The sequence below is a fragment of the Sorex fumeus genome, unplaced genomic scaffold, assembly GCF_029834395.1.
Source record: "Sorex fumeus unplaced genomic scaffold, SorFum_2.1 ptg000051l, whole genome shotgun sequence".
Classification (NCBI taxonomy): Eukaryota; Metazoa; Chordata; class Mammalia; order Eulipotyphla; family Soricidae; genus Sorex; species Sorex fumeus.
Window position 1 is genome coordinate 22,158,835 of NW_026606108.1, and position 72,089 is coordinate 22,230,923.

Here is a 72,089-nt window from a genome sequence, read left to right on the forward strand (position 1 = left end):
GTAATATCAACAATCTTTTCAGACCACGATGCGCTCAAGATAGAAGCGAATCACACAAAGACATCGGGAAACAAATCCAACACCTGGAAATTTAAGAACTCAATGTTGAACAATGAACTGGTCAGGAAGGAAGTCAAAGACGAAAACAAAAGATACCTGGAAACAAATGAGAGTAAAGACACGATCTACCAGAACCTATGGGACACAGCTAAAACCATGCTAAGATGAAAATTTACAGCGTTGCAAGCATTCTTAAGGAAAGAAGGGCCCATAAGATAACCTAAACACACAGCTCAAGATCTTAGAAAAAGACCAACAGAAGGAACCCAAGCCTGGACGAAGGAAAGAAATAATAAAACTTAGGGCAGAAATTAACAACATGGAAACCCAAACAACAATCTGAAAGGTCAATGAAACCAAGAGCTGGTACTTTGAGAAAATAAATAAGATTGATAAACCACTAGCAAGACTCACAAGGAAAGAGAGAAAGAACCCTAATAAACTTAATCAAAATGAAAAAGGGGACATCACAACAGAAACCAATGAAATTCAAAAGATCATCAGAGACTACTTTGAGAGTCTGTATGCCATGAAACAAGAGAACCTAGAAGAAATGGATAAATTCCTGGACTCCTATAATCTCCCACGATTGAACCAGAAAGACTTGAGTACCTGAAAAGACCCATCCATATCAAGGAAATTGAAGAGGTAATCAAAAGTGTTCCCAAAAACAAAAGCCCAGGCCCAGATGGATTCACTAGTGAATGCTTCCAAACATTTAAAGAAGAACTTTTGCCAGTTCTCCTCAAACTTTTCCAGGAAATTAAAAAAACAGGAACTCTTCCAAACAGCTTCTATGAGGTTTATATCTCCTTAATACAAAAAGCTAACAAAGACACCACCAACAAAGAAAACTATAGGACAATATCCCTGATGAACATGAATGCGAAGATCCTCAACAAAATGTTAGCAAATAGAATCCAACAACTCATCAAAAAGATCATACACCACGACCAAGTGGGATTCATCCCGGGGATGCAAGGATGGTTTAACATTCAGAAATCAATCAACATAATCCATCATATCAACAAAAGTAAAGATAGAAACCATATGATCATATCAATAGATGCAGAGAAAACTTTTGACAAGATCCAGCACCTGTGATGAAAATAGATTTTGAAGGAACTTTGCTCAAGATAGTCAAAGCCATGTATGACAAACCCATGGCAAGAATTATCCTCAATGGGGAAAAACCAAGGGCCTTTACTCTAAGATCAGAGACAAGACAAGGATGCCCACTATCACCACTTCTGTTTAACAGTAAATGTACAAATCTATTGTTTCCAGGAGTTTCTTGGTAGAGGATTTAAGATTCTCAAGATATAGTATCATATCATCTGCGAATACTGAGAGCTTGATTTCTTCTTTCCTACCTGGATGCGTTTAATGCCTTTTCTTGCCTAATCGCTGTTGCAAGTACTTCCAGCACTTGTTAAGCAGGCTATAAAATCAATGTTCAAAAATCCATGGCCTTCCTATACAAAAATAATGAGAGAGAGGAAAGTGCATAAAAAACAATCCCGTTCACAACTGTGCCCCAGAAAATCAAATACCTCGGAATCAGCCTAACTAAAGAGGTAAAGGACCTCTACAATGAAAACTATAAAATGCTACTTCATGAAATAAAAGAGGACACGAGGAAATGGAAATATATCCCCTTCTCATGGATAGGAAGAATCAACATCGTCAAAATGGCAATACTCCCGAAAGCATTATACAGATTCAACACGATCCCTATAAGGATACTCATGAAATTCTTCAAAGAAATAGATCAAGCACTCCTGAAATTCATATGGAACAACAAATGCCCACGAATAGCTAAAGCAATTCTTGGAAAACAGACGTGGGGAGGCATTACCCTCCCCAACCTCAAACTCTACTACAAAGTGATAATAATTAAAACAGCATTGTACTGGAACAAAGGCAGGGCCGCAGACCAATGAAACAGGGTGGAATATCAGTACACACAACCCCAAAGGTATGAATACCTAATCTTCGATAAGGGAGCAAGAAATGCGAAGTGGAACAAGGAAAGCCTCTTCAACAAATGGTGCTGATATAACTGGAAAACCACATTCTAAAAAATGGGCTTAGACCTCGACTTAACACCATGCACAAAAGTCAGATCAAAATGGGTAAAAGATCTCAACATCAGGCCAGAAGGTACACTGAAGACAAAGTCAGCAAAACCCTCCACGTTATTGAGGCTAATGGTATCTTCAAAGACGACACTGCACTGACCAACCAAGTGGAAACAGAGATAAACAAATGGAACTTTTTTAAATTAAGAAGCTTCTGCACCTCAAAAGATACAGTGACCAGAATACAAAGACAATCTACATAATGGGAAAGGATACTTACCCAATACCCATCTGATAAGGGGTTGATATCAAGAATCTACGAAGCACTGGTTGAACTCTACAAGAAGAAAACATCTAATCCCATCAAAAAATGGGGTGATGAAATGAACAGAAACTTTCCTAAAGAAGAAATCTGAATGGCTAAAAGGCACATGAGAAAATGCTCTACATCACTAATCATCAGGGAGATGCAGATCAAAACAACAATGAGTTATCATCTCACCCCACAGAGACTGGCCCACATCCAAAAGAACAAAAACAACCAATGTTGGCATGGATGTGGCGAGAAAAGGATCCTCCTTCACTGTTGGTGGGAATGCTGTCTGATTCAGCCCTTTTGGAAAACAGTATGGACAATTCCCAAGAAATTAGAAATTGAGCTCCCATTTGACAGCAATATCACTACTGGAAATATATGCCGGAGAGGCATAAAAGTACTGTCGAAATGACATCTACACTTCTATGTTCATTGCTGCACTATTCACAATAGCCAGAATCTGGAAAAAAATCTGAGTGCCCGAGAACAGATGACTGGTTAAAGAAACTTTGGTACATCTACACAATGGAGTACTATGTTGCTGTTAGAAAAGATGAAGTCATGAAATTTACATACAAGTGGTACTACATATCATGCTAAGTGTAATGAGTCACAAAGAGAGGGACAGACATAGAAATATTGCATTCATCAGGAGGGAATATAAAGTAACAAAATAGGAGACTAACACCCAAGAATAGCCGAGATAAGTACCAGGAAGTTCACTCCATGGCTTGGAGGCCCGCTGCACATGCTAGGGGAAAAGGCAGCTCAGATAGAGAAGGGAGCACGAAATAAAGAGTGTTGGGAGGATCCTTCCAGGATGAGAGATGTATGCTGAAAGTAGACTTTAGACCTAACACGATTGCCATCAATTCCTCTTTTGCAAGCCACAGCACCCAAAAGGAGAGAGATTACAAAAGGGAATGCCCTGCCACAGGGGTGGGGTGAGATGGAGGGAGTGGTAGGGGATGGGAGGGATACTGGGAGCATTGGAGGTGGAGAATGGGCACGGGTGGAGGGATGGGTACTTAATCATTATATAAGTGAAACCCAAGCACAAAAAAATTGAAAGTCTACAACTGTACCTCTTGCTTGGTGTTTCACTAATAAAAATTTAAAAAATTAGGCCATCTTTGAAACGTTCAGAATAAGAGAAGGAACACATTGAGGGTGCGGGATCCCGGAGGAAAAGAAAAAAGAAAAAACAGGTTCCAAAAAGAGCCGAGAGCACCGGCAAGTTCCAGATGGAGTAGGCGCCGCATCCCGCCTCCCCCAGATGGAACCCCGGTGACCAGAAGCCTCTACAAACACAGCTCGAGTATGCGGGAACGAGGACTTTTTCTCAAATCTGCCGGACTACACCTCCCAGGTAACCTCTGATCCCGGAAGTCACGCCCACAGCCCGCCCCCCAGCGCCATCTTTGAAACGTTCAGAATAAGAGAAGGAACACATGGAGGGTGCGGGATCCCGGAGGAAAAGAAAAAAGAAAAAACAGGTTCCAAAAAGAGCCGAGAGCACCGGCAAGTTCCAGATGGAGTAGGCGCCGCATCCCGCCTCCCCCAGATGGAACCCCGGTGACCAGAAGCCTCTACAAACACAGCTCGAGTATGCGGGAACGAGGACTTTTTCTCAAATCTGCCGGACTACACCTCCCAGGTAACCTCTGATCCCGGAAGTCACGCCCACAGCCCGCCCCCCAGCGCCATCTTTGAAACGTTCAGAATAAGAGAAGGAACACATGGAGGGTGCGGGATCCCGGAGGAAAAGAAAAAAGAAAAAAACAGGTTCCAAAAAGAGCCGAGAGCACCGGCAAGTTCCAGATGGAGTAGGCGCCGCATCCCGCCTCCCCCAGATGGAACCCCGGTGACCAGAAGCCTCTACAAACACAGCTCGAGTATGCGGGAACGAGGACTTTTTCTCAAAACCGCGCGGCCGCTTACGCGGCCGCGCGACATCTCTCTATATACAAAGTGATCAATGAGAAGTAAACCACCCAATCTTTCTCCCTGAAAATCAGAGTTAAGTTTGGAGCATGGCCACAGCCCCAGAAACACAAGGACTTAATGCAGAAACCAGCAGCTTAGAGCAGAAAAGTGAACGGACGATGAGTTAACCCAGGCCATCATTTCTGCCCAGAGGGGAAAAGGGTGTTGCCCCATTCGCCCTCTCTTCTCTGGAAAGAAGGATGGCGGCCGCATGGGAGCCTTGTGGACAGCAGGTATGAGCCGGGAGTGTGGGGGCGACTAAAACCTCATGGGAAGGGGGGCGTTCCGGTCCGTCCTTCACGCCCTACCGAGGTCACCAGTTGCCCCCCACGAGCGGCTCCCCAGCACGGCCACAGCCCCAGAAGCACAAGGGCTTAATGCAGAACCCAGCAGCTTGGAGCAGAAAAGTGAAAGGACTATGCGTTAATCCAGGCAATCATTTCTGCCCAGAGGGGAAAGGGTGTTGCTCCCTTCCGCCCTCCTCCCTCTGGAAAGAAAGATGGCAGCCACATGGGGGCCTTGTGGACAGCAGGTATGAGCCGGGGGTGTGGGGGCGACTAAAACCTCATGGGAAGGGGGGCGTTCTGGTCCGTCCTTCACACCCTACCGAGGTCACCAGTTGCCCCCCACGAGCGGCTCTCCAGCACAGCCACGGCCCCAGAAGCACAAGGACTTAATGCAGAACCCAGCAGCTTGGAGCAGAAAAGTGAACGGACTCTGCATTGATCCAGGCCATCAAGTCTGCCGGAGGGGAAAGGGTGTTGCCCCATTCGCCCTCTCCTCTCTGGAAAGAAAGATGGCGGCCACATGGGAGCCTTGTGGACAGCAGGTATGAGCCGGGAGTGTGGGGGCGACTAAAACCTCATGGGAAGGGGGGCGTTTCGGTCCGCCCTTCACGCCCTACCGAGGACACCAGTTGCCCCCACGAGCGGCTCTCCAGCACGGCCACAGCCCCAGAAGCACAACGACCTAATGCAGAACCCAGCAGCTTGGAGCAGAAAAGTGAAAGGACTATGCGTTAATCCAGGCAATCATTTCTGCCCAGAGGGGAAAGGGTGTTGCTCCCTTCCGCCCTCCTCCCTCTGGAAAGAAAGATGGCGGCCACATGGGAGCCTTGTGGACAGCAGGTATGAGCCGGGGGTGTGGGGGCGACTAAAACCTCATGGGAAGGGGGGGCGTTCTGGTCCGTCCTTCACGCCCTACCGAGGTCACCAGTTGCCCCCCACGAGCGGCTCTCCAGCACGGCCACGGCCCCAGAAGCACAAGGACTTAATGCAGAACCCAGCAGCTTGGAGCAGAAAAGTGAACGGACTCTGCATTGATCCAGGCCATCAAGTCTGCCGGAGGGGAAAGGGTGTTGCCCCATTCGCCCTCTCCTCTCTGGAAAGAAAGATGGCGGCCACATGGGAGCCTTGTGGACAGCAGGTATGAGCCGGGAGTGTGGGGGCGACTAAAACCTCATGGGAAGGGGGGCGTTTCGGTCCGCCCTTCATGCCCTACCGAGGCCACCGGTTGCCCCCCGCGAGCGGCTCTCCAGCACGGCCAGGACTCCAGAACACAGAAACCAATTTCTTAACTATCTGACTTTCAGTAGAAATACTTCCAGGGTCAATAGGTAAAAGAGCAGAAATCCAAAACCAACATTTAATTCTTGAACCCAGCCGTAGAAAGCAAATCACTTCACAATGCTTTTTCAGCATGTCTGATTGGGGGGGGGGGGTAAACTCTAAATAATAGTGGTGAATCTTTTATTGAAACAATGAATCTAATCAAAGCAGATAGAGTGTTAACTAGAATTCATCTGCTTCACAGGGACGGGGAGGGGTGGGGGGTGGGGTTTTATTGGGGTTCTTCATGGTAAAAAATAAGTATTGGTAAAGGGAAATGTGTTTGATATTTGCATGACTGAGACATAAACCTGAAAGCTTTGTAACCTTTCCCACAGTGATTCAATAAATAAATTAAAAAAAAAAATTAAATTAAAAAAGAGAAAAGTATAAACATCTGCAGTTAGATCCACAGTCAGTGGCATCAATGCAGGCTGAGAGCCTGGCAAAGCTTCAGATCACAGGACCACAGCTGAGGTCTGGGGACACCAACTTTAAGATAGCCAGCCACAAAAGAGACCAACCATTCACCAAGGCTTTGAGCAACACACACTGAGGTTGAATTATGCGTTTTTTTTGTGAAAGAACATTCATGCAGAAAAGCATCAAGAGATGCGCCAGAATTGGGGTTGGCAATATTGATGCTAACACAGTAATTTTCCTTGTGTGATCCTTTCCTACCTGTGTACAGGTGCCAACTGAGTCTCAATTATAGACAGAATGCTCAGACTCATTCCTGTGTTGAAATGAATCTCTGTACCCTCTCTGAGCCCTATAGGCAACCAATATGGATGCCACTTCCCAAAGTAAATCAGAAAAGGTCACATCTCATCACATTCCATGTTTGACTGGGACTCTAGTGACAAGAAGATGAGCAAGTTCCTCCTACCACCAAGTGACTTACTTCCTTTGGTGTTTTCCATTTGGAGCTCTCCTGTATAAGATTCCTGAGCAATGAAAGGTTAGCGTGGCCAACCCTGCTATTGGAATATCATGAACACCAACCTGTCTGGGCTGTGTTCACCAGATTCAGAGAAGTCCCATGGAATGACAACATCTGATTTGATGAGTTACTCGAAGAGAGTGAATAGTGTGTGGCAAACAACCACAATACTCAAGTTCAGAAAGTTTCCAACCTTTGAGCTGCCTCAGCTCCTCAAGTCCACAGAACCCCCACTGGGCACTGGCACTGCTGAGCAGAGCAGAAGCTAGAGACCATTTATTATTTTGTTTAGTTTAGTTTTGTTTTTGAGAAACTCCCAGCAGTGCTCAGTGCTTACTTCTGGCTCTGCATCAGGGATCATTCCTGGTGGCTCTGGGGATCGAACTCAGGTCAGCCACAAGCAAGGCAAATGTCCTGCCCATTGTCCTATTGCTCCAGCCCTCTCCCAAAGAGACCATTTTTCTCACAGGCACCAAAAGCAGTCAGCCTGCTTCCAGGGCTGTGTTCTCACTGCTTTTCTCCCCCCACACCCTAAAGAGACCATTGTTGACAAAGCATGTTTGACATACTGAGATTAGATCAATTTTAGTGTTATCCAGGTCTCCTAGAGATAGATAGCTCTAAGGCAAAACTTTTGAGTTTGAATTAGGATGATGAGGTTACAAACGATTCCTACAGGAGATAGCTAAAATCTCTAGGGCCTTGCATGAGGGTGCCCAAGTTGCCCTGGCACTACGTGGTCCCCTCAGCACCAAAAGAAAAAAGAAAGAAAAAAGGTTCCTGGCGCCATGGAGTTAGTGACTACGGCTGGAGGGCTGCACTGCTAGACCCAAGGCTAAGCCTGACCATGGAACCATACATCTCTGTTAGATAAGCATTTCCAGGGTGGTCCCTGGGTTTCTTTGAGCATGCTCAGGAGGTCCCCAAATTTTGAAAAAAAAATTAAAAGGGTTCTTCTATGGCTAGAGACATAGTATCTTGAGTTGCACACAGCCTGGGTTGATCATTGTCACCCCATATGGTTCCCTAAGCCCTACCAGGAGTGATCCCTGAGCACAGCCAGGAGTAATCTCTGAGCAGCTACAATGTGGCTTAAGAACAAAACAAAAACAAACAAACAAACAAAAAAGTATAAGTTCCTCCAGGGTGGAGTGAGGCTATACTTTCTCATTCCGATCTGTCTGTCCAAGATACTCCTGTCAAACAGCTGTACTCTTTATGTGGCCAGTTTCCAGTGGAAGCAATAGGCTCCTGACTATACTCTCTGTGCTCAGCTCTTGCTAAATTAAAACTATGCAGTCAGTTAAGAGTGTGAAGACACTAGGGACCCCCGGGCAAACGTATCACATGATGGGGGCTAGCATACACACGTGAGTATTGCAGTTCTTTCTAACCTTTTTTCCCCTTAATGGCTGAGTTCAGAAGAGATTTTTATTTAAGGGAAGGAAGAAGAAGGGTGGAGAAAAGGCAAGGAATCTCCCAGATTATGGGAAGGGTCTGTAATCACTCCCACCAGAGTTTGTGCTGGTGTGGGCTGCTTGGTACTCAGGTTAAGTGGTAGTTGAGGGCCAAGGTCATACCTGGTAGGGCTAGAAGAGGGAAATTTAGTATTAAATTTAAATTTAGACTTCCAATTTGCTTTGTAAAGTACCCTACCCCACTTACGTTAATGCGGGGCCAGAGAGATAATACAGTATAGTATAATTATAGTATAATGCGGGGCCAGAGAGATAATACAGTAGGTAGGGTGCTTGCCTTGCACGTGGCTGACCCATGTTCGATCTCCGAGATCTCGTATGATCCCCTGAACACTTCCAGGAATAATCTCTGAGTGCAGAGCCAGGACTAACCCCTGAGTATTGCCAGGAGTAGCTCCCCCCAAACCCCCAAAATTATAATGCATCAGCTATAGACAGTTGATAGACATATTCTATCTCATTTTAGTTGAAGAAAGAAATATCTGCTTTCCTTATACGTAAATTTTTGTCCAAAGTAATTTATAGGTGAAATTTGACAAAGCAGCATCAACTTGGCACAAAGAAAAAGTATACCAAATTCTCTTCTAATCCCTGTAAGAAGGCCTAATTCTCCTAGGAAGTATTTCCAACCCAAATCTTGGAGATTCAACAATAGTCTAGATTGTTAATAGCTTGTTTATGGTTTATTTTTATTGACTGATTTATTCTTTCTTTAGGCCAGTAATGTAAGTTATTGACTATTCTTCATCTGGGGAATCACTTAAAGATAAATCAAGGGCTGTTGGCTTAAGCAAAAAAAGTAGCTCTCATAATGTCAATGGATAACTAAAGAATTATGGGAATGCTTCCAAATAGTTCAGATGTCTCCAAAATACATTATTGCTTGTTTGTGGTTGCTTCTTCTATCATCTCTCCTGTGGCTGATTTAAACACTGACTGCTTGATTCTTTTCCCTCTGAATTTGGATGCATCATTCCCTCTAACTTTCCAGTAACAGATGAAAGTTCTTTCTGGGATTGCTGGTTCTTTCTTCCTTAGATTTGTCCCTTCTTCCTAGAACAAGTATTTCAGCCTTTCCTACTTTCTTTAGGAAGTTTCCTTTCATTATTTCATTATTGGTGTTACTGTTTATATTGTTTTCTTATAAAAAAAAAAAAGCTTCCACTTGATGCTCAGCTAGTTGACTGTTTTTTGCAGGGTGGGGGCTGATGGGCCCCACTTAATGGTGCTTGGTGGACCATGTGGGTCAAGGAATCAAAAGTGGTCAATCATGCGCAAGGCAAGCACACTATGCTGTAACTCTAGCCCTTGAACTGAAATTGGTGGTGGGGGTGGGGGTGCATGGGTGGTCAGGGCCCCTCCCAGTGATTGGAATGATGATGAGTTTGTGACCCTGACTTGAAAACATTCCATCACCTACATTCTTCTCTCAGATACTTGAAAATCAGTCCAGGACACACAACCATTCTGTTGGTTCATTCTCAGATTTTAAGGCAGTGGTATAGAGGCAAATCTGTACCATCCATACCAGCCAACCATGCCAGCTAACTCAAAGCTAGGACCCAATATTATAGTGCTGCTCAGGCTCTGCAATGCCAGGGATTGATTACCTGTGTCACTCCAGGACTGCTTACGGGTCTTCTAGGATACACCTGATGATACCTGGGGTAGGGGTGGGGGACGAGAAGAGTGTCATCTGGTTCTAGGGATTGGATTAGGTTAGCCACATACAAGCATATGCCTTAATCCCTGAGATATCTTTCTGGTCCTACAGTTACACCATGAAAGTGAGGATGTATGTGTCCTGGAATGATTTTCAGATAGCCGAGGAGAAAAATGCAGGTGATGGAATGTTTCCCTCAAATCCCACTTTTATGTCACATTTGTTTTACAATAATGGCAATGAAATCAAATACTTTTCAGCTTTAGGCTGAACATATCTCTGAAAACTGTTGATGGTGCAGATTTGCCTCTGCACCACTGTCTTAAAAATCTAGAATGAATGAATGGAATAGAGCTACTTTATTAGAATAAAACTCTCTCAAATGTCACCAATTTAGAATGTGCTCTTGCTCTTTATTCAACAACCAGATCCCTGCCCTCCCCACACTGTCTCTTGCTGTTGCTGGAATGTCTGCATTCTAGACCTCTCATGTGATTATACTAATGTCTTCTGTAACCAGTTCTGTACACTTTCAGCTGTTGATATTCCAATTATATGGTCATACCTGTGTGTTCTCATGATCTGAGTACTCTATAATTTGGATACTCAATATAGAAGGAAAATTGCAGGCTCAATCTAACAATAGCTTCCAGAGGGTGATATTATGGGCCTTTATAACATGAAATCTTGCAAAAGACTCTACTTAGAAGCATAAAGAATATATTTCTTCTATCTTCTGTTGTCTTGGCTTTTCTAGCACCACACCTGACCAATCTACTCGAAATTTCTTGGTTTAATTTTTTTTTCCTGAGACTAGAGAGAATACAGTGAGTACGGTGCTTGTCTTACACACAGCTGACCTGAGTTTGATCCCTAGCACCCAATATGGTCTCCTGAGCATCACCTGGAGTCATCCCCAAGTGTAGTGCCAGAAGTAAGCCCTGAACACTGCTGGGAGTGGCCCCAAAACAAGAATTTTTCCATGAAGGAGAGACAAGGAAGGGAATTTTTGTTTCTAATATTTTGAGTATGCTATTCAATATCAGCTTGGAAATGCCAATATGAGCAATCATAATTGTCCAAAGCCCTGCCTCAGGCCAACTAACGCTTCTAAAAATGTTTTCAGAACGGTTTTTTTATTTTACATTTCAAATGCAGCTTCTTGTTTTTCCCAAACCAGGCGATATTTTGTTTCCAGTTGCTGACAAGCAGCTCAGAGCATCCACTCATGTCAGAATTACTGGTTCTGGTGTCACCTGGAAGAGAATGTAGGATCAGACCCAGAAAGCAGGACCAGCATCTCCATGCCTCCTGGCCATCCAGGATCTTTGGATCAGAACCCTTTGTGCAGACTCCTCTATGGCAATGGGTGTCTTAACTAGCAGATCAATGTGTGAGCACACAGTAGCAGATCAATGTCAAGTAAAGTCAAGCAAAATATCAAAAGATTTCAAATGGCAGCTCCCATCCTCAACTCTCCACCCCTCCTCTGGCTTTTTTAGTTCAGTTAATCAGAAACGGGAAAGAGTAACATTTTTTAGCTCTTAAAGCCAGATGATAGGACAAAAGTCACAAAAATATACTACTATTGCAATTAAGTGGTATTGGTGAGTTGAGGGTTGAATGGTAAAATGAACAGTATTAGTATCTGAGGTGCTCTGTGAGATTTTATTTGAGTTTATTTTTTTGTTGTGGGTTAAGTAATAGGCAACTTGAAAACCACAGATTTCGATGATTTATATCCTGATGTTGGTTCTGCCAGGAGAAGGAAACCAAACCAGGTATTTAGAAACAAAGAACTTGATATGAAGAATTGTTGGGGCTGGAAAGAGAACTCAAAGGGCTGAGTGCTGCTCATGCAGGAGGCCCATGTTCAAGCCCCAGCATCACTTGAACTACCCTACCTCTCCCGACAAATTTTTTTCAAACTTACTAATATTTGTTTGTTTATTGCGACAAATATGCCATATCAATGTATGGTGTTAATAATAAAGGAAATAAGGAACTTGGGTATGTGAAACTCTGTACTGTCTTTGTTATAATTCAGTAAATATAAAACTCATTTTAAAAACGTTAGCCAGTTGTTATTTAGTGGTTAACTAGAATTTAGGATATAAAGACTTCAGCAGTATGTAAAGCAAGTGGCAGTAAATAATCCTAGGGCCGAAGGATCAAAGAAATGAGGTTTGAGATGCTGCAAAGTGGAACTCTGGATTAAGCACCATAAAGAGCTGACAGATCTTCAGGAGGAGGAATAGATTGGCTGGCAGTAATGTCTGGAGGTCAGGAGGAAGAATGAGTCCCGTGTACAAATGTTGCAAAACTTTCAACTGGTTTTAGCTGCTGCTACAGGAAAGAACAGCTTTAGCAAGAGAAAGAAGTGTGACTAGGTGATGTTCATAGGTAACTACAAGTGCAGAGGAAGTCCTTTGAAAAGGAATTTGTTCTCTCTTTACATTCCAACCCATCTGGCCTGAGTACTACTGTTGTCAGAGCATAATGCAGAGCCCGTCCCCACAAAGCCAAATGTAAAAGAGAGGGTTTTTAAAGATAGTAGTTCATCTTTGGTAACATAAAGGCACATTTTGGCTCTTTCCAAGAGATCCTAAAAAGTGAATTTTAATATTCCTGAAGAAAGATAGGAAAAACAGAATTTTTCTAAACAAAACTAAAAACAATTTTAGAAAAAAAAAGTTATGAAACAATTTTTTGAACCACTGAATGTTGTTCAGTAATTTACTTTCTAGTTTTTTTTTCAGGAGGAAAAGTATATATTTAGTAAGTAACCTTTGCCCCAACATAAACCAGCTCAAAGATAAATTCGTCAAAAAATCCTAACTTTGAAATTGTAATTAAATTTTATTTTATGTTAAATCAATTATTAAAATACAACTATGTTTTAATCATTGTCAGGTTTTCACTTGAGTAACAGATCATTTAAAAAGTAGCTAATGAGTCTTGCTCTTCAAGCCTGTGTTCTCCCTTGCTTGCTTGTCTGTTTCTTTGCTATTTGGAGAAGACTGTGTTCTTTCTCAAACATGTACTTCTCTTTTTCTCTTCCCTCACGTCATTCTAAATTAAATTCCAATAAAAATTCTCTTGCTTTACCGAAAAAAATGTGGCTAAAGTGAGAGAACAACAGGTAAGGTGCTTGCCTGAATGCAGCTGACCTGGATTGGATCCCCAACACCACATCTAATCACCCAAGCCCTCCATGATGACCGCTGAGTACAGAGCCAGGAGTAGCCCTGACTTTTGCCCTCCAAAACAAACTCCCAAAATTGTGGCTAAAATAAAAATAGAAATTTAGATCTTATGTTAAAAATAAACCCCAGTGAAGAACCTCTATAGTTTATACTTAGCACCAACATTTTCAGGGAATCAAGTACATTTAGTTTTTGACATTGTCATGTAAAGATTTCATGAATGTAATCTTGCCCAAAATTATTGTCAGAGCTCCAGCCATCACATCGATTTTCCATTTTCTAAGCATCAGTATAAGGAATAGAAAGAGGACTGGGTTGTGCCACTACGTTTCAAGAAGCGTTCTTACAAGACCCACATAATCCTTCACTATCTACAAAGGAACTTTTAATTGGGAAATCATGTATTTTTAATTGGGAAATCATGTACTTTTAATTGGGAAATCATGTATTTTCTTGTCTCTATCGACTCTGGAAGAAATAATGCCTTATCAGTAATAAGTCTAGTCTGAAAGAGTCTGTTAACTCCTTTTTGATTGTGATATTTCATAGGTAAGGAAGTCTAGAGAGTATATAAGAGTACTAGCATAAAGGTTGAGGCTACTTAACAGTGTAAATGGAAGATACTGAAGGCAAAATCCTTCGGTTTTACAGTTTTTCTCAGGGTCAATATAGGCCTGAGTTCTTATTTTGTCCACTTAATATTTATGTACTAACATGGAAGGGGTAATTTAATTTCAAAGATTTTATTTCAAAGATCTGATTTATTTTTAAAAAATTGATTGCACCTTTTATTATGTTCTTTCCCCCTCTTTTAGAGGAACACCTCTTTGAATGCCAAGATGGGTTTTGGATCACTATGGTCATTGCATTCATCTTTGTAAGCTCATCTCTCCCTTCCCATGAACCCTCAAGGGAATGGGAAAATGGCAGACATATTGATAACATCTGATGTCTTCCAAGACATTCTTTAAATGTCTCATGTACAAATATGGTCAAAGTGAATAACTTAAGCCAATTGGAGTGAGCTTTTATTCATGGATGGTTGGGTTGGAACAGGCTGGCTTTGCAGAGTGGTTCTCTTCATAAACTAGCAGCATTGCTTTACGACGTGTCTGGATGACAGGCCAATTTCTTGAGTTATTCAAGTGTATGCATTTAGTATTTTCCAGCACATTTGCTCTTAGATCTATCTAACTTATGACCCACTGTCCATATTGTGCCTTCTCATGCTGCCTTAGCTTAAGACACTAGAAAAATCATCCTAAAACATCTCCATCACATACCTTAGTTCTCCCCAATTTGGCTTACCTCCAGATAAAATATCTTTTACACTTTGAGACCTTTTATTACAAGGGGAAATTTCAAGGGGATATTATAGGAAGAGAGAGAGAGAGAGAGACAGAGAGAGAGACAGAGACAGAGACAGAGACAGAGACAGAGACAGAGGATGAAAATTCAACAACCGGGAATTTTTCAAAGCTTCATCATATGTTCCTCAGAGAAGGAATTCCTAGCCTGCAAACATTCCCCAAGTCCCCCCCTAATTCATATGATGACATGACAGTGACATGGCTGCATTCTGGATGCCAGGAATCCCTTTACATAGGCTTCTACTGCATCCCCTTTCTCTGTCACTCACCTCCAGCCTTGTGAATAATAGAAATTTTTCTTAGGAATGTTGGTGAGTCCAGGAAAAGGATCTGTACTGTGCACCACACAAGGCCAGCCATCTAGAAAACCACTTACTACAAACTTAAGTGATCCTTGTCACTTAGAGGAACATTCTGTCTTCAGTTCCCATCTTTTTCCATCTTGGCGGTTTCTCCTCTTCTGTGTCCTATTTCGCGTCTCCCTTCTGAGTATTCCTTCTCTACTTTAAAGAGGAGAATAAATGCTGCTGAGAGCTTAGTTACCTTCCCACAAGGCATATGAATCGTAGATTAAAACTGGTGAAAACCAAAGCAGGGAGGCTCTTAAGTGGAATTTTAGGCAGAATGAATAATGGAAAGAACTGAGTATTGGAGCCAGACGAAGCTGGAAGTGATTCCCAGGGCTGTCATTTAAGAACTGATGGCTCAGGCAAGCTGCTGCTCTCCTGGTGTTTGTTTATTTGTTTCTGCAAAATTTTGAGAAGTAATACCTGCCTTACAGTCATTTGAAAATTTAATTATAAATATGATCATGCAATATCTGAGGAGTTCATGGGAATTCTCACTTTGTAATCTCTGGGAAGAGAGAGAGAGAGAGAGAGAGAGAGAGAGAGAGAGTGTGTGTGTGCTTTGGGAAATAAAATTGCTTGATTTCATTTATTTCTTTGATCTGTTTTCTTTTCTTTTTTTTCTTTACTACATTTTGTTTTCTAGGGACACACTCAGCAGTGCTCTGGGCTTCCTTCTGGATCTTTGCTGAGGGAATCACTACTGACAGTGTTGGGGAAACCATATATGGTTTTAGGGATGAACCTAGGTTGACCTGCAAGGCCTACCTGCTGTACAATCTTTCTGGCCCCTGATCTGTTTTCATAAGTGCTGTTGTTGTCAGCCACTTGTTTGTGATTTCAAAGAAAGTGGGAAATTATATCTTGGTGAACCAGATAATAGAATTATATAACAATAAAGCCAGATATCAGAATTAATAAAGGTAAGTAGCTTAGGATCTTGGTTCACTGAGATATGATAGAAACCTAATGAAATCATTTTACTGAATTTCTTGTATACCCTAGATGTGCTTTTGGATGATGCAGTTCAATCAGTAAATGTTCTTTCTCTGAGTCTCATTTATTTAAGCTCACCATGGGTTTGGGACCAACACACTCTTGTCAGACATGTTAATATTGGTATCTTAAGACCTGTCAAAATGAAGAATAGCTTCCTCCCCTGTGCCAGACCCAACCTGATACTCTTAATTGTGAAGAGTCAGAAATTGCTTGGCATCAAAACACAGGATCCAGGAACAAATCTGATGATGCTTTTTATCTTTTGCCAAACTCACTGACCAAAAGCGTTCTGTGTTACCAGCACTGCAGTCCTTGCTCTGTCTGACCTGAGCATCAGCTGTGGTCCACAGTCTCAGTCTCAGATCAAATGCTGTTCTGTCTGAGGTTGGGAGAGGATGCCACAAAGCCCTGACCAAGATCATCCTTCAGGAAAGGAAGGAAGTCTTAAGCTCCTAAAGAATCATCTTTCTCAAGGCTAGACTCTAGACTGGAGGTAAAATGAGCTCGTGACTTTCCCCAATGTAAAAGTAAACTCCTGGCACTGAAGAAATAGTAGAGGGGTTAGGGCATGTGCCTGCATGTGGCTGAACCTGGATCCTTACAGGATGCAGATCCCTGGGAACTACTAGGTCGTGCTGCTGGCCCCTGAGACCTTCCTTTGAAACATCCTGCTGACCCCTAAAGAAAAACAACTCCTTAGGCTTTTGCCTATACTGAAATTGCACTAACTTTTCTTCTGCTTTACTTAGGAAAATTATTAGTGTTTTTAAAAAAATGTTTAGAAGACAGGGCCAGAGAAATAGTAGAACAGGTAGGGCATTTAGCTCACACCCAGCCAACCCAGGTTCAGTCTCCAGCATCCCAAATGGTTCCTCCAAGCCAGGCAGAAGTGATCCCTGAGCACAGAGCCAGGAGTTAGCCCTGAGCACCACCAGGTGAGACCCCAAAATTATCCCCCCAAAATGTTCAAAAGACATATGTCTTCTCCCAGTCACCTAGTGAATCTAATATAAATATAATTATGTGTGTATATGTTTTATATGAAATGCAAGTTTAATCATTTATTTAATTGTTATGCATATCTATATACTGTATAGCTATTATGCTTTTAAAGTTTATATATGACACTCATTTTATATATACAAATGTGTATATATATTAAGTAAAGTGACTAAGATAGCTGTAAAAATTGGTGGTAACCACATAAGTACATAAATTATTAAGTCAACACATTAGATTTACACAGTGCTACATCTCAGCTATATTTCACAAAAAGATCAAGGCAAGCCTGAGAATCTTTATCCCAGAAAAGACATGTAAATTCTCCACTAGGAAGCATGCAGGCCACCAGGGCTTCATTTTTAGCTTGAAAGATATGGCCATAATTTAGTGGCACAACATGCCCTTAATTAAGGAAAATGGATATAATGTGTAGGTTATACTAAGTTTGCTCCTCTCTGAGGTTTTCCTAATATTGGGTGAGGTGATCTCCCAATATTCCTAATATTCCTAATATTGGTCTTCATATTGGGTGAGGTGATCTCCAAAGAGGTGCCCATGTGTTCCAAGGACCCCATTCTGGCTATTCTCCATCAACCAGACCAGTGGTTCAAGTCTAGAGCACAAAGATACAGTTTTCTGTGGACCATGAAGTGCTGGGCTCACCACCCTATAGTGATTAGGGGACCCCAACGCCATGCCTGGTGATATTTAGTTGCTGGGGAGCAAACCCAGGTCAACTTTATGCAAGGCATGAATCTTAACCCCTAGATTATACCCACAGCTCCATACAGGGATTTCTACTCCTGGACACCTGGGTACTCAAAAAGTCAAGGATATTCCTGTATCTCAAAAATCTATTATATATTAATATAATATATATATACCTCTATGTTAAAGATTTAATAAAGGCTAAAATATTTTACCTGGGACTGCAGAGAGTATGGCAGTTATTTTCTAGGTCCAGTATGTGCCTGACCCAGCTTCAATCCCCATCACCACTTGGTCTCCCAGGTATGGCCAGGTACAGCTGTGGAGGTCCTTGAGCATCAGCCATGTGACCCAGGTAATCCCTGACAATGCAGGGCCTAATCAGTATCACATATCATGTTCTCACATTAACTCTTTAACCCCATAGGCTGAAAACAAATGGTGGGATCCCAATGCCTCTTGGGCACTGCTTGCAAGGCTCCCCCCAAATAAACAAAGCAATCAAAATATGGTGCTATTTCAATACCATTAGTTTCACTTGCAATTGTGAAAATTAATTATTTTTTCTTTATAAGAAGTCTATAGGATTCAGGTATTCAGAAATCTTTTGACACTAAAAATATTCAGAAATGGAAAGAGTATTTTTTATATGATCTGCTGGTTTCATTAATCATACGTTCATCATTCTTGGTTCTTTTTCCCATCTCCTGCCCAGGACTCTATCAGTTTGTGCCATATGTGTCTCGTAGGTGCTGTGATTATCAATCTTCCCTTTGGCAAAAAAAATATACCCTCAGTGTTCTAATGGTGAAATTCATCATTTTCTTCTTATTTCAGTGTTTACTGAATAGATCCTATCTGCTCATTATTAAGCTATGCGGAGAGGATACTAGGGTCACAAAACAAAACACTGCTCTGTATCAATTTTGAATTAAAAAATTGTGTGTGTATACGTGTGTAGGTAGTAACTTTATGATTTATGTTCCCCCCGCAGAACTTGGAGCTCTCTGAGGCTGAATGGGGACTTTCCAGCATTCCAGACTGCTGCCTGCAACGAAGCTCTGAGTCACGGTCTTTGGGTCGAAGGCATTGGCAACAATGCCGAACCCCAGCACCATTCGCATCCCTAACCTTCACTCTCCGCAGGAGGGCCCCAAATGAGTCTGGCCTGAAATCAGAGCAAATCTTGGAGAAAGACTTCTTTGTTAATGGAAAGAGCGAAGGCGAAAAGGGTGTCCAATAAATTGCAACATTCTTTCCACCATTCTAAGGAACCCACCTTCCTTATCAACCGGGTCATTCTAGACCCTGACTCCCATGCCAGCCTTTTGCCAGAAACGGTCCACATCGACACTGCTGAAAAAATTAAGACGAACCCTTCAAAAAATAGACCTGGAACAGTGACACTCACCAAACGTCCAAATAGGAGGAAGATGTCTGACAGCCAGCCCAGCCCCCCTGTGATCCTCACCCGCAGGCCGGCATTTCGAATCTGCTACATCTGTGGCCGAGAGTTTGGGTCCCTGTCGCTGGCCATCCATGAGCCTCAGTGCTTGGCAAAGTGGCGCATTGAGAACAACAAGCTGCCCAAGCATCTGAGGAGGCCAGAACCCTCCAAGATCCAGCCGCTCAACGGCAGTGGAGTCTACAATCTTGCAGAAGCAAATGAGGCCGCATTCCAGAGTTCCCAGGCTCAGCTGCTCCTCTGTGAGTTCTGTGGTCGCACCTTCTTGCCAGATCGTCTTCTTGTCCACCAGAGAAGCTGCAAACCCACGGATGACAGGCTCCGAGCCTCGAATGCCAGCTATTCTGATGAATCCGTTGGTCTCGAGAAAGTGCCTAGTGGCATCCCAGCCCGACCACGGACACTCATCTGCTACATCTGTGGCAGAGAATTTGGCACCCGATCTCTTCCCATTCATGAGACCAAGTGCCTGGAAAAGTGGAAAGTAGAAAATGACCGTCTCCCCAGAGCGTTCCGCAAGCCACTTCCACAGAAACCTCAACCCCTTCCACCTAGACAGTCCACCCAAGAGAGTCCAAGTCAAGCTCAGCAGGTGTCCTGTCCAAACTGTAACCAGACATTTGCCCGTGACCGTCTTTTGATCCACCAGAGAAGTTGTCGAGTTCAGCTTCATCAATCTAAAGTTGTGAACTTGACAGGGAATAGACAGGGCTTAAAGGAGTCCACTAATTCCAAGCAAAAAAGGAACATGGTGACCCCAACTGGGAGTGATAAGGTATTTCATGTCACATGAGGTATAGTGGGGTAGTGGACCTGTGGTGCTTTCTGCTTTCAAGGGAATGAGAACTTAGTGTCTCCAGGATCAGTGTCCTTAGCCCATAATCACTTGTCCAGTACCCAGTGTCTGTCTCAGTGTGCCATTTGCGTGGTCCCATGCATCTCTCCTGGCCAAGGAGATAATAGACAGAGCCCCCATCCCTGCCTGGTGGGTGCATAGCCCTCTGCCATCATTCTGCCTAAAAGAGAAGAAATGAATTTCTTTTATGATCCCTTCTCTTTAATAATCCTTGGGAGAGACTGTTCTTTGGAAATGAGTCATTAATGCTGTGTCTACATGGCAGAGATGTAATTCCCAGTCCAACAGCCATTATTTATTACTGGTTTATTTTAGTCATCTACCTTAGGAATTCATTTCTGGCAACGTTGGGTTATACTAAGTTTATCTTACTAAAATAGAATCTATGTCAAAAACCCCAAATGACTTTAGCAATAATTAAAACACTGGCGCACTTGCAGAAATAGACCTGCTCTGCAAATCCAGCATGCTTCCTTTGAACACTTACAGAATTGTAGGGAGCAGGGATCGTGCCCTGGAGTAGATATGGAAGCAGTTAGCTGTGCACTCAAGGTTCTAGAAAACATATGATCCCTGTGACAGCTCTGTAACCTACATTTATATTAAATGTGAGGGTCTGACTGGCTCCCCACCCCACAACTTTGGCAGATGTAAATAAGCAAGAATCGGTTTTCTCCTTGAATATTAAAGTGTTGTTGGGCTTTTATGCAAATTTTTTTCTTTCTTTTCTTTAGGGGGGGTGGGTCACACCCAGTGATGCACAGGGGTCATTCCTGGCTCTGACTCAGGAATTACTCAATTACTCCTGGCAGTGCTGGGGAACCATATGGGTTGCTGGGAATCGAACCCGGGTTGACTGCGTGTAAGACAAATACTCTACCCACTGTGCTATTGCTCCAGTCCCTTTTATGCGAAATTTTACCATCATCCAGGAAAGATGCTTATCATAGTGGCTACCTACCAGATAAGGTGTGGTCCATGCACCCTGACCTGCTCTTAATTCAGGGCAGTAGATCTGCCCACATCACACCTTTCAGAATGTCAAATTATGAGAAATAGGAAATGGCTGGAGTTTTTTCTCTAGAGCTTGCTTCTTAAAACACAGCCACTTATGGGGGGGGGGGGGGAGGGACGGTTCTTTAAATGGACTCTTTTAGAGGGATGGAGAGAGAGAGAGTGAATAAGACCCTTGCTGCATATATGGTTGACCTAGGTTTGATCTCCAGCACCCCATATGGTCTCCTTCCTGGGCACTGCCAGGAGTGATCCCTGAGCACATACATAGCAGGAGTAAAGCCCTAACCACTGTTGGATAGGTCCAAGAATAAAAAAGTCAAAAACTAAATAAAAGGCCTGTTTTAGGGGATGCTTTTATCCAAGTTACCTTATAAGACTGAAGATTGGGGAGACTGTGGGTGTTTGGGGAGGAGTAGAATATCCTTATTATTTTTCATCTAATTTTTAGTCTTATATTTGTATTGCATTATTTTGCCAAATGTCTAGGACTTTTCCCTCTTTTTCCATAATTTCTATGTCTAAAATGAAATGGTCATGGACTTACTAGTTTAGAAGATTCCAAGACAATGATTCTAAAGCCGACGAGTCAGACTAACAGATGCTGGGCAAGTTTTCCGATGGGCACCAAAGAAAGAACGACTCATTTCTTTGCCGAGGGAAAACACAAACTGTTAAGTGCGGCAGGGGCTGCAGGCTGCTCTCATAAACAGCGTCTGTTTTTTCCATCTCCTGGCTGTTGTTTTGTTGTGCACACGTGTGGGGTCTGGATGCCGAGAGCAGGACGATCCGGGGCTCTGGACCACTGAGCAGAAACTCTGTCTGTGTCCTGCCTCGCAGCCCTGTCCCCTGTCTGATTGTGGGCATGGACTGAAACGTTCTCATGTCAGATGGGGAAGAGCCGGGTCGGGAGCCTGAGCTTGTTGTCATAACACATACTTTGGGCTTCCCAAGTGTGGAGCCAGCAGGCTGAGCACAGCCTGTTCCCACTCAGTCACGACTCTGCAGAGAGACTGGCTGAGTCCCCAGCTTCACAAGAAGACACCTCCTGACTCACCCAGTCGTCTGGAGGGAAGAAGTCAGAAGGAGAGGCCAGCAGTGACCCCTCATGACACTGCCATGAAGGTCAGCGCTGCCTGGGTGCCTCAGAACAAGGGCACATGCAGGCAGCCAGCTCCCAGACCTAGAGAGGTGCTGGCTGAGAAACTGACTCTCCCCTTCACCCCCCAGCTGTCAGATGTGTGCTGGCCCGCCGGGGGACCACACACACTTTTGTGGAGGCAGAGAAAGGTCATCCAGCATAGGGTCTCTTCAGCTGCCAAGTTGAAAGTGAGCTTCGATGAATTAAAATGGAGGCAACGGCAAATCTTTGAAAGCTGGAACTTGATTCCTTCCCCAGAACAGACAGCGGCCGTTGCCCCATGCTTGGGGCAAAAAGCCTCTCCTGGGTAGTGTCATTTTTCCCCTTTGGATTACAGATGAGTACTGGCTGCTGTTTCTCTTCCCAGGCTTATCTTTTAGAATTTAGATGGTGGGTTGAATCATCCCTTCTCCCTGAAGAGCACCTCCCTGGATGTTATTAGATTAGACGATTTCATCTGCCTGTGGCAACCTTACCTTTGGCTGACTGACACGTGCATTCCTTTGGCAAGTCAGTCACTTGCTCCCTTTGTTCTCTTGTCAACGGGAACAATGCCCCCCACCTGCACCTCCACATACACCCTAGAATTCTTGATCTGACTGGAGATTGGAATTGGTCATCTTGTTCTTGTTCTCTGGGGGCTCCATCTTACAGTGAGTTCAGATGGGGAGCATATTTCGGGAAGCCATGAGGAAGGTACTTGGAAGACCATGAGGGCTTGGCTGGCAGAGCAAATCACCTCCCTCCCAAATGTTCCTCCAGCAGAGCTGGGCTCCGTCCCTGAGGAGTATGTATGTGCATGCCACTCTGCCATCACACCTAAACCCAGAAACCATGGAACCAAGTTCTCCCCCATGGCTGGCCTGCTGCATCTCACAGAATAACCTGGAATTGTCTGGTGAATTCTTATGCAGGGCTGTCATCTCTGCTGGTCTTCCAGGAAATGGGACAGATAATATAACAGATCTTGAGCACACTGTGAGAGTACTCAGACCTTGGGTATGGATCCTTATTTCCCAGGTGTGACTCCTTGGAGTGTCATTCCCACTGACAATAGATTCTTTCTGTCCCTGATAAAGAAAAAAAGTTCTCATGCATCAAACACTTTTGAATGCTTTAAAAGCAGAATTAATTCTACATAAGATCCTGGTACTATGGAGACCCATAGTTTTGACTTTAACATTTCCATATTGTACCGTTTAATGAGTTCCTTTGGTGTTTATGCTAATGAGCAATTTCCTAAGGGATCCTGAGGATTGCAATCATACAGATTGTTCATGTTCCTTGTTTTTCTCTGAGGGAATACATTTAAACATTTTTGCATTTAATATTTAGAAGAATTGTTGCCCTTTTCTAGAAGTTGATGACAATGTTTTTCTTTGGTTTTAGACCCTCTTAGTCTAGATAGAACTGACAGAGTTCAGTATAATCACATACAACAGTGAAGGCTTAGTCTAATTACCTTTCTGTTAGTTAGAAAATGCTTGGGTTGTTTGCATTGGATTTTTCTCGTGACATGTGAAATATGGTCAGTAGTGTCCTATACTATATTACAAGCTAGATATCTGTCTGTACGATAAACTCTTCTCCCATAAATGATTCTCTGAATGTGCTTGAAAGCTGCTTCTGGCAGCTCAGGTTTGATTTAAAGTTTCACCAAACATATCTCTAGACACTGCTCTAGCATCTGGTGCTGCCATCTGGTGTTTTCTGTAATGTCTTCTATGCTGTCAAAAATACTAGTGACTTTCTCCTGATGTGAATGCCAGATAGATTTCAGAAGGATCCCTCTATAACACACTCCAGTCACTGAGGTCACTGTCATCTCTGTGAACTGATATCAGAAATGCCATTTGATGTCTAATACATAGGAAGAGCAGGATGGATGACACCAGGCAAGTTGACAATTGTGTGTAGTCTGTATCTGTGTATCCAAAAAGTGTTTGTAGCTTATTAGAAGACAGGGAAGTAACACCACTCACTTTTATTACTTCATGATCAGCACTTTATAAACAGCATCTATTATAATCATTTTATATTACTGTTATAAGACAGACATTGTTTTCCACACTTTCCAGGTGAGAAGACTGAGGTGAAGTAACTTGTCCAAAGTCACCCAGTGGATTCATAGCTTGTGTCAGAATGGACTATATCTAATTCCAAAGTTCCATATCGCTCCTTGTCCCTAAAGAGAGATACAAAGAGAGAGAGCTGGAAATGTGGCACAAGTGATAGAGCATAGGCATTGTGTGTGTGAGGCTCTGGGTTTGATACCTGACACCACATGCCCACCTGTGGTATTGCAACCACGTGCAACTGGATGTGACTGCTCACAACAAATGAACACACACACACACACACACACACACACACACAAAGACACATAGATACACACAATAAGACTTCCCTGCAAGACGGTGATTGTGAAGCAGGACAAAAAAGGGAATAAGTTTTTCATTCATTCAACTAATATTTTTGTCAGACACTAGACTAAGTACTAGTCACAAAATAAGTAATCAGAAAATAAGTACTTAGGGTTGGTCTAAAGGTGATTTTAATCTTTTGGAAGAAATGTATGTGAACTATGTATGAATATGAAATTTCAGATTGTTAAGATGTATCTAATACTCAGAATCTGTCTGAGAGAAAAATGTATGGGAGAAAGGGACATTTCAACTGAGACACAGGACGTGAAGTATAAAAGCAATGACAAAGTAATGATATGTGTCTGAGAAGACAGGGAATGATAGGAAGAGGAACCATTCCGATCCAAGTAACCCGTGAAGGTCTGAAGATAAGAAAAACTGTAAAATGGAACTAAAAGTCCCACCTGGGTTGAGCCAGATGGAGGAGGCCAGGCACAGAAGTGATAAGTCAGACACACAACATTGCTCCATTCTTCTGCCCTGTGCACAGAGTAGCATCCATGTTTGTCTTATACAGGCTCCAGGTGAGTGCAGAAGACAACTTGTCTAGGTGTTAGGGGAAGGGATGGAGAAAAGGCATTTGGGCAACACTTGGTAGTGGTTAAGAAGTGAAGAGGTGAAGATGGAGCTTAAGTATAATTCCCAGATCACTACCTCAAGCATCTGTGCTAGTCGTGCCCTTGTTTAAGATAGGGAGTGTATAACTCACAAAAGACAGCAGTGGTCGCCGTCTATCTCTCCCGCTGCCTGCGTTCCATAGTCTCACGCTACTTCCCCCGTCCCGGGGAGGTTGACAGTGATGGGCAGGTGAAGGAAGGAAGGAGAGCCAGGCTGGTTTGTCTTGGTTGCAGTTTATTCCATTCCCATCTCCATTCTCCTCTGATTCTCCTGCTTCTTCCTCCCCCATGCTATTTCATTCTCTTCTCAATCCCCCTTTATCCTCCTTCTCGCTTTGGAATCTGGATACTGGTCCCCCAGCCCACTCTTACAGTCTAGTTAAATCCCAAAGCATGAGGGGTTGGGGTAACAATTACACATAGGTGTGGTCACAATCGATAGGGGTAAAATTCTTTCCCTTGGGGAAAGCAGCTTCTAGGACAGATACTCTCTCAGCAGGATGGCTCACCCTAGAGCAGAATCTCCTGGGTGTGTTTTTCCTCTCCTTATCCAACAAACATATAAGCCTACATAATATAAATCATTTTGCATGGATACAGTAAGAAATACCTTAAGCTTATAGAATTGCTCTTCTAGAGCCATCTCGATCTCAGACTACAGTGCTCAGGACAGATAGTCTTTCCTATTCCTAGCAGGGTCCTAGTCTCGTCGTTACTTTGGATCATCACAGTATTTGTCTATGATCAAGCTCTTAACTTATATTTAAGAATCGTGGCACTTTGGCCTGGCCCATTTTGATGCCAGGGTAGCTCACCACTTTCCCTGGATCAATTCAGTCCCTCGCCGGGACCTTGCTTTTGGGGTGCTAGGAACTAAGGGCAACTGAGGCTTAAGTCGAGAAAGCAGATGCCTGGGAGTGAATAATATTCAAAGCCAATTAAATCCTAAGTTACAAAGCATAATATTAATGGTCTTCCTGTATTTATACAAAAAGGGCATTGCTGTAAAGTAAACTATTCAAAAGGCATAAGGAGAGCAGAAAGGCAATATTAACTTACAATACAATTTCAGTGTCCTAGAAGCATCTGACCTTACAAATTAACAGATTCTGATTAGGGGGGAAAACTGATTAACTGGTTGGGGAAGAGAGCATAGAGAAGTGGTTACAGATAAACGAAGGAATGGGAGTGACTCGGGAGCACTGTGATGGGTGTAACCTGATAAACCTAAGCTCCTTGTGGCAAGGGAGAAAGGACAAAGCAATGTTATCCTACAGGGAGGACCTGAGCCAAGGGTAGGCTTTGGGGAGTGGTTAAGAGTTCCATAATTCACTTGGGGCACGTCAAATTCACAATGCTTGTGAACAATCTTAAATGGTCAAACCTGGAACAGTAGATGAGGCAGAAGTGACAAGACTTGGTTAGAATATATATTTGTGCAGTAGTAACATTTACTTTCAGTCATCAAAAAATTCTGGATCACTAGGGGTTGAGAAGATTAAGGGCCACCAAATAGTCCTTCAGTTTGGCAATGCAGATTGAGTTTGACAGTCTCAAAACATTCTTTACAGAGGTGGAATTGCACTGTGGTTGGTTGTTTTTTTTGGATTAGGGCCACATTTAGTGATGCTCAGGGTTACAGTTGGCTCCTGTGTTTACAGGGGCCATAGGCTGGCAAGTACTTCAGGGACCAGATGTGGTGCCAGGATTTGAATCCTAATGGTGACTTCAGTCACACATTGGGCAAGCGCTTTAACCTCTATCATAGATCTCATGCTCTGCAGCGTGTTCTGAGTGATAAAGATAGAATGTATTTTGAGGTTTGGCTTTGAAGACTACAGGAGAGAATGAGTAGGGGAAAATAGAGATGGTGGATTTAAAGGGGGTTGCTGCTGTTCTTATGATAGAAATATCTAGATTATATTTGTTCTTAGGATCATGATCTGGTGGATATGAGAATGTAGAAAGAGCAGAAGTGATAGACAAAATATAAAGCCTGGAGGACTAAGAGGGTGCGAGGGGTGGGATCCCAGAACATATGGCAAGAGAAAGGGCTTGTTAATAGTCGGTTTGACTCTGCTTCACCTCAAAAGAGTTTAAAAAGGGATGAAGGCAAGTCTTTGTAAGCTGATAGTAGGACTATATAGGAACCACAATCTGCTAATTTATGTCAATTAATCCAGCCATACTACCAAGCCTGTTTGTCAATAATGAAGGAGCTTTAAGAGAGAAAAAGGCTTATTTAAAGAGTCTGTACTTAATCCTTTGTCTCCTCAACTCTCTGCTTAAACTGAGTTCCTGAAATCATGATTACAGTTCCTGAAACCACATGCCTCTTGGATTTCCAAACAAAAAGATACAACTGGAACTCTGGAAGCAGTGGATGGAATGATGGTCTGGGTGCACTTACCCTGATAATCACCCTCTGTGACCCTTGCTCACCTCCTCTGTTGTGCTGACATCATGAAACCCAGCCTTGACCTCACAAACTGCCCTTTAGTGATGCTGGCATCAGGATACCTATAAGAAGCTGCCTCAATGAGTCACTTCATCTTTTCTTGGTGCCAACCATGCCGGCACATCGGGGCAGCATTCTAGGATCTTACTGCTCTCGGGTGTAGAAAGGTCATCTTTAAGGTAACCAGGTCACTTCTCTTCTGCATTCTTGACTCTAGAAATCTGACAAAGGAATCTGAGTTAAAATTGTGTGTAGAATATCTATGTGGGGAGGGAGAACCTCTAAATTTTATAACAGCAGCACCACTGATGAAATGGCTGTGTGGCATTTGAATAGAAAAATGTGATGAATAGGCCAGAGTGATAGTATAGCAGGTAGGGCATTTGCTTTGCAACCTGCTGACCCAGGTTTGATCCTCAGCATCCCAAATGGTTCCCCAAGAACCACTAGAAGTAATTCTTGAGTACAGACCCATGAATAACCCCAGAGTATCACCAAGTGTGACCCAAAAAGCCAAAAAAAAATGAAGAATGTTGCTCATCTATATATATATATTATATACTGATATATTTATTTTAAATCATGAGCTTTAAATTCTATCTATAATCTATGTGTGGAGACAACATAGTATATACCAGCTAGTTCTCAAAGACCTCAAAAACCAAACAAAAATAGAGGAATGTTATATTGTACCAAGAAGTAATTTGAGTCTTCTTTAGAAAGAAAACTACTGATTTTCTCCTCTGTAAGAAGAGAAAATCACATGTTTTAAGTTCAAATATTATTTGGGCTTAAAAATAAATACCAGAAAGTGCCTTAGTCTTAAAGAATTATCTAACTTAAATGGCTTCCTATGCCTTCCTTAGCCTGTTTCTCCATCTCATCTCACTGCTCTGCTTCCGGTCCAAACACACAGATGTTCACATTTTCTGGTGAGAGATGCTAAGTCTGAAGGGAGGGACAGTTCTTAGAAATCCAGATTACAAAGTCAACAAGTGCAATATCTCCCAAAATTCTTAGGACTCCACCAAAGAACTTACTGCAAGAAGTTCTCACTGAAACAGACAACTGTACCATGACATAATCTTACTGTAAAACGTGAGACATTTTATGATAGGTGGGAGGATGGGGTGAGAATTTTAGGTAGGATTCTATCTCTTAGGTCTCTATATGTTCCACAAATCACCCCTGAATTATTTCTTTGGTCTCCTTCAAATTCTTTCCTCAATGAGGTTGTCTTACTTATAGAGAAATGCAATCTAACAGATTGAAGGAGGGCAAAGTAAGTACCAGAACTCAATATTTCTGCTTCAAATACCAGTTCTGATGCTATGATCCCTGTCAACAGTTTCCAAGCAGCTCTTAGATCTCAGGCAGAAAGGCAGACTCTTTAAGCACGTAAGGTGAAAACATAAGGGAATTTATGGTACCTACCTAACAACATTCAGGAAAGCAGAAGCAGCATGGAGAGAGCAAGAACAGAGAAAAGATAGTGATTGTGGACAAGAAGCTCAATAGGAAGAAAAATGTTGTGGTGCAGAGAAGTAGTTCAAAGGTTAAAACTTATCTTGCTTGTGACTGTGACTGCAACAATGATTCAAATCCCAGCACTGCCCTTGGTTCCCCCAACACTACCAGATGCCGGTCCCTGCACCCATAGTCAGACCTGGCCCCCAAGCACAGAACTCGTATGGCCCCAAGCACAGAACTCGTATGGCCCCATACTCGTATGGTACCACTGGTGTGCTCCTGCCACCCCCAAAGAGAAAACACAATGTTGGAAGATTAGAATAGGTTTTTGTTGTTGCTTTGTGTTTTTGGGTCACACCTAGTGATGCTCAGGGTTACTTCTGACTTTGCACTCAGGAATTATTCCTGGAAATGTTCGGGAGACCATATGGGATGCTGGAGATTAAACCTGGGTCAGCCGTGTGCAAGGCAAATGCCCTACCCACTGTACTATTGCTCTGGCCCCCAGAATGTTTTCTGAATTAGCTAAGGTGATAAACTTTGAAGGAGAAACTTCTTTTGTTGATTTTAATTGATACAAACTCTTTTGGCACTGAAGTTGTAGACAAATCAGACATTAGGAATCAATCAGTTTCCAAGTTACAGACAGTGTCTACTTTTCCCTTTCCCCTCTCTATCACTAGAAGGTGGAGTCGGGGTTGGAGGTCTGGAGTCTTTCTCAGTTCTGAGATTTTATTCGTCATTTCAATCCCTATCTTGTTGGTTTCATTTTATTTGGCCTGGTGCCAAAGTGAAAAACACGGGAATAAGAGAGCAGTGATATCTCTGCCCATTTCCCTATGAGGAAAGTCTTTCTTGATCAGAATTAGCCCCAAGACTTAATGATGCAGCTCACCTTTCGACCAGTATCCATTTGATTTTTTAAAATTTTCTCACCCATTACAACTTTGTTATAGTTTTGGTAATGTGTTAACAATAATGTTGATATTTATGGTTTTGAGGACAAAGTTACGTACCTTTAGCACCAAAGTGCCCACAAATCTCCACTAGTAATTTTTGTTGTTGTTATTTATATACATAGTTTTTTCAAAAGTATAAATGTTATTTTTGCTTTAGTTTCGTTTAATTTTTTGTTTTATTCTTATAGTGCTACTACACTCTGCCCCCAACACAGTGCCAGGATCCTGCGACTGACTGCTACCCCATGTGCCCTCCCACCCCTCCCTCTCCCATACCCTCAGACACAGTTCTATAACCATATTTCAAGACAACCAAAATCCTCCTAAGTCATTAGGGAAAAAGTAGTTTTAGTTCAGTGTGAGAAAGAGGATAACAAAGAAATCCTCAGCTAAAAAGATCATATTCCCAGGACTGACAAGATAGTTCAGTGTGTGAGGCACTTGACTTGCACATGGCTGATCCTGGTTCAATCCTGGAATGATTTATGGTCTCCTCTACACTACCACAAGGGAGGGCATGATCCCTGAGTACAGAGCTAGGCGGCATCCCTGAGAACAGCCAGGTAGGACTCCAAAAATAATGAACAAAAAAACAGGGAACCAGGGTTGTTAAGGTACTTTGCACACTGATGACTGGGGTTTGATTCCCAGCAGCACTGGGAACATTTTTCATGTAATATTTTTAATCTATCACCATATACTTCCCCCCCCCCAAATATCTCCTTTTTTACTTGGACAGCTTTTTCATCTTGTGAGATTCAATCCTTTGAATCAAAATACCAACTAATGTGCCAAGATTTCTGAGCGTGGAAACCAACCCCATTGAAGTTGTTGGTGTGTTGATGTGTGTGTATCAGAAGCTCAGTTCCTTTCTCAAAAATGGGGATCTATGGCAAACACCATTTTTCAGGGAGCTGGGTGGGGAGAGGATGGTATAAAACAGGCTGCTGCCCAATGTAAGCACCAGTGCTTTCGGAGTAGCCCCCAGGGCTTTGGGGGTTGGGGGAATCTGCGGTGAGCTGGAAAGTAAGACACATCTAAAGACAGAATTAAAACTTTTCAGAACACTGTACCAGACAAGTGGAACCCACCTGCCTGCTGGTGGAAATGGCCTTCTCAGTTTACAATCATAGATCAGAGGGAGAAGTCAGAAGGGAGTTTGAAGGGGTAATCTGGCAGAGAAGCTATACGGGAGAGAGCCTGGGCCATGTGGAGGCCTCTGTGGATACACCAGGGGTCCACAGTTAGGCTTCCACAGCCTGTTGGCCTTTGTGGAGTAGGAAAGAATCTGAGAGAACCCCAGGATGGACAAATAGCAACTCCATCCTCCTGATCAGCCAGGCCTCATCCAGAAATGGACCATATCACTACAGTGCAGGGTGTGGGCCTCACGTCAGAAGTGCCAGAGGCCACAATGGTTTTTCTCTAAGTCTTGGGCTTTGTATCATTTCAGCGTAATAATCACAACCAGATAACTTGAATGTGATGTCGTGGCCGGACACTTTTTTCTAATTGACTCTGAGTTGCGCCTGGTTGAGGTCACGGAAACTGCATGCTCCCCTAGCTGCCCTTCTCCTGCTTTCCTTTCCCTTTGGCTCTGAGATGAATGAATGTGAACACGGGTTTACCAGTGGCTCTTATGATGTGGGGAAAACTAGGATGCGACCACTATAATGACAACAGCAAAAGACCATTGAGATTTCTACTTTTTTTTTTTTTATGTTTCTAAGTTGTGAATAAAAGTTGTTGCTTGGTGGAAAGCTCCAGGCGATTCATTTGCATACATATTTGGTAATAAATTAAGACATCTTTTACATTCTGATATGGCTGCCTTGGCACGGCCCTCAGTAAAAGTGCCTCCTCCAAAAGAAAAGGCCAACTGTTTCAATGACAGCAAATAAATCCTCCTGACTGCTGTCCTCCAAGGGCTGGACTTGGCCAGAGGCCTCTGCTCCATCGTGGCAGAAATGTGTTCTTGTGTATACTCTTCCCTCTCTGCCCTCCTTCCCCTTCCTTCCCCTCCATATTCCTCTCCTCTCCTCTCTCCCTTTACTTCCAAACTTTCTCTTCCTAAAAGGCATGAGCCTAAAAATGATCAGTGTAGGCTTGAAGGAAGTTTAGAATACTGAGAGACCAAGAGAGCTTTTCAGTGAAATAAGATGGGGGGAGATAACGGATCTTACAACATCACACTCATATTTGAACTGCCTCTGATGAGTATATGTGGAATCAGGGCCTGGTATGGTCCATCCACATCAGATACCAGGCACATGGGCACAGAGGAATAGCCCCATCTCTCTGCTCCCCATCTCTAGTGCAGGGCCTGGATTTTGTGGAAAGAAATTGTGAATGGAGTTAGTTTCTTAGAAAAAGAAAACCTTGAAATATCTTTGAATTTAAAAAAAAATACTTTTCAAGGATTTATTTATTTCATCTGGGGGATTAATTGAGTCACAAAGGGCTTTGGATCTCTTAGAAATAATCAGTACAGCATGTACTTTGCCTCTACAAACCCATGGGTTCTTTTTGGGAAACCCTGCCCCCATTTTTTTCTTCTAATTCCTGGGAAAAGTCATTCTATATTTGTTGTGTGTGTGTGTGTGTGTGTGTGTTTTAATTTTCATCTCACATCTCACAGACTGAGCAAGGCAATGCAAATTTACTCTTATAAATTGGATCCAAATGTATATTTAAAATCAGCTTTATTGAGGAATAAAATGCAAATATAAGCTGCATCTCTTTGACATGTGTAATTCAAGAATTTTGGATAGTTTTGTAACCAAGACCATAATTAAGATAAAAACCATTTTCATCACAAAAATTCCTTACACTCTTCATTCCTTCTTTACTCCAATTCATGAATATTTCCAGTCACATTTGGACCTTTATTCTTGTGACAGTGCTATCTACTGACAGTTTTAATTTACTTTTTCAACATGGAAGAACTAAAAGGTTTCAGTGAACAAAATTTAAAAATTATGCCCCATCTGACCCTTCTATTTGTCTGATTTTGTCTCCAGGGTTTTTAAGTCCTTGGATTTGAAGATTTGAAGCATTCAAGTCTCAACACCATCAAGACAGTCCCTGTTAATTATTTTTGTTCATCTACTCTTCTCTTGGGCTGTAATTATACACAGCGGGTAGGGCATTTGCCTTGCATGCAGCCAACATGGCCGACCCCAGTTTGATTCCTCCGGCCCTCTTGGAGAGCCCGGCAAGCTACCGAAAGTATCTCGCTCACATGTTAAAAGCCTGGCAAGCTACCTGTGACGTATTCAATATGTCAAAAACAGTAACAAGTCTCACAATTTGTTATGAGATGTTACTGGTGCCTGCTTGAGCAAATCGATGAACAACAGGAGGACAGTGCAGTGCTACTCTTCGCTTAGTCCCAAAACAACTCAATAGTTTATATTGGCTAAAGCAGTTCTCTTGGAATCAAAAATCCTTGCTTCCTAGACTGTCAAATCCCTTAGAAGCATTATATCTTTTTTTTTTTTCTTTTTGGGTCACCTAGTGATGCACAGGGGTTACTCCTGGCTCTGCACTCAGGAATTACTCCTGGTGGTGCTCGGGGGACCATATGGGATGCTGGGAATCAAACCTGGGTCAGCTGCATGCAAGGTAAATTCTCTACCCGCTATGCTATCGCTCCAGCCCCTAGAAGCGTTGTATCTTTTAGGAGCAGGAGGATGGATCAGGACCAACGAGGGAAGCAGGAGGCCCTGAGAAAAAGGCCAGCCCTTGACTTCTCCAGGACTGCTTCAGGTGTTCATCTTATGAATTCACAAACACTCTCCCACCTTTGATCATTCTTTTTATGAGAGACTTTAAAGTACTTATTAAAATTATCTTGTAGAAAGGTTTTTTCACTTCCAATAGATGAAACTTACTGTGCTCGTATGTTCCCACCTCATCAGTAGTTCTATCCATTCAACAAATTTCATCTCAACTGTCACTTCTTTGGCTTCTGATCAGAACTCTGCCCCTCTCTCCACATATCATGTTTCCCTGCCTAGCAAGACAAATACAAATCTCACCTTCATTAATCAGCCACTGATTGACTAGTCTTTATTAGGAGGGAAATATAAGGAATGGAATCTCCATAATTTCCACCACAGAAAAGGTGCTGTGTTCAGGGAAACATTTGTTTCTTGAAGGAGTAAGATGGATAATGCACAGAGCAGGAAACTGTGGTCTCTGGCTCATGGGATGGGGTGGAGTTTGCATTTGCAACTCACATCAGACTCAAGTCTGATGTGACTAGAAAACCTAAGGTTGGCAGTTGGTGAAGTGATAGGCTTTATTCTACAACCCTGGAGAATCACAGAAATGCCTGATTCCTTGTCAGGCCATTTTTGCACAAATTGGGGGCTTTTTAGGGGGAGGGTTTGGGCATTTGGGATGCTAAAAATTAAATGGTAATTTGTCAGTCCAGATACAAGGACATACAAACCCAAGAGCTGGTTCAATCCATCTATTTCCCTGATTGTCTTTTTGGCTGGTGTTTTCCAGCAGGAGGTGACTAATCTCATACAAGTACATTTAGTTATTTGTGAATTTCTTTTTGTGGCTAATGCATCTATTTCAGAGAAATAAGCCTAAACAAAATTTCAATATCTGGAAAAACTATAGTTAAATTATATTGTGATGGAAACAGACACAAGCTAAATTCTATCCTCAGATTATTTCTCATGGCCTTTATTACTGTCTTTTTAAAAAGTAATGGAGGGAGAGGAAGGGAGAGAGAGTTCAGAAGGTAAGATGCTTGTCTTGTATGCAGTCAACAGTAGGTTAGAATTGGAAACCCATGCGGCCCTCCAAGCCCTGCCAAGAGTGATCCCTGAGTGCAAAGCCAGGAGTAAGTCCTGAACATTGCCAGGTGTGACCCCAAAACCAATAAAATAAAATGAAATTTTTAAAAAATAATGGAGCGGAATTCTAAAAACTTAAATTTTAATCAAAAATAAACATTTACCATGGTGTATTCCCCTTTAAGCAATAAAATAGTATTACTTGAGTAATGTTGTTTAAGTTCTTACAAGTATTTTCTGTACTTTCTTATGCAAAGTTATATTTATTTCTAGTATTGATTCCAGTTACATATTTTTTGTTTGGGAGACCACACCCTGTGGCCCTTAGGGCTTTTTACAGGCTCTATGCTCAGGGTGTGGTTCAGGTGACCATATGGGATGCCTGGGATCAAACTGAGTTCTTCTATGTACAAAGCAAGTGTTCAGCCTGCTATACTATTGCTCAGCCCCAATTTTAATTACTAATTGGTAAAATAGCCATCATTTAATTTTAATTATAATAGTAAACTTTTAATATAAACAGTCAAATATAATTTTTAAGTGTTTAATGTTTATGGTATTGATACACACAATTATTGCATCAGTTATGTAGAAATTTTCAGAAACTAATTTGGCTTTAATTTATCCTGTAAGAAGTGAAGTATTACCTCATCCCTGTTTATTTAATCTGAAGTTGATATAATTTTTATTTTATTTTTGTAAAAGTAACACATGTTTATTATAAAGCCATTATTGAAAAGTATTAAAATTAGCATTAAAAAGTATCCTTTAGTTTTCCTTAAGTGAAGAACATTCCAGTCATCTCTCTATGAACACAAACATATAAAAATATATAGAAATGCAGATTTTTTTCCTAGTGAGATCATCACATCCAAGTATTATTAGTAAGATGTTATATTTAATTTTACTTGCATTTGACAAAAAGAAGCCAAAATGAAAGTGATAAAGTGTTTTTATTTGTCAAAGTGTTTTTCTTTCTTATTCCCTTTTTCTCAGAATAATTTCTCTTGTCACATCGCCTTAGTTCCATGCATAAAGTGATTCATTGCCAGTCTCTTAGTCACACTCTAAATATTTCTGAGGACTTTTTAATGTTTGTGTGTTTCATTTTTTGATTACTTATAGCTTATGAATTGATGTTTTGCAAAGGAGATTGGAGGCAGAGTATGACTGCATATTTAATTAACTACACAGAAACACTTTAAAGAGTAAAGGAAGGAGCTATTAATACTTCACCAAGACAACAGGTATAATAGGAGCTGTTCTAGTCAAAGCAGGACTTTGACTATATTAACATCACCCTGAAGCCAGAGGTGGTGTATTTCATAAGTCTTACAGGCTTCAACTCAGTTACTTCCTGAGGCATTTAAATGGTGCCAAATAGCTTCTTACACAAAGGAGCATCTATTTGAAGAAATAGTTGACTCTGGCTAAGGATCCAATAGCTCTCTTCCTGGAATTAAAAGATGAGTTTTAGGGGAACCCTAAGTACCATTTGAAATCTTACCCATAATTCTGTAGACATTTGCACTTTTTTGGGAAAGTGACCAAACCATACATCATTGAGTTTTCAAAAGGCCCTGTTGCTCCATATATATTACTATTTTACAAGTCATTTAATCACTTAACTTCCCGTTAGTCGTCGATTTGCTCGAGCGGGCGCCAGTAACGTCTCCATTTGTCCCTGTCGCGTGCTAGTGTAGCCCAATGGCATCTGTTCGCTCTGGGATCATGAAGAGCCTCAAACCGATCATTCATGATCTTCACGAAGAAGTCTGACTATCTGGTAGGTGGGCGGCCACGTGGTCTTTCGACATCCCGTGGAATCCAGTCAGTAACAGCTCTAGTCCAGCGGCCGTCTTTAAATCTCATTACGTGACCAGCCCATCTGATTTTTGACACCTTGGCAAATAAGACAGCGTCCCTGATTCTTGATCGTCGACGGATGTCGGAACTCCGGATTTTTTCTCTCATTTGAGTGAAACGTTATATTCCAAGCATAGCTCTTTCTATTCTTCTTTGGGAGACCTGGATAGCATTCTCATCCTGTTTACATAGGACCCAGGTCTCTGAGGCATATGTTAATGCAGGAAGAACAGTGGAATCAAAGAGATGTGCCCAGAGCCGGAGGTTCTTCGTCCTCTTAGCTATTTCTTCGACGTTCTTGACGGCGTTCCAAGCCGCTCTCTTCCTCCTGCGCAGCTCGGGTGCCAGGTCATTTGTCATGTTGACTTCTCGACCTAGGTACACATAGCTGTTGCATTCGGAGATGGTCGTTTCGTTGAGAGCGAATGGGGCATCAGGAACGAGGCTGTTTCTCATAAACATTGTCTTCGTAAGATTCAGCTGTAGTCCTACCTTTCCACACTCACGGTCAAAGTCAGCCAGCATTTGTGCTGCTTGGCTGATGTTTGGTGTTATTAAAACAATGTCATCAGCAAAGCGGAGGTGGTGTAGTTGCCGACCATCTATCTTCACTCCCATTCCTTCCCATTCCAGTCGTCGCATGATGTTCTCGAGGGTGGCACTGAAGAGTTTCAGTGAAATGGTATCACCCTGCCAAACCCCTCTCCTGACATCAACGATCACTTCTTTGTAGAATGGTGAGATCCTGGTAGTGAAGAAGAGAAGTTGGAGCTGGAGAAGTTCTATAAAGAAGACCACACCTTCTACAACATCATTGTGGGTGATTTTAATGCCAAGATAGGACCGAGAAGATCAGCTGAAGAACTTCATATCAGGACCCATGGCCTAGAATGGAACGAACAGGGTGAGAGACTGTCTGAGTTCATCATGTCGACCAAGACCATCCATGGTAACTCACAGTTCCAGAAGGCAGAATCTAAACGTTGGACATGGGAGTCTCATGGTGGACAATTCCACAACAAAATAGACCACATCATATTCAATCGACAGTTTTGCCTGACCGATGTCGCTGTTGTCCCAAAATTTCAAACGGGATCGGACCACTGTCTCCTTCGTGCAAAATTCTACTACAGAGCAGGGAGAAAGGGCTGCAAAGTTCAAAAAGAGAACTCTCAGAACGACCACCAACTGGGAACTCTTTGGCACTATTGTGGCAACATGGGAAGATGCCATTGTTGACAACATTGACGAGGAATACGATGAACTGGTTCAGCACCTCCATGAATGTGCGAGGAACGCCAAGAGAGAGATAGCCACAAAAAAACGCCTGTCTTTGAAAACTCTTGAGCTAATTCGCCAGCGTGGTTTGGCGCATGCCTCAGGCAACCGCAAGCTAACGTGCGAGCTCACAAAGCAGTGCAGAGATGCGATCAAGGAAGACCTCAAAGAGAGAAGAGCAGAAGTACTGGTAGATGCGGCAGAAGCTGGGAAAAGTATTCGTTACGCCCGCCTGTCCTTCGCCAACTACAAGACCAAGATGACTGCCCTCTGACGTCCTGATGGATCCTTCACATCCTCCAGAACAGCAATGGAGAAGATTATCCATGACTTCTACTCAAATCTCTTCGATAGCCATGTCCACTTGCCGACATATCAAATTCCACAGGATGGATATGTCGTTCCCAACGTTCTCCCTTCTGAAATCCGACACGCCATTTTGTCGGTAAAGAAACAAACAGCACCCAGCCCAGACAAGGTCAGACCTGAACACCTGAAGAACCTGCCGTCAGTACTCATCAATACACTGGCTCGGCTCTTCACTGGCTACCTATCTGAATGCAAGGTTCCATCCCAGTGGAAAACCAGCAGGACCGTACTACTGTTCAAGAAGGGAGACATCCATGACATTGGCAACTATCGCCTGATCTGCCTATTGTCTGTCATCTACAAGTTGTTCACTCGAGTCATCCTAAATAGGATTGGCAGAACACTAGATGAAGGACAACCATGCGAGCAAGCCGGGTTCCGCAAAGGATTCAACACCATAGACCATATCCACACGATGACCAAGCTCATTGAGGTTTCTCGGGAGTTCAAGATGCCGCTATGTTTAACGTTCATTGATTTAAAGAAGGCCTTTAAATTCTGTTGAGACAGAAGCGGTCATTGAAGTCCTAGCCAATCAGGGCATTCTAGCCCAATACATTAAGATCCTCTGTGAGCTGTATTGCGGATTCACTATCAGGATCTCACCATTTTACAAGTAATTGCAAAAAAAAAAAGCATGACATACTTGGATGATGTTCTACCAACTTTCCTGTTTATAAGATCACACAATGACAATTTTGTGCTATTATTACTTAGCCAACCCGGGTTTGATTCGTCTGTCCCTCTCTCGGAGAGCCCGCAAGCTACCGAGAGTATCCCGACTGCACAGCAGACTCTAGCAAGCTCCCAATGGTGTATTCGATACGCCAAAAACAGTAACAAGTCTCACAATGGAGATGTTACTAGTGCCTGTTTGAGCAAATCCACGAACAACAGGATGACAGTGCTACAGTGCTACAGTGCTATTACTTAGAATTTATTGTGGTTTATTGTGGGTTAATAATATGATAAATGACCAAAGGCAGAAGGTTACTGGTTTTTTTTAACAACTACTAGTAATATCTTCCATTTTTGTTTTCAATGTTCTCTCATTAAGATTCACGCAGTAGTATTTAGTCTAAAACATATTTTTTTCTTTCTGGTCAATTATTACATGTGTTCACCTTTTAAGTTCTTTTAGCTATTGAGTTGTATATTTCACAACAGTTTCCTTTCAGCTTGTGTGTGCTATCAGGGCTGTTAGCAGAGACTCCTGGGAAGTCTTTGGAATATAGCTATATTTGGAATATAGTCATAGATTTCTGCAACTGTGTCATTTCTCTTCTAGCAACATGTCTCAAGTTTCTCGACATAACCACCTATTTTCTTGCTCCTTAATCTTTTGCCCTTGGCTTAATGATGGCAGTGCCACTATTTTGTATTGTAAAAATGAACACATGCATGACAGGCCATCCGACACAGATTAGGGGGAAAGTCATTAAATGTTCACTTCCCTCTGCCTGGAATGATCCTTATATAAGGTATTGCTGATAGAAAAAGTCAGAAAAAGTGCTGTGTGGAAAATAAAAAGATAATGCTAATAGTGACCAGAAAAATTATTGGAAACATATGAAAGTTAGTAGATAAATTTGAAAAAAATTCACCCCTATAAAAGCTATTCCTCGTGTCCAAGTGCCTCTGTGTATGTCAGTCTAACCAGACTTCTCAGCAAAATGAAATAACAAAAGCAAAAATTTTTGATGTATCCCAATACACGGTGTATATATGGGTGGTGGGGAGAGAGGGAGCAGGCAGAGGAGGTGGATTTAGCTGCTCCCTCCCACACACAACCCAGTTTATATCTGAAAACAGCACTTAAGGCTATTCAAAGATTAACTTGTTAAATTAATTAACTTTTGCCCTCACGTTAAAAAAGTAATGCTTCACTCCCCAAATATTATCTGAAAAGTTGACAGGAAAAATGTTGGAATCCTTTACTCCGCAGAAACTGTAGACTTAACCCACCTTCTGCTCCCTCCTCTGATTACACTTCCCTGCAACTGACCAGGCCTGGCAGGGCTCCACCTAGACAGACCCTGTGGGCAAGATGGCTCCTGCCTCTGCTGGCTCTGCTTCGCGAGTCACATCAGCATAGGAGCCAGCAGTCCTTTTGCCTTGTCCAACAGAGCTCTGGTCTCGTCTGCCCATTCCTTGGTGCCCTGCCCTGCTTTCATCTGAAAACTCTGGAGGACGGTGCTGAAAGCGGGAAATCCCCACCCGGAGGATGATGACAAGAGCCACACGTTCCATTTTCACCCTAAGTTTTGAACTGATAATCATGAAATGAAGAGATGAAAGATATTTTCTTATTGCATTAAGGCCCAAAGGGGTGCCTTTTTTTCTTGAGTTCAGAAGTCTGGAAGTCTGGATTTCCTTGCAATTCTTAGAACATGGTTTAGGAGTGAGATGTGCAAAACTAAGACTTGGGAGGTTGTGGCAGGTTCAACTACAGTTCAACCACGCAGAGCACGGGGCAGACTTTGGAAAAATACTATATAGTACATCTTAGCCTTTTTATGGTATTTTCTTCCACATCCCTTTCAGTTCCTTCGTGCGTGTCTTTCAATCTCTGTGTCTGTTTTCTTCTCATTTTTCCTTCCAAAGGAAACCTTCTGAGAATGTGACACGAATGTCTTCAGTTACAGGCCATGCCATTTATTTTGCTTATATGCTTTGTTAAAGACTGGGTTTGACTCATTCTTTCCATATGGAATTTTTAATAAAGTCATTATTCCCAAAGTAAAAAAGAATAATTTCTTATTTTTTTAACTAAAAGGCCTGCATCTAATTAATCTCTCAAGTAAACATGTAAAAACTAGGAACCTTAGATATCTAGAAAGTCATTATTTATACTTCATCCCTTTTCTTACATCTTATATTTTCTGAATATTTTTAAAGTCACTTTTCAGATGTTAGACCTTGCTTCATGGTTGATAACAAAGAAAGATAAACAGTTATTTTGTTGTTTTGATTCATGTAGTCTGTGTAATCTTCAGACAACTAGGGAACCCCAGGGCGTGCTCTCTCTCTCTCTCGCTCTCTCTGTTCTCTCTCTCTCTCTCTCTCTCTCTCTCTCTCTCTCTCTCTCTCTCTCTCTCTCTGCCTGCATTTGGTGATCTCGCACAGCTCTCCACTGGGACTGCCAATGCCAAGGGCAGACGATGGAGGAAACAAGGACCAGGCTGGTTGGTAATCAGTTGCCATTTATTCCATTCTCCCTAGGTGCCTATTCCATTCTCACAAAGCTCCCCATTCTAGTCTCACACAGCCCCTGGTGTCCTCCTGTCTTTCCTGCTCATCTCTCTGCCCTCTATCTCCTAGCCTGGTCCTCCTAGCCTGGTCTCTCTGTAGTCTCTTTCCAATTTCCCTGCATTGGGGGGTAGCAGAATCAACATATCAAAGCCTTTCGCTTGTAGGGTGGCTCTCCTGGGGACATCTCCCTATAGAGCTCAGACTATAGTGCTCAGGCCGAATTAATCTTTCCTAACCCTAGCAGGGTCCTAGTCTAGTTATTACTTTATGGATCATAACAGAATTTGTCCATGGCCATACTCTTAACTTACAGTTAAGTATTATGGCACTTTGGCCTGGCCCATTCCGATGCCAGGGTAGCTCACAGCTTGCCCTGGGTCCATCCAATCCTTCATCAAGACCCTGCTTTTGGGGTGCTAGGAAGTAAGGGCAAATGAGGCTTATGGCGAGAGATGGGATGCCCAGGAGTGAATATCATTCAGAGTCAGTTAACTCCCAAGTTACAAAAGCATAACACTGTCTTCTGTGTTTATATTAAAAGGACATTGTTCTGAATTAACTATGCAAAGGACTTAAGGAATAGAGAAAAACAATATTTACAAGTTAACAGAGGCTGATTAGGAGATAAAGGTGATTGACCATTTGGGAAAGCAGAACACAAAGAAAGAGGTTACAAATAAACACAGAGCAATGGGAGCACTGTGATGAGAGTAACCCAATAAACCTAAGCTCCCTGTGGCAAGGCAGAAAGGACAAACCAGTGTTATCCTACAGTAGTCTGTTGGCATAATTACATAGAATTATGTAATAAAAATTCTATTTCAAATAGTTAAAAAAAAAGGTCATTGAGGGAGTAAATCCCATTGCCATTTTGCTTCTTCTGTAGTCATTGTAGATTTACTTTTGATAAAGGCATATTGAAAAGAATAATGAACTTTCTTATAGCAAATATTTCCCACTCTCAGGTGAGTGTTGATTTTTTTGTACTGCTTTTATTCACTCATGAATACGATTTTGAGTACAACTTCCAAACCTGAGCTTTATCTAACACATCTTTTGTTATTTACAGCCAATAATGATCAGGCGTCCACCAACAGTTGTTTGTTATATTTGTGGTCGTGAATATGGAACAAAATCTATTGCCATCCATGAGCCACAATGTCTTAAGAAGTGGCATAATGAAAACAATTTGCTGCCAAAAGAATTAAGAAGACCAGAACCTAAAAAACCAGAAGTTAGAATCATTGATGGTAACTTTGGGGTGGGGTGGGGCGGGGAGGAAAGAACTGAGTGTGAGCAAGAACACTTTTCTCGCTCAAACTTATGAATAGAATTGTTCTTTTCTTACTTTTACAAACAACTGTATTTAGCAACATTTACAATCTTGGCTACAGCCAGCTAGAAAGACTATTATGGATTACCTGCCCGATGTGTTGTTTTCAGATGCCAGTATGTCTGGAGAAAACAGTACAAGGAAAGGAATCCACTGGAATTTCTATTTATGCAAAAGTTGCCTACCTTTGTATATATTATCAAGCGCAACACTTAAAAAGCATAAAGCTTTAAAAACTTGAGGACATTTAAAATCATTTTCAAATATGGATGTCTTAATGTTTAGAGAGCAGGGGTACTAAGTCAAATGTACGTACTAGTTTCATTACAAAATTGAAGAAACTAGCCCGTACATGAAAAAAGGCAAGCAAGAACATGTCTCCCAGTTACAGCTGGTATTATGAAGAAAAGGTTAGCCCAGTTTCTATAGTCATATCTTTCAGTAATGGCTGTTATGGTCATTTCCTTCAATAATGCAAAGGAAACCAAAGCTAGACATCTATATAAAATGTCCAAGCTTTTGCACATTTTGCAGTCAATACTTTAAGCACTATACAAACCAGATGAAACAAAACCCCATAAATTACCAAAGGAGGTGTAATAGTAGTCTTCAGAGTATGAGAATAAAGCTGTTCAGAGAATAGCAAGCTCAGATTTGCTCATCCTGTTCCTACCACTGTCACATTCTCAGTTGATTCCCTGCTCCCCACAAAGGATAACTATTCTTGGTTCTAAGCAGAGGATTGTGAATTCATGGATTCCTCTTATGTAAACTACATTTTGCGTAACCAGAAGGTACCATAGAGGTAATTTGGTATCAAATAGCCCAAAGCACTTTCTTTAGAGAGAGAATCCAAAGAGAGTTGAATAACAAGGAACAGAGTGGAATCTAAATGATAATGATAAGGTTCAAGCTATGGCAAAGAACCCTATTTACAATTCATCCAAGGGAAGGTGGGGGAAGGTGGGGGAAGAACTCAAAGTGCCAACCTCTACTGAAATGAGAGCATTCATTCACAAAGAGATAGTTTGCCTCATTGAGGCTTTCTTTTGAGCAATTCTTATTTGGGGTAAAAGAACAGCATCCTTTGCTGCATCTTTATCACTTTCTCTGTTTGAACACTCTTTACAAGTCTAGAAGTGATGAGAGAAATAACTGGTTTGAAAATCTTGGTGGGTTCACGATTCTGTTACTACCTAGAGATGCAAAAGGTAGGGCCTATGAAATGGTTCTTTGATGCTATTTTTTGACTTAATGATATTTTAAATTTTGAAGCAGTTCTTCCTATCTGAGTAAAGAGAATTCCCATTCCCATTTCTATTCTTAGTCACTATAGTCAGAGTTCAAATAACCCTCCTGATCTAAAGTCAGAGTTTGATGCAAAAACATTTAGAATAGTGCGACGTATCATTTTTATGTGAGAATCACTGCAGTCCCTGGAATTATTGAGCACATATTAAAACCCAGAAATAGGAGAAAGTTGGTGCCATTCTTTTTTCCAGCAGCTTTTAATAAAGACTCAAAGTACACATTTATAATCTGCATAGAAAATACTTGCTATAGCTGAAGGAAAAATGTTAGATCGTTCTAGGATTTAATCTTCAATGGATCAGAAAAAAAAGTTGGTGTAGGGATGTTAAAGAATTTAAGGTTTGCTATGGTTATGTGAACTATTTAAAAAACTATACGAGAATTTTCTAGGCTTTGACAAAGGCATATATGCTATGAAAATTCTTTTTAAAACAGGTATGTGATGTAGTTTTGAGTGCCTGGCAAAATTTGGGAGACTTATTTTGGGTGATTCTGAGACATAGTCAATTTAATGTACTGAAGTTACTCTGTTTAAATAAGGCTTATTAAAGCTAAATCCCATGCTGTTTTTCTAAAATAAAGCCATATGCCTTATTTCCTATGCTTTGCCAGTGAAAATTATACATCTTTCAGCTGTCTTTGTTGTTTCCTTAAGGACACTTCTTTCTCATCAGATTAACTATTGCTTGCATTCTTCACTTTAATTACTTTTAAAAGAACTTTCCAGTTTATCACCATAAAGAGATGGTAAATTTTCAGGGCATAATTCACCCTAAATTCACTTTTCACTGTCCATTTGGGCTTCTAAAAACATTCCACTGAAGGATTGCAGAAGAGGAAAATACAAATACATATTCTTTTCCCTTTGTAAGCTTATATTTAGAGTCAACTGAAAGAAAGCCAAAAGTTATATTTGCAAGATAATGTGTAAGCAAAGATGTTAATAATTAGAGAAGTATGCATATCATAACACATAAAACACAATGTATTTCCCCTTTTAAAATTCAAGGAGTGAAAAACCTGGGTCTCATAGCTAACTTTACTCAACCTTTGAAAAAGAGAAGGGCCCTCTCTTTTTTCTTTTGGCAAAAGGAGTATGATTTGTTTAAAAGTCTCAGTCAACAGGTATTTCCTGGAAATATTTTCCATAAAAGTATATGAGATTATGGTTCTCCAGAATGAAAACTGATCCAATTTTACCATTTTCTTTCCTTTTTTCTTTTTTCCTTTCTTCCTTTTCTCCCCTTCCCTACCTCCTCTCCTACCCCCCCACGCCCACCCTTCCCTGACTTCAACTTGCCAGCCAAAGGGTTCTATGATCTCGAAGCCTTAAGTGAAGCAGCTTGGACAACTGCCCAGAGCCTGTTGGTTCCCTGTAATAATTGTGGGCGCACCTTCCTGCCAGACAGACTGATTGTTCACCAAAGATCCTGTAAACCGAAAGTCGCCAAGTAAAGCCCTTTCTCCCGACAACTGTGTTAGAGCAATGAGATTCTTTTCAAAGCGATGGGGGGTGGCGAATTGGACTACAACAAAGGTGGTGGAAGCCAGCTCAGGCCTATGGCTGTACCAGGCCAGCAGAGATGATGGGCAAAAGCATGGGATCAAACCCCCAAGGGATGCAGGCTTATGCCTAATCCACGTGAGCAGGGGAGAATTACAGGAGGGTCAGTTTTGTATTTGCAAGGAAGTGTAAAAAAGTGTTGCCTCTTTTCTTCCAGTCCAACTCGGACAGTTTGGTGAGCAGAAGCTCAGGGATGGCAACTTCAGGCAGAACCTTATTCCTGAGAAAAACTGGTTCCCTTCCCACCTTCATGCTTTTTGAAATAAGGTGCCTCTTTCCTGCTGCCTCTAGGGAAATGTTTGGGGTGAGTTTGGGAGAATCTTCTTTTCCCTGTAAAATCACTCAACCAGAGCCTTTTGAAATACAGAGCTGAGGATTGAACGCACTAAAAGCATGTTGAACCCCTTCACCCTTTCTAGCTGCAAGACATACAGCATAGAGAAATCAGAACTTCAGCCAGCCACATCTGTCAGGACACTAAGGGGTCCCATTCATCAAAAAAGGTGGAGGCTAGCTCCTGCTTTCTATGGAAGGCTTGGGAGAGTTCCCCACGCCCAAGTCTCTGGGGCTCAAAGGTGTCTGATTGTTGAGGTCTAAAAGCCTACAGGAAACTCTGTACTTCCCCACCCCTGGCCCCTGCACAGTATTTTGGGCTGTGATGGGGCCTGGATTTCAGCAGCGTTAACTGTGTATTTAAAGAGGTGGAGCTTTCCTGGGAGGGGGCCAGCTCCAGGGAGGTGCTCTGCCTGGGAAACTCAGCTCCCCTGGGCAGCATGGCTTTGCCGGGACTCCCTACAGTTTTGCTTGAGATCTTTGTTCATTTTATGGCTGCCTTTCAGGGCCATTCTGGATCCGCTGGGTTCCCGCAAGCCTTGCATTCATGACCTTACACAGCACCGTAAGCTCTAAGTTAAATAAGCATGTTTTGTTCACCTTGTATTTTGGTCAGACATATTGAAAAAGGTTAGATTGGGATAACTGTGCTGATCATTTGGATTTTCCTGCCTGTTCCCAAGGAAGCAAGAAATAAACTTTTTAAAAAGTCCTTTGTTAATAGCCATGAGTAAGAAAGAGCATTGAATGCCGTAGTTGATGGTTTAGGCCTTTTCTTTTGTTAATAAGAATTAACATCTAAAATAGTGTTTCCTGTGGACCAGGCATTGTTTCCATATATCAGCTTATATAAATTTACATTAATATTACAAATAGATATCATTGTTATTTTACACACAAAGAAACTGATACTTAGACTGAATAGGTAATTCAAGGTCTTAAATAGCTTGGGTTACGGGACAAAGGAAGGGACTTTGCAACTGTTGGGATTCCAAACCCATATATTTCTGGGAAGGGGGTTGGACCACACCATCTGTGCTCAGAGCTTACTCCTGGCTCTGTGCACAGAGATCATTCCCGCTGGGGCTTCAGGACCATATATGGTGCCAGTGACTGAACTGGGGTTGGCAGCATTGAAAGACAAGTGCCTTAACCCCTGTAGTACCTCTCCTATCCCAAACATTTTTTTAAAAAAAAGTTATTATAGTTCATGTAATATGGTTATAGTAGTGTTAATGTTTATGGCATTGATATGTACAAAGTTGCTGTACTCTACTATCATCAAATTGCTCAAGACCCTCTACCACTGTTTCTTAGTCACCTTTAGCAAACCCATAATTACCATTTGTATGCTAGATAGCATCATTAATAAGATTAACTCTGCTGATGCAAATAAACTGAAATGTGGGTTTTAAAGATAAAATATTGAGTAATTAAGCAAATGGCAATCTTATAGTGCATGCAATTTGCCTGTGTATCTGAGTTTATCTTAAACAGATGAATGCTTAAATGGTATTGTTTTACAAAAGACCCTTCTGTGAGCTGCTAGTGGGCAGAAGTCAAATATCAGGAAAAACAAGCAAATTTTCTCTCCTCAACTTTGAAATGAGTTGCCACTCAGGGTTAAAAAGATTCTTAGGCACTTTGCTTCCAAAGTGAAACAACAAAGATGCTTTTATCTGCATCAGTCATTAGTTGAATGAGTTCCTGAAGGCTGCAAAAGGCAAGCTCTTGTAAGAATCATCGCTCGGGTAAATATGAGCCAGCTGACATACCTCAATGTGCTGTCTGGGGAAATTCCACGTATGGCTCCACCTTAGCCAGCCTGCAGAACTTCTGTGGAGCCAAGTTGGAATGAACATCAACCCAAGAGTTCCTGTCCATGATCAAGACAGAGTGTTTCTATCAATAGGAAAGCCAGTTCACCATTCTGTCGACTACCTGCTCCCCAGTTCACTTTTGTGCAAACCTTTGTATTCTCAAAGGAGAATGATTTCTTCAACAATGAATGGTTGATACCTTCAGAAGCTATGACTTCAAACCTGCGAAATGGTTCTCACAGTTACTCCTTAATGGTGAAGGGCAGGCAGCAGATAAAGATATGTTAAGTGTGACAGCTGTGCAGGCAGTGATTGGCCTGGAGGTGATGGACCCAGGCAGGAACAACATTGTGATTCTCTCACTGCTGTTCTGTTAATACCCATCTCCAATACTGGGGATAGTAGTTTCCTGTTCCCTTTCCTAGCTACGTAACTGATATCTGTAGCCCCATCCATAGTTTCAATCCAACTTCCTCAGTCTTAGCTTCAGGCCATCTTCTAAGGTTGGTTGCATGATCCATTCTGTCTTTCTTCCTTTTCCAATACCTTATTTGCCTCTAATGCAAGCGGGTATTGACAACCCGTGTAGGTTGGACTGTGGTCCTTAATTTCAGCCACTGGGCTCTGGTGGGCAACCAGGCCAGGAGTTTGTCCTCATCCCACACACACCCCAGGGAATTTACTCTGCAAAGTTGCAAGGAAGTCAGAGTAGTTTTTCCTCTCCCCCATCTCCAAGAGTACAGCAAGTATTCATCTGCTATTGCCATGCAAATGAGCATACTATTTTCTTGGCTGACTGTTGTAAAGTAACAGTAACATCTTTTTCAGTAAAATTGGTGCCCTCCTGGTGGAGGGATGGGTATTTGATCATTGTATAACTGAAACCCAAGCACAAAAATTTGTAAGTCTACAACTATACCTCATGGTGTTTCACTAATAAAAATTTTTAAAAAATAAGCAAAAAAAATTGGTGCCCTCAGCTAATGGAGCCAGTTCCTCCCAAGTAAGGGATATGGGCATTCTAGCAGGACGATGAATTTATGTTTCATCAGTCCTTTCGCTAAATCCAGATTTCTTTTACCTGGTGGCCTCGTGTACCCAAATCTTTTCTGTAGATAACCTGACCATTAAGGCTCCATTTAATGACTGACTGAGGTTTGGGGGGGGTTGTGAACCAGGGCACCTTCAATCTTGATGAACTGAGGCCCCTGTCCTTCTCCTTTCAGGGCATTCCTCCGCCCAGTGTCCTTTCTTCTTACAGTAGCAGCACCATCCTTATCCAGGAGGAAGGTGTGTTTATCTTTGTCTCTATTCCCTCACTTTTGTCTTCTGTTCTCCTCCCACCCCTTTGCCAAGGCAAAGATCCTTGCTACTTTTTTCGCTTGTCTAGACTTCTGTTGTGTGTCTCTATTCTTGAAGACTTTCTCTGCTATTCCTACCAACTCAGAGATATTCTTTCCTTCAAACCTGTTAGTTTTCTGAATCTTCCTGCGGACATCTGGAACTGACTGTGCTGTAAAGCCTTTGTTTAAAGCTCTTAAATTTTCCGGTTCCTCAGGATCTATGGGGCTGTACATCTTATACGCCTCCCTTACTCTTTCAAGTAAGGAAGTGGGAGATTCCTCCTTACCTTGGGTAATACTGTTGATTTTTGACAAATTGATAGGGTTCCCTGTTGCAGCCTAGAGATCTCCCAAAGGAGACTGGTGCTAAGACTGTAGACTCTCCTTAGCTGCAGAAGTATTCAGATCCCAAGTGGGTTTGATTTTGGGGAAGAGCCTGTCCAGGAAATCAGTGTCAATGTCTGGTTGCACACTTCAGGGCCTCCTGTACTATTTGTTCCCTTTCCTCCGAAATAAAGAGGATAAGCAGTAACTGTTGGATGTCAACTCATGTGGTGGGTTAGAAACACCGACTCTATAAGAGAGATCAGATCCTGTGGGTGTTCAGAAAATCATCTATGTTGGGCCTTTCATTTATAAATGTCAGAGGAAGAGCAGGGAGTCTAAACCAGGTAGGGTTGTTTATAGCACCCTTCTTGAGGTGCTACTTTTTAAGGGGGGAGGCTTGTGGCAGCAGGGGTGCGGGTGGTCCTGGTTTAACAGGAGAAGGGGAGGACAGAGCAAGAGGGTAAGTGGGGGAGCGGGTAGTGACATGATAACCTCAGCTCTATAACCTGCGCCTGAGCATGTGTGTGGTAGACTAAGTAAGGCTGGGGGGTTCGAAGCTGGGGCACAGGGTGAAATGGGAATCCTTCCCCTCCTGAGGTGAATGGTCTTAGTACAGTGGTGGGAGTTCCTCTTCCTCCTCTGGAGGAGGTAGGATTTTAGCATTCTTAGCAATGGCCATCTTCTTGACCTATCTGATGGGAATAGAAACCATATTGTTGCCAACTGGTAAATGCGGTTTAAACCCAGTTGGTGGTTCCTCTACCAAGAATCGCCAGGCTAAAATATAAGGAATTTGCTTTGGATAGTTATTAAAATCCTTCTCCTGAGTCCAGTAAATTTGGGTCAGGCCAACCAACCCATTGACACAATGTACTCAATTTTCCAGGGTAGACTTTGTCTCCTGAATAATTTGCTCTGGATTGATAGTCCTTGAAATTTTGGAGGACTAAGGATTAGAGGCATGGTTGCCTCTGCATTTGCTTGTCCCATTATGATGATAATGAGGCAAAGCCAGGCTGATACACAGAAACCAACACTGAAAACACAAACCAACAAACTCCCCCTTGGGGAGATGAGAGCCAGAACAAAAGACAATCCTGAGAGGAAGAAAGAAATTTCCAAGAAAGCTCCAGACTCTGGTCTTCTCCTGAAGACGGGGTTGGGGGGTGTGGTGGGGGGAGAAGAGGCGTCCCTTCTCACCCTGGCCTTGTGAGAGAGCAATATTGCCTCCAGTTTCTCTCTCTTTCAGTCTGCCGATGGGGCCCCTTTTCAGACAGACAAAATCTACCTGTGGAGGAATAGAAAACTCAACTTGTTGACTGTGGTGTGCCCAGACTATTGGATTCCTAGTCGGAATCTGTGACTTCAGGAAGCACTTCAGAGTCCAGGTAGTCTCTAGGAACCCAGACTAGCACCTATATGTCAGGGTCCAATATCTACAAGACCACACAAAGCAATGAGCTTTGTAGTATAAAATTTTATTCAGCACAAAGCAAACAAGAGTTGAGTTCAGAAAGCTGGGAAAGCTAACCAGTCAGGGCTGTCCCCTCTTCTAGGAGAGCAACCCCTCCCCTTGTGTCCAGGGTCCATTTATTTATTTATTTATTTTTGCTTTTGGGGGTCATACCAGGGCATTGCACAGGGGTCACTTCTAGCTCTGAACTCAGGAATCACTCCTGGTGGTGCTCGGGGGACCATATGGGATGCTGGAAACCGAACCCAGGTTGGCCGCATGCAAGGCAAATGCCCTACCAGCTGTGCTATCACTCCAGCCCCTCCAGGGTCCTTTTAAACTCTAAAAAAACAGGGGACCTTCCAGATCATTTAGTACCACTCTCTGGTGACATTTTCCTTGATTGGTTCAGTGGTTATCTCTACTGACTCATGCAGGGGTAATTCTGCTTTTTTGGCTGATTCCCGTAAATGGGGGAGGTAGTTGTGCCATTTTGATTGACTCCCATAAATGGGTGTTGTTTGGTTCAACTGACGGTCACTGGCAGAGTGTTAGTGTTAGCGGGTTCAACTGAAGGTTACTGGAAAAGCTGCACTTTTCTGAAATGGCTGATGCTAAGCAAGGCTAAGTATTATAGGAGGGGAGAGGGTCTTCATAGTCACACACAGCAGTAGTGCTCAGGGGTTACTTTTTACTCTACGGTCAGGAGTTACTCCTGGTGGAGCTTCCAAGAATCCCAGGATATCTTGATGCCCATTATCACATTGAATTCACATCAACACTGCAAGTCATTTTTCCCCAAAAGGAATGCTGGGTTCTTAGTAAGGAATCTGAGGTCTTCTTTGTGATCAAGCCTGGGAATCTGTTAGAACTCCCTTTTGGAGGCACTTCCAGCAGCTACATCGCTGGACAGCATAGGAAATATTTCCAACAGGTGTCTCAAAGTTGAATTCTTGTGACACTGCTTTAGTTCATCCTTGAAGAGTCATCAAGGCACACTTGGTCTAAGTCTGTGGAAGAAGAAGATGCAACTTCCAAGCAGATCCATTTTTGATAGGGAGAAAATGAAAGGCAGACACATGAACTCCTTTATCCCCCATCAAATCCTGAGCATGGCCTAGGACTCATGGCATTCTCAGTTTGTGTCATTGGTGGCATTTCTTATTGAGACCCCTTTCTAAGAGTGACTCCTGTGACTTTAATCTCATATCAGGTCAGGGCAGGAAGTTCAGCCCTTTCCTTCCGCAGTCCTGAGGAACTCCTGCCCTCCTCTGGGCAGGGTCCACCTTCTTTATCATTTATGACTTTCGTCTGGCCCACATGAACAGCTGATCCTGTTTCTGCAGGCCCTGCCTGCCCTCCGTGAGCTCTTTGACCAGAGATGAAAAATGAGGTTTTCCTGCATTTGGAAGAAACAACACAAAAGGGAAGTGGCAATCAGGATTCCTGCAGGAGCCAGCAGTGTGGGCCAAAGAGAATGCACACCAGGACAGTTTCTGCTGAGTTGTCATGGATGGTTCACCTTTGTGACTGCTTGCTTTTAAATTTTTGTTATTAAAAAATTCAAATTGATTCACTTGGAGAAATAAGATATAATGAAACCTCATATTGTCTACACCCTCATTAACTTATTTCTTAATGTTCCACTAAGCTTGAATTTAAATTTCAACTACTACTCTGCTGGGCATTAGAGAAAGGTAGAAAAGAACATTAGGAAAGGTCTTGGGAACCCAAGCATCCAGGGAATCTCTGATGATGCTTCTGTCCTACTTAATGAAAAGAGTACTCAAGGTCAGCAGGAGTTAAAGCAAGTGTGTGTGTGATAATAAAGTGATAATAAAGTGAAATGTTGCTTGTGCATCATTTGTGCATCATGGGATCACTGATCCACATTGATCCTCTGCAGTTCACCTTTTTCCAGGTGATTTTTAATTTTGGATATTTGCCAAATAATGGTGCCCAACTATTTTGACATTCTAGTCCCCATATCCTATGTTACCTTACATGGTAAAAGACACATTGTTTTCTTATGTCATAGTTGGTTTTTTATTTTTATTATTATTATTATTATTTTTAACCACACTTGGCAGTGCTCAGGGGGACCGTGTGGTATTGGTATGGGACCCAATTTTGGGTTTCTCACACACAAAGCAGGAAACTTTCAATGGCCCTTTTAAAATAATTTTAATTGAATCGTATATATGTGTATATATACATATATATGACATACATTATATATACACATATATATCTTGGATATATATATATATATATATATATATATATATATATATCTTGGAGAGCCCGGCAAGCTACTGAGAGTATCCCACCTGCACAGCAGAGCCTGGCAAGCTCCCTGTGACGTATTTGATATGCCAAAAACAGTAACAATAATGGGTCTCAATACAGCAGCATTGGGAAAGACGAGTAAGGAGCGGCTGCTAAAATCTCAGGGTTGGGACGAATGGAGACGTTACTGGTACCCACTCGAGTAAATCAATGAACAATGGGATGACAGTGATACATTGATACAGAATTGAATCACCATGAGCAACACTTACAAAGCTTTCATGTTTGAGTTTCAGTCATACAATGATAGAACACCCATTCCTCCACCAGTGTACATAGTGTCCCATAACCCCCACCCCCATCCCCCGTATTCCATCCTTCCCCCTGCCTCTAAGGTATACAGTTTCCCTCTTACTCTCTCTCTCTCGTTATGGGCCATCTGCCTAACCTAGTAAAAAAGACTTTGAATATGAGATTAGTGTTATGGGCCTTGATATGGGGAGATTATCTTGGGTTATTTGGTTGGGACCAATCTAATTTTATGAGTCCTTAAAAACGGAGCAAGGACAAACCCAGTCCTGCTTTCTGAGATGAGGGACTATGTGCAAGGACCAGAGAAGCCTCTAGGAGCTCAGTGGCCCAGTGGACATCCAGCAAGGAACTGGAACCTCAGTCCTATAACCACAAGGAACTGGTTATTCCAACAACCTGAATGAGAAACTAAGCGTTCTCCCCCAGAACTTCCAGAAAGAAATGTAATCCTTAGTTTCTAACCTACAAAACTATTAGAAAATAGACTTGCTGAACCATGAACTTTGTTATTTGTCAAGGCAGCAACAGAACTGCTCTCTAAGACATAGCATAGAACTGATCCAACATCTTTTGATGCTTTACAGGTAGAAATCTCAAATCCATGCCACCTCATATGCAGAGCTATTCAGCAAGGTATATAAATTCTGGAAGCTAGATTTGAATATTCTGTTCAATTAATGTTCATTTCTTTTGGTTTTGGGGCCATACCAGGGAGTGTTCAGAGATTGGTACTTATTCTGCACTCAACAATTACTCTTGGCAGTGCTTGGGAACCATATGGGATGCCAGGGATCAAACCTGGGTCAGTTGCATGCAAAGCAAGCACCTTACCCACTGTACTATCTCTCTAGCCCCCTGACATTAAAATGTTATTTTCATAATTGTAAATGTAATTGTCATATGTACACACTTCTTAAAAAATAAGAATGGATAAATGCATTTGAGTTATTTGATTGGCTTCTGGCATCAGTGGCCATAGGGCCTTGCCCTGCCAAGATATTAGTACTTTCCATGAGCTGCTGAAATAAAATAATTGCATAATATAAAATATTTGATAGTGATTATTATAGAGAACATAAGGTTCAGACTGAAAAAAAAAGACAAACATTCAAACTTGGAAAGTACAGGTATGGCTTGAACTAATTCTAAAATGCTCTTAAAATTTTTATTAAGAAGGCTGGAGCAATAGCACAGCAGGTAGGGGGTTTGCCTTGTATGTGGCCAACCTGGGTTCGATTTCCAGCATCCCACATGGTTCCCTGAGCAGCGCGAGGAGTAATTCCTGAATGCATGAGCCAGTAGTAACCCATGTGCACCGCTGGGTGTGACTCAAAAAGCACAAAAAAAAAAGCCAAAATTTTTACCAAGGCTCTTCTGAGAGATCAGATGTAGAGCCCCCCAAAAGTATTAGACCTTTGGAAGGTTATTTTTAAGAAGTAACTTGCTTAATATATAGAGAAGTTATCAGAAATGTAGGGAAAGATAAAAAACATTTGATCTGAGGACCAGCCTGATTATGAAGATTTTTACTGTGTCTTCATATTCCCTGTTCGAACCTTCTGTTCTCCAAGTCTCCATTAAGATTTTTGCAGGAATCTACTTTCTCACCTTTAACCCACTATTGTTATAACTTCTGTTTCTGCTGGGTAAAAGCTCCGTGCTTCATATGTTTCCCCATTTATCCCCATCTGACCTTCAATATTTTATGGTGTTCCTTTCTCAACTTTTCTTTAAGAATTTCACTAGAAGGATTGCTTGAGAAAGTCATCTATGTTAAGGGGGTCATGGGAAACAGTAGTTTAATGTGATGTCCCTTATCTAAGGGGCAAATTATCTCTATATGGGCTTGAAATATTCTAGGGGGCCATGGCATGAGACTAGGGGCACAAACAGTAGAATAGGTGGCCAAAGGTTATGGATGGAAATAAGTATCCCTGTTTTAACATGTTCTTTCTAATAAGATAGTTATTTTCAATAAATTTCCTATGTCTTTGTTTAAAATAATGGTTTGTTTGAGAACCTCTCGGAGAGCCCGGCAAGCTACCGAGAGTATTCGATATGCCAAACACAGTAACAACAAAGTCTTCAATGGAGACGTTACTGGGCCCGCTCGAGCAAATTGACGATCAACGGGAGGGCCTTTACCTTTACCTTTTACCTTGTTTGAGAAAGTCATCCATGTTAAGGGTTCATGGGAAATAGTAGTTTGATGGGATGTCCCTCATCTAAGGGGAAAATGATCCCCATATGGGCTCGGGATATTCTAGGGGCATATCGGCATGAGACTTGGGGGACAACCAGTAGAATAGGTGGCCAAAGGCTATGGATGGAAATAAGTATCTCTTTTAACATGTTCTTTCTAATAAGATAGTTATTTTCAATGAATTTCCTATGTCTTTGTTTTAGATAATGAAATCCATGGTATGGAATTTTTGACAAATGTTAAGAATAGAAGCCCAGGTAGTATTAGGGAATGGGCCTTTTTTGTCACAGTATCCTTAATCTTACAACAGTCCTCTGCTATCTTCAAATCCAAGAGAATCATCTCTGAATTAGAACCCTGGGCAAGGGCAATAGTTTGGTGAATGAAATCATTCAAAGCCCAGCATGATGAAGGTTGTACTGCTTTCAACCATATGACACTTAAAGGTTACCCTGGGAAGTCTATCTGTTCAAACCAATGCTACGGAGAAAATAGCATGACTTACCCATTTGGCATGTACATATATCTAGACATGAAAGAAATGTTCTTCATTACCCTCCTTTGAAAAATCTCAGCCATATGGATCTGTTTAAATGCAAGGGAAGTTGGCATTATGTTTTCAGTGCCATAGAAGAAAGAGAAGAGATTTGGGAGAGCAATTAGCAATATCTGCCATGCAATACAACATATATCTATTACTGAGTTCTTGTTAGGAGACCATGCAGCCTCTTGTGAAAACTGATTATTTCAGGCCACAGAGTAAAGGCACTAGACATTATACTTGGCATAAAGGCAGAGAGAGACTAGCAAATCAGCACATGAAGGTGAAACAAAAAACAGTCATTTTATCACCAAGAATAGCAATAGTCAATATTTAAAGGAAAGATTCTTTTGTGTGCACTACTTGTGGAACCAATTTAAATGGCATTTAAGCAGCATTTAGGCCTGATTTTGATCTCCTAATAGTAGTTGGTACAAAGAGGGAGGGAGGCCATTGTGCAAAAATAATGACTGGCCACTTGTATTGTGGGCAGAGTTCCAACTTTGGGAAATAACAATTATGTAACCTACTGACTTTTCATCTTCTGATGAAAAATAACTTGGTGGTTTGCACTCAGATCAAAGGATCTTCTGCCTATAGAAGGAGGTCATGGCTCCCAAAACCATATCAACAAGACAGACTGAAATCAACAACAGAGAGAGGACTCTGAGATAAATCTGGTAGGCTTGGAAGCACTGACCCCATTTACCAAGTTCTAAATGTTGCACTCTTACTCTAATTCTGCCTGCTATCTGCAAACCTTCACTCTGCCAGGAGATGGGGTGGAACTGGGAATTTCAAAGGGACCACACTGGAACTAGAATGTCCGTGCAACTTTGTGGAGTGTGCCAAACAGCAATTAGGAACAAGAGATGAGAAATTATAGCCAGAGCTGGTGCGTGCACTCCTGTAATCCTCACGATGGTCTGAGCAGTTTCTAATGGAGGTTCAACTGCTGGTTATTTGACAAGCAAAAGTGCCTGCGAGTCTAGGAGGCCAGAGAACAGAGGTTAAGCAGAGGGTAAGCAGAGAACAAAGGTTAAGAGGTTAAGCGCCAATGCAAAGTTCATCAACAACACAGCTTGTGTGGCACAATGCAAACTGAGGTGTTCAGCCACTGACACTGGGGAAACTTATTTTTAGGAAAATTTTCCCTACTTGGGTTCTCTGCTGGAAGCACTTTGGCCAGGGTAACTTTTTTCCTCCATAATTAAAAGGCCATAATGCTGTCTTACTATAAAAGATAACTGGATGAAGAAAGGGGAGATAGGTCAACAGGCTGGAATGTATGCTTTGCATGCAGGAGAGCTAGGTTTAAATAACTGGACTATATATAGTCCCCCAAGCACCACCAGGACTGACCCCTGGTAACAGAACTGGGAATTGCCCCTGAGTATGGTCTGGGTATGGTCCAAACCAAACAAAAATGATAATAATTTAAAAAACAATTGACTGAAGTTGCCTCTGGGAGTTTGGTTTTTCAACTGCATTAATATTTCCATTTTCATGTTCATTAAATATTCCCTCTCCCTTCTCCTTCACTTTATTATTGATGTTAATATTTTGGAAGACAGGGGAACATCGTGACACCAGGTTCTGTGATTTAAAAATAAAGTTTCACAGGGTCTCACCCAACCAATGTTAGGGAATGGTCCTGTGGTGCCGGAATCAAACTTAGGGTCTTAGATGTAGTAGTCATGTGCCCTTTCACTGAAGCTGTCTTCCTGGACTCAGCTATCTTCCTCATTTTTGTGCTGTAAAAATATGACAATACAACTTACTGAAAATGTGAAAAAGAATGTCAGGCTAGCTAGATGACTGAAGACATCTAGATGCAAATTGTGATTGTTTGCAACTCAGCAAGAACAGTCACTATCTCCAAGATCAAAACAAAAAGTTTACCAAATTGTAGCAAATAGGAACAGAGATGGCTAGTCATTCTCACAAGTCTTGATAGCATTGCTGATAAATTCTTTTGCTATTTTACATACAACTACTTGTTCCCTGTTGCTAACCATCAATTGGAAGCTGGATGCAAAAGAAGAGCCGCAAAGGAAGAATGACTTTTCTTTGGATCCTTCTCTCTCCCCCACCAAAAAAGGAAATGTTTATGACATTCCTATGAGCATGTTTCCTGAAATAATTCTTCTTCTTCTTCTTCTTCTTCTTCTTCTTCTTCTTCTTCTTCTTCTTCTTCTTCTTCTTCTTCTTCTTCTTCTTCTTCTTCTTCTTCTTCTTCTTGTTTTATGGTCTCACCTGGCAGTGCTCAGAACTTACTCCTGGCTTTGTATTCAGGGATCCTGGTGGGACTCGGGGCCAATCTGAGGTGCCACAAGCAAGGCAAGCACTGTACTCTTTCCCCAGCCCAGAGCATGCTTATTGAACCAAGACAATGTTTTACTATTCAATAGTGGAGACGATGGTGTTAATATTTTGCATTTATCACAGAATCTGACTGAGTTGATTTTTAGTGACATATAAGGGTTGGGCATGTGTAGGACACTACAATGTTGTCAGGTCTGGAGTGGGGTGTATACTGAAGTCTTCCTCCTCAGATTCTTTTTTTTTTATTTTTGGGTCACACCGGGCATTGCACAGGGCTTACTCCTGGCTCATGCACTCAGGAATAACTCCTGGTGGTGCTCGGGGGACCATATGGGGTGCTGGGAATCCAAATCGGGTTGGGCGCCAGCAAGGCAAACGCCCTACCCAGTGTGCTATCACTCCAGTCCCCAGACTAGGTTTTTCAAGGTGATACACAGCAGTCAGAAATACACGTGTGTTTGGTAAAGGTAAAGGTAAAGGCCCTCCCGTTGATCGTCGATTTGCTCGAGCGGGCCCAGTAACGTCTCCATTGGAGACTTTTGTTGTTACTGTGTCTGGCATATCGAATACTCTCGGTAGCTTGCCGGGCTCTCCGAGAGGGGCGGAGGAATCGAACTCGGGTCAGCCATGTTGGCCGCTTGTAAGGCGAACGCCCTACCCGCTGTGCTATTGCTCCAGCCGGCGTGTTTGGTAATAGACGCCTATTAATGAAATTTTAGCCAAAACAATCAGAACAATAACAACAACAACAACAACAAACAGCCAAAACTATTTGGTCCTTTAAAATTAATGTCTCTCTTTTATTTTCCGCTGTGATTTTTTTCCCTGGTTCTGGAGGACAGTGCTTGGGAGATGTGTCCGCGTTGGTGATGGGTGGAGAGGAACTCAGCCGTGCTGGGGATCTGAGCACGCGAGTTCCCAGTGCAAATCCTACACTCCAGTCTTTGGAACCTTTTCTCCAACCCAGAGACAGTATTTGTTATGACTGAATTGCCTTATGCACGTGTCCCAAACTTCAGAAAGCACTTTCCAGTATGGCCTCAGAACCTAGAGTCCAGGGAGATGTAGCGGGAGTGGGGCAAGGTCCCAGGAACCCTTTAAGAACTCCGCAGGGGCCCTTCAAGGACTCCGTAATGGAGGAACCCTCAGAACTTGCTGGCAGTGCTGGGAGCAGTGCTGGCTTTCTGCGTGCTCCTGGCACCCGTTTCCCGCCGCTGCTGCCCGGGTTTGGCTGCAGGCCCTTTGCCTCCAGCCGCTGTGTTTAAAGACTTCAGCGTCCTCATCTGGACACCCCAGGCTGCAAACAGCCTCGTGCCAAGCACGGGCAGCCCTCAGGTGAGCGGAGCAGCCAGGAGAACCAAGGTTGACAGCCAGGTGGCCTTGATGATAATTGCTGCCCATGGGAAAGGATAGAAAAGTTACAGACCAGAAATGGGAAAAACTAGAGGTCACTGCGTCAGGGGTAGGGGCCAGCTTGAGAGTTAGACCAGTGGGCGGTGCATTTGCTTTGCACTTGACCAACCCAGGACCTATCACCGGCCATATAGTCCCCAGAGACCCTCCAGAATTGATTCCCAAGCTTAGAATGAGGAGTAAGTCATGAGCACTGCCAGGTGTGACCCTCCCCCCCGTTGCCGCCACCCCCCCCCCCCAAAAAAAGACTTCATAGTTTCCCCCTTTTACTTGGTCTGGCCTGAAGTAGCTCTTTTGCTTCCTTTTATTTTCCAAATGCTTTCCAACTTCTATTCCCAGTGGGGTATTTTTCAAGGAGGTGAAGGATGCAGCGCCAGATGCCTTTCAGCAGTGAGGGTCAAAAGGGGAATCCTCGGGACAGCCCCCGGAGCCGCTGGGGAGAGCGGTTTGGGAGGGGGCTGGGTGTGTGAGGGCTGTCCCCCAGAGCACGTGGACAGCTGGAGCAGGACTGGCTCGTGCCTGTGCCTCGGCCACGCTGGAAGCCATCAGCACTGTGGGGCTCCCAACTCCTCAGCCCACATCTATGGGTAAGTGCCGAAGCTACTCAGATGCATTGTAGGATCTGCCTGTGTTCGGGAGTACATTGGACAAGTGGCATTCAAGGGGGAAATAGAGGATGGGGTGGGGGAGTGGAAAGGAAGGCTCCCAGGGATTGTGGTTAAGTGTGGTTTGGTAACACTGTACCCCCGAAATCCATAAAATCCATAAGTGATGCATTCCCTCCCTTCCTTCCCTCATTCTCTCCCTCCTTCCCTCCCTCCTTTCCTTCTTCCCTCCCTCTCTCCCTCCCTCCTTTCCTTCCTTCCTTCCTTCCTTCCTTCCTTCCTTCCTTCCTTCCTTCCTTCCTTCCTTCCTTCCTTCCTTCCTTCCTTCCCTCCCTCCCTCCCTCCCTCCCTTGCTTCCCCTCAGTTCTCTGCTCAGGGTTATTCTAAGTGGGGATAGGGATGGGGGTGGGGCGGCAGGAGTAGAGGTGGGGGGACCATCTGTGGTTCCAGGGAACCAAGCAAGGCAAGTACCTTTCCCTTATACTCTCTGAACAGCATTTGCACTATTAATAAACCAAGCTTACCTCAATAAAAATGTAAAATATAAACAAGTTAAATGACCATTTTCAGGACCAGAGATAGAGTACAACAAGCTTTGTATGTGGGAAGCCCTGGGTTTGATCCCCAGAGTCATGTGATCTCTTGAGCACCTTTGGGGAGTTACTCCCAACACCTCTGGGTATGACGCAAACACCCTCCCCAAAAAAACCTCAAAGTAAAAAGAATTAAAATGTCAAAGGGTACAATAGAAATATTAAGAATGGCAAAGAAGAATCTGAAAAATCCCATACTGGTTAATAAAAGCACCATGGGGAGGTGAGGCTAAAGGAGAGTTGAGGAGAGAGGGAACGTCAAGAGAGGAAGGGTATAAAACATCCTTTCTTGGTTTGTTACCACTTTTGTCTTTTTTCGTTTTCCATTCTCTCCAGTGTCTTTGATTTCACCCTCATTCTGGTTCTCTTCCTGAGCAGCACACATGCCCACATTCTGACAGGAACACTCTCTAGCCAGCAGAGGGCAGTGTTTGGAAGCGGTGAATTTGGGAACCCTGAGTGCAAGCCCAGATCTGAAAAAGGAGCAAAGCAAGAAATTACACCTTTGGTCCCATCAAGTGATGCCTTCCTCTACTCTCTAACCCCAATCTTTAATAAAATGATCACAAATATTCAGAGTCAAGATAAGAGTTTGGTTCCCTCACAGGTCATATTTGTCTACTTTCCTGAAAATAAAAGCCATAGGAAATAAATGTGGGATCCCCAAATAAAGTAACAAAATTAAAATAAATACAAATATCTAGGTTTGATGAGTGTTCCGAGCAGCACAGCCACTTGGCTTAAAGTCAGCCTCGAACGGACTTTATTCAGTGAAGGGTAGCAGCAGCTTATAGTCTACCCATTCTCCCCAATTCCACACACCAGTGATTGTCCAAGTCACTTCATCTCTTTCACAGTGGATGTCTCTCAGTCATTTCAGTATGCTTCCCATACCAACTGTTACAAAATACTGGGAGCTAATAATGGCTAGCATGGTCTTGGTGGACGCTGGATTCTTGAAGATGGAAAGAGACAGGGGGAACACCAGCCCACCCCAGGCATAGTGGGTGTGCTATGGGGGCTTGGTGCCTACACCGGAAAGTGGAGACTGAGAGAGACATAGAGAATATAGGCATAGAAGAGAACACGAGGCAATTGTGCTGGGTTGGGGCAGGCAATGTGGGCAGCCTCATGAGCACAGACCGTTGCATTTATCCAGAACCCCACACTTACGTTTTGTGATATGGATGTTTTCGGCTCAAGGGCATAGTATGCAATTTAAAAGACAGAGTGTATCCTGTGCTCCTTCCTCCACTTATGACCTTTTGTTGTTTTGAGAGTAGCAGTCTTTATTTTTTTCATGCTGTCTGTTCCTTTTTTTCCTTTTGGGGTCATATCTAGTGGTGCTCAGGGGGAATCATATGTGGTGCTTGAGATCAAACCAGGTTGGTCTACTGCAAGACAAGTAATCCCTGTACTGTCTCTTCATCCTTTGTGTTTTTTAATTTTTTATGGAATTCTTGGCATCCCCCTTTTCACAATAGTGTATTTTCATATCAGTGTGTGTGGTGGGGGGAGGTGCGGGAGGGGGGAGCAGTGCACATATGAGAAACTGAGGTATTTTTTTAACTTTTCTACCCATTATGAGTATTTGTTCATCTCTATAATATGCATTGATTGTTAGATATAATTGGTTATTCTCTGAGTTGAATAGAAAAGACAGAAAAGTTTTGCCTGGAATTCTGAAGATGTGTGTATATATAGTACCTCTTGAATTGGAGTATTGAGTACCAAATATCACTGCAAATCAATCAACAGTTGGAATGGGGCTCTACATAGCTCACTCTATGTTTTTAGAGAACCAAATTTTTGGCTGTACTTATCTTATAAAATGAGGCTATTCAAAAAGAACAAAATCATTTTTATTCAACCACTAATTAATTCAGCCATTTATTTTGCTGTCCAAGGCTAATCAAGGCATATGATTAATAATAGTCCCTTAAAATTGCATCTTGGGGAGTGTTTTCACTTAGGTCTAATGAAAAACACTTGGAAGCAATTAAGTGCTGTGGCGAAGTGGTTATTGTCCTTGTTTATACATTAGCATGAGTTTAAAGAGTAGTTTATGCTGGAGGCTAAAGTTTTTATTTCTTTTTCAGAGCATTATTCCATCTAAACTGAAGCAGAAAGATTGACAAATGTCAGGGGACATTTAGCCTGCAAAATAAGCCAGAGGCCAGAGATTTGGTGTTGTTGATAGCGTACAGGTTAGGCTGATGAAAACTTCATGCCAGCAGGTGGCGATAGAGGTTCTTCTCTGCCGTCACTGTCCAAGCATTTCTAGTCATCAGCTTCTTAGCCCATTATTTAATTCAATTATCTCTGGTTTTCTTGTTCTCATAGAAACAAGAAAAGGAGGGGTCAGAGTAGAAAAGGAGGAATGAAAGTTTGTATTTAAAATCTGAGCCCTTGGGAAGGAGAAGCCCTTTGTTTTCCCAAGCTATTGAAGACTCTAATTGTTAAAGAACATGTACATTTTAATAGCTTCTGTACATCACCAATGTAAAGCTGATTGTTTTGTTATTTTAATTGGGAGAGATACTCAAATATTAATTTTCAGTAATTTTAAGCTAAAATAGTAGGACTTTTGGCAGACATACCAAAGTATGACTCATTATTTCAAATGGAGCTTAATTAGCTGCTTGAACTATCATGACCACTATAAAAAAAATAAAATAACTAAGAATTCCAAATATTCATATCAGCAATAAGAGAACAGATGTTATAAGAAGGATCTGGAACAAGATAATTACTATATCAGGTGAGTATTCTAGGTAAGATCAAAGTAAAAGAAGAAATTATTCTAAGGCATTTTTCTCAAATATCTTCCCTAAGATCTTTTTTTTTTGTTTGTTTGGGGGAAGCAGCCACACCTAATAATGCTCAGGGTTACCCTTGACTGCACTAAGGAGTTGCTCCTGGCAGTACTCGGGGGACCATATGGGACGCCAGAGCTAAATCTGGGTCGGCTGTGTGCAAGGCAAGCTCTGGCCCCTAAAAGACCTTTCTTTTAGGGTCTTTATATTTAAAGTATAGTTGGTGGAATAATCACTGACTTTTGAGTTTAGAGCTGGTTTAAATCCCATCTCTACCAATTACCATCCTGGTACCTTGAGTAAATTACTCAGCCTTTTTAAACATTGATAAAGAGAACTTGGAAGATACATGTTCTAGATGGAGAACTCCAAGATGCAGCAGAATTAACCAACTCACATCAGGGTATGGTAAGGGTAGGGGTGACCCTCTTGTTTTGTTGCCTCACCAAGCTTTCTGGGTAAATTTATTCCCACAAAATACAACTTCATTGTATAAGAAGAATTTAAAATTTGACTAAAAGAGTTTCTTTTTAAGTATTGTTGTTTTCCATGATAAGTAAAATGCCGACATAACAAAGGAAAAACTAACTTTAAAAGTTCTTAATAAACAGAATATAATATCTTTGAGAGTAGAGATTCTAGATTATTTTTCCACTAAAACCCCGCAACCTGGAAAAGGGCTAGGCACATACGTACTGATCATATATGTATATATGTATATATGTACACACACAATGAAGGTACTTTTCCAATATTCACAATACTTTTGATATGTTGTATAGTAAAAGTAAAGCTATCATCTTTTTCTCTCAAGGAGTATATTATCTAAATAAGAATAACACCTTCTCTTTCCTAGCCCACCCCCTCTTCCTTACGTATAAACCAATCACATTGCTGCTTCAGCTAACAGGCAGCATATTTCAATGCTCATTTATACTGCAGATGGATGATATGAAAATGGCAGGCTATAAAAAACTGAGAGATGATGAACAGATAATATGGCTTGATAAGGTAGAAGAAGAGAAGAACTTGGAATGAAGAATTGGAGATTGGAGAAATATCTAGAATAGGGCCTGACTGGAAGTAAAACATTTGTTGATAAGGAGGGAAACAGTGATTGATAGATGTCTTTTTTGTTTTGTTTCTGGTCCACAGCCAGCTATGCTCAGCGATCACTCCAGGTGGGGCTTGGGGGTACCATATGGGGTTGCCAGGGATTGAACCAGGGTTGGCTACATGCAAGAAAGTGCCTTATCTGCTGTTCTATCACTCTGGCTCCTATATGACAGATGATGTGCCTTCTCAAGCCCTCCTGCCAAATGCCAAATGGGCTGGAGCGATAGCACAGCGGGTAGAGCGTTCGCCTTACAAGCGGCCAACATGGCCGACCCGAGTTCGATTCCTCCGCCCCTCTCAGAGAGCCCGGCAAGCTACCGAGAGTATTCGATATGCCAGACACAGTAACAACAAAAGTCTCCAATGGAGACGTTACTGGGCCCGCTCGAGCAAATCGACGATCAACGGGAGGGCCTTTACCTTTACCTTATTCCTCCATCATCTGAGAGGCACTGGGCACTGAAGTCTCTTGGCATAGGTCCCCTCAATAAATTGTCTTCAATGGACACCAGATCTCAGTCTCATTCTTTCAGGGGCACCCTGTATTCAGTGATTGATTGAGGTGAAGATGCAAGAAGTAAACCTCTTGCCTCGGTGGAGGGGCAGTTCTTTAGAGTCAGCTAGCATCTGCACTGGGGCAAGTCTTAGAGGAATAAATGAATATGTGGAAGGTCACAAAAATGAGGCTTGAAACTTGTTGGCATAGAAAAAAAGGGTCACTGATGTGTTCTGAGGAGAGTTGGAAGGACTTGGCCCAGGTTGGAAGCAAGGCAGAGGTGAGGATCATACATATGGAATGACTCCAGAACAGTCAGTGCATTTCTACTGGTTATCCTTGAGGGTGTTTGCCTGGAATGAGCCTAGTATTCTGAGGTACACTTAGGACTTTGAACTACAAGTCTATTGAATAAATGTAAATGAAAGTCCACTCTTTCTTGTTGTTTGTTTTGGGGCCACACCTGGAGGTACTCAGGGCTTACTCCTGGCTTTGAGCTCAGGGGGCCATATGGGGTGCCAAGGATTAGACACAGGTCAGCCGCTTGAGCAAGTGCCCTTCCCACTGTACTATCTCTCTGGTTCTTGAAATTCCATTATTAATTGTACTTCAAGAATTGTTTGGAAATAAATTTGTGAAGTAGATGAGGTAAAGGTTAATTATGGCTTTCTTAAGAAAGAGCTCAGCATTTTGTGTCCTTTCCCAGTTAAAGATTAGGATTGAGAGGGAATAAGCAATGGAGAGAAAGACTGCTTTTCTACTGGGAGAACTGCCCTAGTACCCTCATTCTGACGAGTCAGATCTAGTTCTCAGTCACAATGTCGGCTACAGAATTAAAAATCACATGACAAGGATAGTCTCAGGATAGAGGGGAAAAGATGCAAGAGGAGAGAGAGAGAGAAAGAGAAGAGAAAGAAATCAGGAAAAGAGAAAGAAGACAGGTGTACTTAAGTAGATTTAAGAAACTGAAAAATGCTGGTCGGTGCATAGTATTGGTTGTTACTGTGACATTTCCAGACACAAAACTTATGTAGCATTTAGGATCATTTGTCTAAACTAAAAAGACCTTTTCTTTCTCCCAAATTGTCTTTTTGTTTCTATCACTTTATAAATGGTTTTAATAATTCTGGGAGCACAGAGCCAGAGTCGTAGAAGCTGATTACTTTTATAGTGGTGCTCATGTGACAAACTAGCTGCAGATGTAATAAATATAATCAATGAAGTCCTGACAAATAGTGATTTTTGGCCAGGGAAAGTCTAAAAATAACTATTGACTGTTTAAGAATTTTGAGGAAATGTTGACTTTTTGTAATGTATTTGTAATGGGACCACTGGATCAAGAGAGTTTTACCATGCTTTACCTCTCACTCCAGACTAATGGTGTAGATGCTACAAGGTATACATGTGGGGATTTATGTATTCAAAGGGAAGAACAGAGGCCCAAAATACAAATAAAGTGAGGGGAACTATTTACTTTTGGCCACACCCAGCTGTGCTCAGTTGCTCTGTAAGAAAAGATCACTCCTGGTGTTGCTCATGGGACCATATGGGGTGCCAGGGATTGAACCTTGTTAACCATACAGGAGTCAAAGTATCCTACCCCTGTACTATACTGTACAGGGGTAGGATAGTCCCCAAAAATATTTATTGAGCATCCACTTTGGGTCCAGCCTTGTAGTTGAGCATTTTTGCATGATAAAAAATTTCTTTGGGGGCTCTTCGGCATGGCCATAGCCCCAGAGGCACATGGACCTAATTTGGAACCCAGCAGCTTTTGGCAGAAATGTGAATGGACTATGCAGTAAGCTACGGCACCATGCCCCCCCCCCCCACACACACACACCCTCGGAGGGAAAGGGTGCCTGTCCCTTCTGCCTTTTTTCCCCCGGCAGCATGGTAGCCACCATCTCAATGCCTATTGGACATCTAGGCATGAGCCAGTGGTGATGGGGCAACTACCTCCTCATGGGACGGGTGGCGGAACCGCCACATCCTTCCTGCCCTGCAGAGACCACGAGCATGGCCACAGCCCCAGAGGCACACAAACCAATCTTGGAACTATGCAGTTTTTGGCAGAAATCCCTCCAGATTTAAAAGTAAAATATCAGACTTAGTAAAATATCAGAAATCCAAAATCACGCGGCCACTATTGCGGCCGCAGAACATCATATGCTCTTCATAACCAGCAATAAAAAACAAATTATTTCATGATGCCTTTTCAGCAGGTCTAATTTTTAGGGAAAATTCCAAACAATAATGGTGCATCTTTTGTCAAAATAATGAATGTAATCAAAGTAGAAAAAAATTCTTTGGGTTTTGTTTTGGGGGACTGGAGCAATAGTATAGCAAGTAGGGCATTTGCCTTGCATGTGGCCAACCCAGATTCGATTCCTCTGTCCCTCTCTGAGAGCCTGGCAAGCTATCCTGAGTATTCTGCCCTCATGGCAGAGCCTGGCAAGCTCCTCATGGCATATTCGATAGGCCAAAAACAGTAAGAACAAGTCTCACAATGGAGATGTTACTGGTGCCTGCTTGAGCAAATTGATGAACAATGGGAAGACAGTGCTATAGTTTGGTTTTGGGACTTACTCAGTAATACTCGGGATTTACTGTTGGCTCAGCACTGAGGAACTACTCTTAGTGGTATTCAGAGAACCCTATGGGATGCAAAGGATAAAACCCTGGTGAGCAACAATGCAAGGCATGCACATACTCACTGTACTCTCTTCAGCCCTTATATTTTGGCATATTTGAAAATAAAGAATTAGAACTTGGTGAAGCTCTTTGAATTCAGCAAGGTGAGGAACAGGGTAAAAGAGACAAGATGGGGAAAAGGACCAAGATTCATATTGAGTGAAGCAGGAGCACAGAGTCTGCACTAAGTGGCCCCTGGTGGTGGAGAAGAAGTTGCTTAGGAAAATTTTCACTTAAATCCCAGGAATTTCACCGTGAATCAGATGATCGCAAGACTTTGGCTTCATGGAGTGCTCTCTGTCCTGGGGTCAGGCATCCTTAGTTCACATTCCTACAGCTTGGAGACTTTGCCTAAGTTCCTCTTCATCTGCACCATGGGATTGATGAGGATTCCTCATGGAATTGAGTAAATTGAAGTGAGTAAAACCTTCATGTTAAGTGCTCTGTTGTGTCTTGCACTTTGTGAAAGTCCTGGAGTACATCTGCCTATGCAATGCAGTGAAAGACAGACATGGTGGAGCCAAAGCGGGGGAATGTCCTCAGAGGTGGCCTTCCTAGCTCTCTTTCTCCCTTGGGTATGAAAATGGGAAACTCAGCAAACCAGTGGAGAGAACAAATCTGGTACAAATTCACTTCCAAATTACTTATCTTGCTGTTGACGTCCCTGCAGACATGCCCTTTCTTTCTTTCTTTCTTTCTTTCTTTCTTTCTTTCTTTCTTTCTTTCTTTCTTTCTTTCTTTCTTTCTTTCTTTCATCCTTCCTTTCTTTCTTTCTTTTTTTTGAGTTTATAGAATCACAAGTCCTCACCTCTGATAGACTGCAGGTACCTTCTGGTGAGATTAAAGAAATTTTCTCAACTTTTGCTTGTAAGAATAATTCACTCTATGTGCCAAGTTGGTGTAAATAATTTCTGACAGATAAAACTGCTTAAAAGTCCTCAAGAGTTTGTTACTGTTCCTTAAAAAAAAAAAAACCCTGTACAGTAGTATCTGCATATTTTCAGAGTCTGCTCTCTGGGAAGGGCCCTCACTGTTAAAAACACAGGTAGAAATGGGCTTTTTGAAGAATAGTATTGTCTGCTGACTGAGACTAAGTCCCATTTTCCTATTCCTTAATTTATCCCTATGCCTAACCCTAACACTTATCATGTAGTGTTTCTTGGTCTTGGCCTATCCCTAAGAGTTTCCAAAACTTAACATTCTTGCTTACCTTAATTTTTATTCTTAATTTCTAATATTTTCAAACCAATAAATTAATATTAACACTAATCCTGACTCTAACTCCAGCCTTAACCCTAATCTTGTCACTTACCTGAGTCTTGTCCTACATATATTTAGCATGTACTCTAAATATAACATTCACTGTCATGCTAAATTTTCTTTTTAATTTTTCACTCTGACAGGCCTACATATTATATATAACACAGATCCTAACTCTAGTCCTAAATGTTACCCTAACCTTATCCTATTTCTTACCTCAGTTTTGTCCTCTCTCTAGTAGTTACTCTAATTTAACTTTTACCCTCTTCCTAAAATTCATTCTTAATTTCTAACAATTCAACCTAAAACCTAATTTTCTCTCTAGCCCTAGCCTTAACTCTAACCCTCATCCTATTGTTATCCTAACTCTAATTCTATCAATGACCCTGTTTGAACTATCCCTACAAATTATCCTAAATTTATCATTTACCATCACCATAACTTTCATTCTTAATTTATAATATTGTCAAACCTAAGGCCCAACGGTTAGACTAACCCTTGTTGAAACCCTAAACCTACCCTAATCTTAACCTTACCTCTAATTCTGTCTCTTATCCTGTCCATTGTCTTTCCCTGAAAATTACCCTAAATTTAACATTCACCTCACCCTAATTTTTAAAAAATTTCTTTCATTATCTAACCTAAATCATGCCCAACACTATTCTTAAACTTTACCTTAAATTCTAACTAATCCTATCACCTGGGTCTGAGTAGTCACTAACAATTACCCTAAATTTTACTTTCACCCTCACCCTAAATCTTATTCTTAATTTTTGGCATTGTCAAATATAAAATCACACTCTAACAATAACCCTAATACTAATCCTAATTCTAACCTTAATTTTAATCTAAGTCTATCTATCTTGGCCTGTCTCTTAATCTTAACCTAAGTCTACCTGTCTCTTAATATTAACCTAAGTCTACCTCTATCTTGGCTTGTCTCTGCCAATTCCTATAAATTTAGTATTGACCTTCATGCTATCTCTCATTTTTAACTTCTATGTGAACAAACTTAAAACCTAACCCTAAAAAACCCTAATGTTTACCCTCACCCTCAATAGCCTAAGGGTAACCTTAATCCCATTACTTGCTGCAGTCTTGGCCTATCCCTACTAATTATGTGAGATTTATTTTTTATTGTTTTGTTTTTGTTTTTGCACCACACTCAGAGGTGCTCAGGGCTTACTTCAGAGTCTGCAGTCAGGGTCTCTCCTGGCAAGTTTGGGAGACCACATGGGATGCTGGGGATTTAACCTGGGTCTGCCGTTAGGTGCAAGGCAAGCAACCCTACTTGGCTGTCCTGCTGCTCTGATCTTAATTATCCTAGATTATACATTCACCCTCTTTTTAACTTTCATTCTTAATTTATAACATTGTTAAAACCTAAATCCTAACCCTAATCCTAACTCTTTTTTTTTTTTTTTTTTTGCTTTTTGGGTCACACCCAGTGATGCACAGGGGTTACTCCTGGTTCATACACTCAGGAATTACTCCTGGCCATGCTCGGGGGACAATATGGGATGCTGGGAATCAAACCCGGGTCAGGCTGCGTGCAAGGCAAATGCCCTACCCACTGTGCTATCACTCCAGCCCCCCTAATCCTCTTATCCTAACCATAACCCCAATCCTAACCCTCACTTTAGTTTTGAATATTCTTTATCAATTTCAATGAAGTTACATTCAAATTACTCTAATTTTGATTTTTGGTTTCTACCATGTGTAATCTTACTTTCATTTTTAACCCTAACTCTAACCTAAGGTTAGCTCAAGTATAATCCTATCCTTGAACCAACAGTTTTCCTTAGGCTAATCTTCTACACCCTAAATTCCTTCTCAATTTCTGTGGCAAATCCTAAACCCTAGCCCTAACCCTTAACCTAACATAGTTCTAATCCTAACACTTATGCTTGTCTTACCCTTACTCTAATAATTATCCTAAATTTAACATTCAAGTTCACTTTTACTTATTTTTAGTTTCTAACATGTCCCAAAAAACCCTAACCCTAATCTTAACCCTAAACCTTACCCTAATTCTATCCCAATACTTAAACAGAACTCTAGTTTTGGCTTATCCCTGGCAATTATCCTAGACTTAACATTGAGCCTCATTCTAAGTTTTATTCTCAACTTCTAGCATTGCCAAACTAAAATTTCAACCCAAATCTTAACCTTAACCCAAAACAAACCCTAA

General features: G+C 42.1%; 1 protein-coding gene across 1 annotated transcript; it reads left to right on the forward strand.

The window, feature by feature from the left end:
- Positions 1–18,974: 18,974 nt before the first annotated feature.
- Positions 18,975–45,850, forward strand: LOC130033126 (zinc finger protein 474-like). The gene is made up of 3 exons (XM_056124842.1): positions 18,975–20,006; positions 42,821–43,001; positions 45,699–45,850. Exons 1-3 carry the CDS (start codon positions 18,975–18,977, stop codon positions 45,848–45,850), a joined length of 1,365 nt encoding a protein of 454 aa, XP_055980817.1.
- The last annotated feature ends 26,239 nt before the right edge of the window (positions 45,851–72,089 follow it).

What these genes read in the sequence shown, in the direction of transcription:
- LOC130033126 (XM_056124842.1), top strand. Translation starts at nt 18,975, where the DNA reads ATGGAAAGAGCGAAGGCGAAAAGGGTGTCCAATAAATTGCAACATTCT. An exon ending in CCCCAACTGGGAGTGATAAG is followed by an intron (nt 20,007 to 42,820) that starts GTATTTCATGTC and finishes TGTTATTTACAG; the next exon opens with CCAATAATGATCAGGCGTCC. An exon ending in AGAAGTTAGAATCATTGATG is followed by an intron (nt 43,002 to 45,698) that starts GTAACTTTGGGG and finishes TCAACTTGCCAG; the next exon opens with CCAAAGGGTTCTATGATCTC.